The following is a 72,089-nucleotide window of genomic DNA, read 5'->3' as shown; positions in this document are numbered from 1 at the left end:
CTTTTTTTGTCTAGGTCTCTCACCACTCTAACTCCCTCCCTCCCTTCGTCACTCTATTACAAATCCCTCATATCAAGATGCCTTATCTTCTTCCAAAATTTGCTTGTACTAACAATTAAAATATAAAGTTTAGTGACCTTAGCATATCGATCTAGCCATTCTTGTAATCTTGATTGTTTATAATATCACAAACTCTCCATGGCCATATATACCTCCCCTTTCTCCCTGTTGTGGCTAAAATCTGATTCCCTTCAATGTCCTTAGAGTAATATGATTTAAACTGGGTGCAGAAGAGACATCAAAGATAAGGAAATCTCAGAGACAACATATGACAAGGTTTGATTAAACCTTCTACACTTCGGGCTTCCTTGGAGCCCAGGTGGGTATACCTTTGTCAACTAAGTTCACACTTTCAAATAATAAACCCACAGCAAACCAGTCCGGAAACCAGTGGATTTGTTCACCTTGAAATCAACTGAAAATAAAGAATGGAACGATACTTAACTTCAGCATTTTGATCAACAAAGCATGCAATAAACAACCTCGATTAATACCAGTGCTTTATCCAGGGTTTCAGAGTCACCTAAACTCAAATAAAACTCTTAAAACAATATATCTTTATGCTTCCTATCAGCTTGGTTTCCACTAATCCTTGCATATGCCTGACACATACAAGAATTCAATCATTTCAAACTAAACTATGGTCCTCAAAATTCAAAGTTCTTTCCAAAGAATTTACTGGTATAAGTGATCCTGCGTATTTAATTTCCTCCTAAAGAGAAAAGCTAACAAACACTTATACTGAGATTGCTTTGCAACTCCATTCAAACAGAAAAATCTTGGATTATTCAGAATGAAAACAGTAAGTAAATTTGTGAACAAACTTGAAGACAACACAAAGCTCTACTCAAAACTGATAGCCTGTATATTGATATTCATTTGAAGAGATGTTACAAGAAGTTCTGATTCTCCATTTATTTTGGAAAAGCTCAGATAAATTTCTGCAGCGTTTTCTTACAAAATTTTTGTGATCTCTTACTCTCTAGTCCTGGTATCCATTTATAACAACATGGATGCACAAAGCTTCGGACTTCTCGAGGAGAGTTTGTTACAATTATTTCAAAAATTGAAGAGGTTACAATTTTTACGTAAAAATAGTTATGCACTCTTTTCAGCCTCTGCAGTCTGTTCAACAGGTTGTTCGGTTGCAACCTCTTCTGGCTTTTCAGGGGCGCTCTTCAACTGCTCCGGATCATGGGTGGAATATTTAACTCCCCACTCATTATATGTCTCTTCTGTCGGCCATGAAAAGTTAATCACATCATTTTTAACTTTAGTCAACCTTTTCCAAGAATTTCTCAGTTTGTTGACTTCTGAATTAAAAAAACTATAATGTGATTTAATTTTTTCTATTTCCTGTATTGTTATAACAAAGAAAGAGGTATCATCAAGATCAATGATTCCCTTAACCCTTGTTGACAATTTGACTTCTATCTCTTTGAGCCATATTTGCTTATCTTTTAGGTGATCCGGATTGGCAAAAATTCCTGGGAGCAACTCAAAAACCTGATCAGTGTATTCCTTCTTGCATAAATTGACCTTCCTATCCACATTATCTACATCTGCTGCCAATTGTATTAAAACTTTAGTGACATCAGAGGTAGATTTGATAATGGGATTGGCCCTTGCTTCATCACAGGATACACACATGAACTCTAGATCTTGCTCCCTAGGCCTCCATCTGTCAAAAATGGGTGTCAAAATGGCCTTATCTCTCCTCAGTTCATTCCATATCTCCATGACTTTGCCCACATTGTTGTAAAGCAAGGAGGCATTTATCGTATCTGCAAAACTGGAGATTGTGGCCTTTATTTTCTCCTCATATTTCCCCGCATAAAAGGTATGAGCTTGCTTCAGGTTCTCTAGTTCTTGGGGAGTAATCTCAATCATTTGGGAGCTGGAAGGTGCAAGAGATGGTGGAAATTCAATAATGGGGCTAGTAGGCGGAGGTCTTGCAGGAGAAGAGGAAATCATCAATGTTGAAGACTCACCTTGTTGGTGTTGTCCCATCAGCTGGCTTTGCAATTTGGCAATGATGATATCTTTACCTCTTACCTCCTCCTTGGCACTGTTATAGGCCTTCAGGACTGTTTCCAACTTAATTTGGAGGGCCTCCTTTTCTTGGGCTTCCTTCTCAGCCACTGCAACACTGAATTTTGCAGTTTCTAGCACAGTGCTAGCAGCCTCTACTACCCCTGTACTCTGCACTCTTTTTATGATCAATCCACCAAGGTGACTTGACCCTAGAGTGTCTTTGCCCTTTTTGCCCTCATTTCTCTTAAGGGACCACATAACTAGTGCAGCATTGTCCTTACTGAATGTAACCCCTTCTAGGGGTTTAGTTTCTTTTCTTACTGCATCCAGCACCAGAGCATCAGCAATATTCCATTCTGGCAAGATGAGCACTCCAGCTTGTGCTACTAGATCTCTTCCTTGTTCAGGAGTGATGGTTTTGAATTTCTCCTATTTTATTTCTTCCTCCACTGAGGCTAGATCTTTGTTGGGTTGCTCTGCCTTTCTTGTCTCACATCTAGCATTATATCTATCTATATGTTGCTTCCAAATGAATTGCATGAATGCTTCAGATGTGACAAAGCTGTCATCAGCTAAAAAGGCACTACTTGCCTTTTTTATCTCAGGGTCCCACTCCTGGCCTTTAAGTTCAGTTGAGGTAATGTCCATTTCAGCTTCAATGGGCTCTTCTGGCATCCCTTCTTCCACTTCATCATAAGTGTATGCAATCTCCCCCAAGCTGCCCAACTGCAAGAGGTGTGCAGCTACTGCTTGTTCATCTCCTATGTGGATGGGGGATTGGGATGGGGAATACAAGGGTGTATCTGATTGCATTTCCTTCCCCACCCTTTGCTTCTTTGGGCTGTCTTGGATGTCAATGACATCTTGTACTTTCCTCTTTCCTTTGGATGAAGAGGGCTCCCCTGTTGTAGGCACCAGCACACTATAACCTGATTTCATTCGCAGTATGTAATCACCAGGAGGAATTGCTTTGGTGGAAGTTGACCTGCTCAGAATCACTCTGGCTTTTTCCGGGTCATTTTTAATCACAGCTTCCCTCTTCTCCTTCAATGTCTGCATCACATCTTCAAAACATACAATCAAAAATTTTATTTTTTCTTCCAATGGGAAGAAGCTAGACAATGGGTCATAGCTAGCATCAAATTGATGCACAAAATCCAAGGCTTTCTTGTAAGCCACCCACTTTTCTTTCCTCAACTCCTGCTCATCTAAATCAAATTCATTTCTGATGAGGTCTTCAGGAAATTGGAATTGATGAGGCCTACATTTGCATGCTACCTTCTTCCTGAACACACCATTGAAGAAGTCCTCTGGATCAGCACATCTGGACACTGCAGTGGATAAATGGTAGGGTTTGAGGAAATCCTCAAAGCAATTCCAGCCTCCCTTTGTAATTACAAATTGGTGGGCTATGGTAGCTGTAGGGAAAATGGTCCCTTTACCTCTGCCTGTTAATTCTGCCTCTTGTAGGCCACCAATTTGTCTGAGGATCTCAGTTATTCCCACTTTGAGAGGGACCTGGTAAGGTAACAAAAATGGAGTACCCCTGAAACCAAAAACTCTGAAGACCGTGGAGACTGGATACAAGTACATGTCGCCCCAGTTATGAACAATTTTGATGTTCTCTGCGAATTCTTTTGGCCTTAGAATTTTGACTCTTGGGTTATTAGAGCAAAGGAGAGTCCTTATTTTAGATGCAAAATATTTATCGAACTTTAGCAAACTAGCATCCTCTTTGTCCCATGACAACACAGTACTCCATAATTGTACTGGCATTTTCTCTCCTTCCTTCTCTTTAACCAGGTCCAGTCCACTGGCAAAATAATCACCACCTTTGAAGAGAAAAAGGTGCATTAAGAGTGAATACCATCCGAAAGGTTTATCCACCTTTCCATTTTTTATTCCTACCAACCCTCCATGGATAGCATCAGCAATGTAAGAAGCATAATCGAATGTGATAGAAAGAGAAGGATTCAAAATCTGAACAATCATTAGCAAATAATGATTTGGCATATTTGCTTCAGCATCTTCTCCTAGAACTTGGCAAAGTGCCCAGTACATTCCTTTAGCTCTCAAGGTAAACATACTCAATGAAAAAGGCTCTTGTGTGTTGGGCCCTACAACTTCTAACCCTCCTATTTTCAGAAAAAGTTCTTTAAGAGGCCCATTCCTAAGATGACTCCTCTATGCACTGTACACTTGAGCTAATTGTGTGAAATTTATGGGTTCCAAGAAGTTTGTGAACTCATTGAGCCCAAATTTTGTTCTGAATTCTTCTGCATTGATTTCCACAAGGGTTTTCCCATTTACATCCCGGATGCATCTTGTGACTGAATCATAGTTCAATGCCATTCGGGTTAGCAAGTCTGTATCCATGAATACCCCTGGGACTACTAATCTCCCAACATCTAGTTCCCAGATACTGTTTTGAGGAGCAGGAGAATTCCTCATTCCAAATCCGACTCTAAATAGCCCCAACCCTGACAGTCCAACCCGTGGGTCTCTCAGCCAATTACCTTTGTCATACAATCCTTCTCCTATCTTCAGACGGGGAGCCCTGGGCACTAACTCTTTGGCCTTTGATGCCTGGTTAGTTGACAACGTCAACTGTTCTAAAAAATCGTCACATACACTTCTTTCTAAATAATCAACCTTGCCGGAAAATTCCCTTTTAGGAGCCATTTGAAAATGCAAGAGAATGAATATACTCTTAAACAATTCTGCAACACGAGAATGATTCTTATTTAAAACACCACAAAATAATTGCTACAAAACATGAAAGAACCTGATGCTTGTTTGAAGGAATTTTGCTCTGCAACTGAACCTCTTGCTCTGTATTTGAAAAAGATAACCCTACGTCTACTCTCCTGCAAAATCTTTTAAAAGATATCTTTACTAGGTTGTTAGAAAATCAAATACTTGTACTCAGGGCCTTAACTATAACATTGATTCCACATGCTCCGGCCGTCCCTTCAAAATCAAATTCATACGAGAATTCATATTTTTCACTCCAACGGGTCATAACATTCCTGCAAGTGTTTCACTGTTACCTTTCGTTATTGACAGCTTTGTCTTTAGTCTGGGTCCCGCTTTTCTATTGGCTACATAATACCACGTGGCACCCAACCATTGGCTTTAGAAATCCCTTCGCATTCCACTTGATACTGACCGCGTGTCTTTCTTTATACTGTGACGGGCTCACTTTTTGACCATGTCATCATCATGACATGTGGACGACTCTTGTTAACTCTCACTATTTCGCGGGCTTAAAGGGTGAGCATTTTACCCTTGCGAAATAGCATGGGCCGTTGGATCATTTATGCAGTTAATTGGCATTTAACCCTTTTAAAAAGCTTTCAGGAATGGTGGGCCCGCTGACCCGTCATGGACACCTGGCATCCAGTCACCTGCGGCGCCGACTTGTCATTTTCTCATTCGCCCAAAAGAAGCCACGAGGGGCCCCACTTTCATCTCAACAGGTCTATCTCTCACGTCATCATCATGACACGTGGATGGCTCTCGTTAACTCTTGCTATTTCGCGGGCTTAAAGGGTGAGCATTTTACCCTTGCGAAATAGCGTGGGCCATTGGATCATCTTTTAAGTTGACCAGCATTTAACTCTCTGAGAAGGCTTTCAAGAGATGTGGGCCCGCTGACCCGTCATGGACACCTGGCATCTAGTCACCTACGGCGCCAACTTGTCATTTTCTCATTCGCCCAAAAGAAGCCACGAGGGGCCCCACTTTCGTCTCAACAGGTCTATCTCTCACGTCATCATCATGACACGTGGATGGCTCTCGTTAACTCTCGCTATTTCGCGGGCTTAAAGGGTGAGCATTTTACCCTTGCGAAATAGCGCGGGCCGTTGGATCATCTTTTAAGTTGACCAGCATTTAACTCTCTGAGAAGGCTTTCAGGAGATATGGGCCCGCTGACCCGTCATGGACACCTGGCATCCAGTCACCTGCGACGTCGACTTGTCATTTTCGGAGCTGACTTGTCACTCTGTCATTTGCTAGGAGCCATGAAGTCTCAATAAATTGTTAACAGCTGTACCAGCCAGGTCATCTCCACCTACGTCCTGACTCATTTCTGGGGCCCACTTTGAACCTTTAATCCTGACCCACTGACTGTAGTGACTTGTGCCACGTGCTACCTTTTAATATGCTAGAAGAAAGCCACGAGGCTCCAACCACCTCTGACAGCTACACCCTTTACTTTCTCCATCATGACACATGGACGGCCCTCATTCATTCTCGCTATTTCGCGGGCCTAAAGGGTGAGCATTTTACCCTTGCGAAATAGTGCGGACCGTCGGATCGTCTCTTAAATTGATCAGCATTTACTAGCCCGATGACTTTAGAAGAAAAGCATACAAGGCATAAATTTTTCAAATAATCAACGTAGCCGCCTAGGCCAAAAAACAAGGGGGGACACTTCCTACGACCCCGCGACCCATAACTTAAGTGAATAAAGTAACAGAAGATTAGAAACCAAAGGGTTTAACAAAAGGATAAAATCTAAAAAATCAAAACCCTTAAACCCCTAACGTTTAGAACAAAGCTGAAGCACTTGGGATTACACCTTATTTGGAAAATTTTCAAGGTACCATAGCCAATTATGGGAAAAGAAGAACCCAATTTTAAAACAGTGATAACACTCCCTTCATCCTTTTTAGGTTCTCACCCTCTCTCTCTCTCACCTCTCTTGGTTTCTCTCTCTATCCCTCTCTGCCTTTGTATAGGTCTCCATCCATATTTTATTATCCACCTCCCTCCATCCTCATTTATCTCTCTCACTTATCTATCCATGTCTATGTCTCTCTCACCTCTCTCTCCCAAGCCAAGTCTCTCACCTCTCTTTTTTTTCCCCTCTCTAGTTTTCTCCCTCCCTCTCCACCTCTCTCTCCTCATCTAGGTATCTCACCTCTCTTTTTGTCCCTTTTCTTATTTTATCCCTCCCTCTCCACCTCTCTCTCCCTCCCCCTTACCCCTTTCCCTTTTTGAACTCTCTCTCTTATTCTCTCTTCCCTCTCTAGGTCTCTCCCTACCATGCTCTCTCTCCACTCTCTAGGTCAGTCACTCCCTCCCTCTCTACCTGTCTACCTATCTACCTCTCAATCCTTGTCTCATTACCCACCTCTCTCGATCTCTCTCTATTTGTCTCACTTCTCTTTTCTTGTCTAGGTATCTCACCACTCTACCTCCATCCCTGCTTCTCTCTATTACAAATTCCTCACATATAAATGCCTTAGCTTCTTCCAAAATTTTCTTGTAATAAAACTTTATATGATCTTATCATATCTGTAATGGTGTAATTTGGAACTAGGGTCTCATCAACTAGAATAAGACCACCAATTAGCCAAATTAACCAATACATTAAAATGAGGATGAAACTTCAATAGATCCAACCTCAATTATATTAGGAAGAGTCTTGAATGCTTATTGAGGTCCTATTTCCCCTTTTATTTGAGTTGAAATTGTGTAATTTGAATTAGGTTTGGAAATTGTGAGTACTAAATCTATTGGAATAAAATGATGAAAACAAAGTGTTGCAGAAACCAACAAAGCTGCATGATTAGATTCTGAGCAATAGAAGAGGATCATAATCCACACTTGAAATTTTGGAGAAATTTGTCAGGACCAGGATACAACACCATGGTCCTCAGTGAGTACCATGGTCCTGAGGTGCTCCAAATTTTCTTCAAAACACAGTTCACTTTATCTCGGTCTCCTCTGTCCTTTCACGCCTATACGACCCTCGAATCTGTCACCTACACACCAAAAAGAAGAGAAATTGTGTGGCTATACATGGTTTTTCCTTATTCAAACCCCTTGTTTTGTTGATTTCCACCTCCACAAATAGTCGATAATATATTGAAAAGTGTGTGTGCTAGAACCTTGCATGCATGTGCAAGACCCTAAATGAGCTAGAAAGTAAATCTAGAGTTCTACCATACACTTGGAGAGTAAACCCTAAATAAATGTTGATGCTCTACAAAATGAGGCAAGGTTAGACTAAAAACCTATGGTAGTATAACACACAAAACAAAGAAATAAAGGCAAACGTTAGTGTTAATCAACCAAAAACTAGTCTAAGCAGGCATACCAAAAGAGACACTAAAAACAAAGTAAAGCATTTAACTATGGATATAAATGTAAGAAGAAATCTCCAAATGCCTTCTACCATGCTCTTAGCTCCTTCTCCCTTGTTCCTCTCCTCTCCAAGTTCCAAATTAGTGTAGCTCTCAGCAGCTTTTTGCACTATGGATGCTTATGGAGGTTCAAGATTGTAGATGATTATGAAAAGTATGCAAATGCAAGCTTAATAACCAAATAAGGATGAGTTATCTAAATGTTATTTGTTAATTTTAACCAAAAGAGTGAATATGAGTAAGATATGCTAAATGCTCTCTGAAATTCTCTATAACTTAGATGCATACAAGTTTTCTGGATTTGGATTATGAAGAAATGGGCTCTATTTATAGGAAAAATGGAGCAATGGATGGTTGAGATTGAGTAATCTCAACAAGGGTTAGGATTGAATGATATTCAATCCATGTGAGGGCTTTCAACCCAATCCCAGGATGAGAAGTGTCAATATGAGATGGGTTGAGAGGAGAGGGAAGAAGCATTAAATGCTTGACATGACCTGAAGGTTAACTTGGGAGTTAAGGTCAAGGTTGGGTTGAGTGAATAAATTCTTTATTCAAAGAATAAAGCTTTTATCCAATGGATAAACTCTTGTGCAAAGGTTAAAGGGATAACCATGGTCAAAGCAATAAATGCTTGAGGAGACACATGAGTCACATGAGGGTTGAGTTAGTGGTTAACCATAAATGGTCATGTAAGAGCCATAAGTGGTTTAGAAGACTTTTAGAGGTTAAATTGTTGAACACACAAAGCATTAAATGCTTTTCAAAGACTTTGAAGTCTTTGAGAAGTGACTCTAAGTTGCTTAGGAATGTGACAATAATTAGGGGATGGATTAGGCTAATTGATTAGGATTAGATAGGTTCTAGAAGAATTTAGGAAGGGGATTTAGGAGGCAAGTGGGAGATGTAGGAAAATGCAAGTGGGGGGAATAAATGATTTAAATAAATGTTTTATTTAATTTATTTAAAAAAAGAAAGGGGATTAAATTGAATAAATAGAATTTATTCATTTAATTGATTGTGAATTTTGGTTTAATGAAATAATTAAAATAAATTGAATAATTTATTTAATTAATAGGAGAATGTTTGAAGATGAATTAATTAAATATTAATTTAATTAATTGATGGCTAGTGGATTTTTGATCAAATAAATAGCAAATATTCATTTAATTAAAATGGACAGATTTATGTGACTACATTTGCCCATCTTTGAGACAGTACAGTTTATCGCGTCGTTTCAAAGAAAGAAAAATAGGTGTGAAGAAATACCCCATAAAATATTAATTTAATGGGCGGTAAGCCCCCTCGAGAGATGGGCCAATTTTTTTGAAAAATCGGGCAATCTCTCAAAAAAGAAGGAAAATTAGCGGGGTGGTAGAAGAGAAGAAAATAGAACTAATGGTAAAGAATGGGAGAAAATGGAGTGAATACAAAGAAACAACAAGCCAGGGAGTACCCTAAGGTCATGCAAGAGAGACAGAGCAGATGTAGTGTGTGGTTTGTATTGATGCTATACAATTGATGAAAATTGGTTGGACAATCTGGTGCAATCGGTTTAATTACCCCGGTCGAGTCAAAGCGTGACAATTGATGTCAGTTGGTCGCTTGGACAGGATAAAGTTTGAGTAAGTGAATCAAAGTGACCTAATGGTGACTTAGACAATTGATGTAATTGCCCGATGAAGTCAAGGTATAGGAAACAAAATACTCATTGAGACTTAGACAATTGATGTAATTGTTCGATGTGATTGTGTTTAATTGGTTGATCAAATGATAGTGTGTGTGTGTGTGTGATGGATGGTTGTGGTGAATCATAGCAGCCCCATTGAGACTAGGTCATTATTTGAAATGCATGTTGTAGTCTAGGATTACCATGATTGATTATTTGTTGAGACCCAAAGATACTTTTTCAAAGTATCTATTGATAGTCTAGGTGTGCCTGTGTAGATAGAGTAACTTGCTTGATTGGGTTGACTTAGGATGGGAAACGCAGTCCGTCCTATTTAGAGATGGATGGTGATGAACGTGGCTTGATTGGGTTAATGGGAAATGATGAAGGGATAATAATGATGACCAAGATAGGGAGGGTGAGGGGGGATTCAGTGTTAGATAGAAGATATGGAGGACCTAGGACCAAGTCCTATGGAAGAAGATGGGTAAAATAGAGTATGCATTGTCATTACTATGTATGCATGATATGCATCTATTATAAATATATGGATGGATGGAATACAAAGGAATGCAATATATACAGATGAGATGGAATGACAATCCATAGTGATTTATTTTTCATCATTGAGCTTTAAAATGTTGTAAGAAAATACAAGCAACTTGACATAATGATTCAAGATGACCTGAGTATTCCTTACATGAATTTTGATATAGCAAGTTAATACAAGGAACTTGATATAATGGATTAAGTTGACCCAAGTATTGCTTGTGGAATAGACAAGGATTATCTCCTTTCATGCATGACTTGGAACGTCCTCCTTGATCTTTTGCTGATCATATCCCGAGACAAGTTCATACCATAGTAAGAGATAAGCCAATATCGAGTTTGGATGTATGATTTTTCTTTACTATTTTGATGTTTTTGTATTTTCTTCAGGACATTTATCTGAATGTTTTTGGTGTTTTTCCAGTATGTATGGGAGCCTGATGCTCTGTATAGCTTATGTATAAAACTTTTTAAGGTGTATGTTGTTGATCGGATCTGCTAGCGATTCTCCTTCTGAAGTAGCCAACTGATATGCCCCGGACCCAAAGACAATAGTGATAACATATGGACCCAGCCAGTTTGATTCAAAATTTCCTTGATGTTCTTGGTTTGGTTGGTTACGAGGATTCTCTCAAAGAACAAGATCACCTACCTCGAATGTGTGAGGTCTAACCTGATGATTATAGCTTCTGCTCGTGTGCTGCTGATAAGCTTTGAGGTGATTGTATGTAGCTTGTTGTTTCTCATCAAGTAGCTCTAAGTCTTAGAGACGGGACACTCTATATGCTTCATCATTGATGAGATTATGCAAGGAAACCCATAGAGATGGTATCTCGACCTCGATAGGTAAGATAGCTTCTGTGCCATAGACTAGTGAGTAGAGAGTTGCGCCTATAGGGGTTTGAATGCTAGTTCGATATGCCCATAGTGTTGGATTCAATTCAACATGCCAATCACAGTCGGTATCATTGACTATCTTCTTGAGGATTCTTAATATGTTCTTGTTTTATGCTTCAGCCTGACCATTGCCTTGTGGTTAATAAAGAGTGGAAAAGTGGTGTTGGATGTGAAATTTCTCACAGATCTCACGAACATCCTGATTTTTGAATGGAAGTCTATTATCTATGATGATGGACATGGGTACACCATACCGGAAGATGATGTAATTAAGGATGAATGAGGCGATCTGCTTGCCGGTGACTTGGGTAAGTGGAACAGCTTCGATCCACTTTGTGAAGTACTCGGTGGCGGTAATAATGAATTTGTGGCCGTTGGATGAAGATGGATGGATTTTACCCACAAGGTCAAGGCCCCATTGACAAAAAGGCCATGGTGTTGTGATTGGTTGCAATTCCCATGTTGGTGCATGTATCAGGTCTCCATGAACTTGGCATTTCTTGCACTTTCTGACAAAGTAGTAGGAGTCTTTTTCCATGGATGGCCAATAGTATCCAATGCGTAGGAGTTTCTTGGCTAGTGACGAACCGCTTGCATGAGTTCCATAAATTCCTTCATGTACCTCTTCCAAGGCCTTTGTTATCTCATCATGTTCCAGACATCAAAGGAGAGTACCATCAAGACTGCGTCGATATAGGGTTTCAACAATAATGGTATATCGAGCGGATTGGCGAATGAAAGTTTTATGTTGGTTATTTGATTTGTTAGGAGGAAGTGTGTGATTGCAGAGGTAGGTGTAGAACTCATCGTACCATGGGGATTCAGAACCAATAAGGCGACATATTATCTCAAATTTAGGGATATCATAAATAGGAATCCAAAGCTGTTCGACCAAGAACTCGTAGCGTGTTGAATTTTGTGGAAGATCTAGGAGAGATGCAATGGTAGCCATAGCGTCAGCAGCTCGATTCTGATCTCTGGGTATCTGCTCAAAGGTGATAGTAGTGAATGATGTTTTTAATTTGTCCACCATTTGTTTGTACGGCATGAGTTTGTCATCCTTGGTCTGATATTCACTTATTGCTTGTCGAATGACCAGTTGGGAGTCGCCATATACTCAGTTCTTGTCACTTCCATTGTATGGCTAATCTGAGTCTTGTGATCAAGGCCTCATACTCAGCTATGTTGTTTGTACACGAAAATGTGAGCCTGTAAGACTTCAAGATGTTGTCACCTTGAGGTGTGATAAATAGAATGCCTACCCCCGAGCCATGCCTAGTGTATGAACCATCAAAGTATAGTTTCCATAGTTGTGCTGCTGTGATCATGAATATCTCTTCACCTGGAAAATTGGAAATGAGAGGATGATCACCTATGAGGGGAGCATCGGCCAACTGATCTACAATAACTTGACCCTTAATAGCCTTACGGTCCACATACTCGATGTCAAATTCACTTAGAATCATCACCCATTTGGCCAAGCGGCCTGTCAATGCTGCTTTGTTGAGTAAGTACTTTAGTGTATCAATATTTGCAATGAGCTATACTTTATGTGTCAACAAATAGTGCCTCAGTTTAGTGGCTGCCAAGATTACTGCTAGGCAAGCTCGCTCAATAGGTGTGTAATTGATTTCATAGCCAACCAGTGTGTGAGAGATGTAGTAAATAGCACACTCTTTCCCATCTGCATTGTGTTGTGCCAATAGTATACCCAATGCTTACTTGTTGCTGATATATAGAGTAATAAAGGCCTACTTGGATCTAGTGGAATCAGCAATGGTCTATTGATGAGATAGTCTTTAAGCATCTGGAATGCTTGCTAGCATCTGGTATCCCATTGAAAGCGGATGTTCTTGTGTAACAGGTGGGTAAATGGGTGACACTTATCTGCCAGTTGTGCAATGAATCTTCAGATGGATTGTAGGTGCCCTTGTAATGTCCTTAGCTGACCGATGTTCTTTGGTGGTGGCATGTCCATGATTGCTTTGACCTTTGCTGGGTCGACCTCAATGCCTTTGCTTGGAAGCTTCCCTAAGTTACTCCAAAGACACATTTCTTTGGGTTGAGTCAAACATGATATTGTTCTAGTCTATCAAAGATTTTCTCTAATATGTCCAAATGACCTTCTCTTGTGAGTGATTTTGCTAGTAAGTCATCAACATAATCTTCCATTATAGTATGCATCATGTCATGGAAGATGGTGGTCATTGCTCGTTGATAGATCTCTCTTGCATTCTTTAGACCAAAAGGCATTACATTCTAGCAGTATGTTCCCCATGGACATGTGAAGGTTGTCTTATGTTGATCCTCTGGTGCGACCTTTATCTGATTGTACCCTGAAAAGCCATCCATGAGTGAAAGCATGGCATCCCTACCGTTAGGTCCACTATTATGTCGATGTTTGGCAGGGGGAAGTCATCTTTAGGACATGCCTTGTTCAAATCTTTGAAGTCAGTACAGATACGAATGCCCCCATTTGGTTTTCCGACAAGCACAATATTGGATATCCAATCTGCATAATCAATTAGTCTAATAAAACCAACATCTAGGAGTTTCTTAAGTTCTACTTTGACTAGTACTGCAATCTGAGGATGCATCTTGTGAAGCTTCTTCTTGACAGGTTTGGCTCCTTTGCTACAGTGAGGTGATGCATGACTAAATCAGGATCAAGCCCAAGCATGTCTGCATATGACCATGCGAAGTTGATCTGACACTTCTGGAATAACTCTACAAACTTAGGTTGTTCCTCTGGAGTTAAAAGAGATGCCAGATGTGATGAGGTGTTTCAGGAGTCCCCACGTTGTATTATTTTGTCTCTTTAATGAGAATTGTTGATCATTCCTATTGTGTACTAGAAGGGAGAATGTCAAACCTTTCATCCTTAAGTGCCTCAGAGAGGTTTTCACCATTGGATACGCTCTTTCTTTTTACTTTTGCAAGATCAAACAATGCCACAATGTGGTTTTCACTGGAAGATCCATGTTTTATTGTTATATTTTTGTAGCTGAAAGGTTTGGCATCCGCCCCAAAGTATGTTGCATTGTTAAGTTCTATGACGAATCCAGCTTTGTGATCCCTGCTTGGTGTGTTATCACGTAGTTCCAAAAAGTCAATGATCACCTCATCATTTTGGAAATGGTCAAAATATGGGGGATTAGGTTGGTTCCATTCGATGAGTTTAGGATGGATAATGGGCATTACCTCATCAATTAGATTAAGTTCATTAGATTTATCAGTGATAGTTAAGACATTGTGGTGAAGTTCGTTGATGGTACTCTCCTTGTTAGAATCAGGCGTAGGATGTGACGTAGGGTCTGTGGAAGAAGTTTCCAGTTCAAGAACCCAAGAGGTTTTTATCTATGTTTCTCCGTAAACAGGGATGTCTTTGCGAGGTGGAGGTGGTGATGTATCTTCCTCATCTAAAGTATTAAGCTATATGGAATCAAATTCCCACTCATGTGAGTCAGTCTTTGAGTCACATTCCAGTAGCTGATTACCATACCATACGGGGATATCTTTTGAGTTAAACACTGCAGGTGTGATCAGTTGATGTACCTTTGTAGATGAAAGGATTGGTGCTGCAGGAAGGATTATGGGGATCAATGAATCTGATACAGGGAGTATCGGTAGTGTTGACTCTGTTGCTTCTGCTGGAATTACCAGTGTCGTCGATACTGCTAGGGGTTATGTTAGTGCCAATGGTGTTATTGATGCGGTTGTTGTTACTGATGGAGGTGCTAGTTTAATTGGTGGGATGATTGGTGTTGTGGATGGTTTTATTGGGATTCTTAGACTCGATGGGGCAATTGCTATGGTGTTTGATGCTTCTTTTATAATCAAAGGTGACCTTTTTGTAATAGGCTAATATAGTGGTTTGTTGGGTTTTCCTTTGAATCTAAGCTTAGGAAGGATCTCCTTTTGAAATCCTAGGCCAGTGTTGTCTTTGCACTTTAATTTCGGCTGCAAGGGTTCATGTCTTCCTTGCTTGCAAGGTCCTAGAGCACTCTGACCATCATAACCCATTCTTTGCATAATGAGAAGGTCTTTGCCATACTGATCTGTGGAAAACTTAGCTTGCGGAATATCAGTGGTGATGGGATCTTTATAGATCCATTTTGCTAAGTCTTCATCTCTAGTCTCTTCTTCTTGACACTTTCCAAGGATGAATGGCATCAAAGTACATGCTGGTTTGACCAGTGGCATTTGAAGTAACTGTTGAGGTTTTCCATGTGTCCTAGGAGAAGTAGGCATTTGTCCAACACAAAAGAGTTGGCTCAAAGTGTACTCCCTAGGACCTTCCTCTGCTATTTTCATTTTGAGATTTTCTTGCTTGGGTATAGTGGTGTTTGAACTGGAAAGAGAGGTTGGAGTTACGTATGATGTGGAGGAGATGGCTTCTTGATTGTTGGGAATGGTAATCTCTGGTTGATGACTTATATTATGACAATATGCAAAGGGGTTTGCATCGCCCAGGATTGTGATTTCTACACCATTATGCGGGAACTTGATACACTGATGGTAGGTGGATGGAACGGCTTGCATGGCATGTATCAAAGGTCTTCCTAATAATAAATTGTATGGCAGAGGAAGGTCCAGAACTTGACAGATTATGTGTTTCACCATAGGGCCCACTCAGGTTGGTAGCACAACTGCTTCTTTGGATGAATGCTCTGTATCATCATAGGCTTTGATTGTTATCTTCTTGTGGGGATCCACTGATTCAATTGCATGTCCTAAAGCTGTGACTAATTGTAGAGTACAGATATTTAGGCCTGCTCCATTATCGATCAAGACTCACTTGATCCTATGTTGGTTGATAAAGCCTTCAATGTGTAGTGAGGCGTTGTGAGGTTGCTTGAAGGATGAGTTGTCACTTTCAGAGAAAGTGAGACAAGGTGATGACCTTAGGTTTCCAACCATAGCTTGGAACTGATCTGTATTTAAGTTTGTAGGGACTGATGCCTCTTGGAGAGCTTGATCCAAAATTGTTTTATGGGATGGAGATAGGTGCAATAGCTCTAAGATAGATATTAGTGCAGGCGTTTTGTCTAATTGGTCCACAAGGTTATACTACTTTGGGATAGATGGGGTGCCTTGTAGAGCTGCTTTTATGGTAATCATGTTGCGACGTGTAACAACATTGCAAGTGGAGCTGGGATTTTTGATGGTTATAGTTGCAATCTGTTCACTGGCATCATATAGGTGATTCACAGTGTAATTATATGCGACTTGCGTATAATCAGTAGTATTTGTGTTTCTCCCTGAAGTGGCTAGACCCTTTGATCTTGTGATGGAAGTAGATTTTTAAACATGAGATGATCATTGTTTGTTGTCTTTGGGTCATGTCCTTTGATTTCGATTTCACCTAGGTCAATAAGATCCTGAATAAGATCTTTCAATCTATGAAAATTTCTTGTCTTATTCCCTTTCCCTTGATGGAAATTGCAATGTTCAGTATCCCTCCACCATGAAGGTTTGACTTGAGGTTCATAATTTGATGTTTTGGGTAAGGTAACCAGATTTTGAGAAACCAACTGACATAACACTATTTCGATGGGTTCCCCTAAGGGAGTGTATGTTCATTTTGGTTTAAAATTTTGTTGACATTGTCTGGGTTCCTCTTGAGATGTGTTGCTTCCTTGGTTTGGAGGAGCAACTGTGTTATTCTTGGGTGGGGGGTTTTGTCTTGCAAATCAAACCACAAGTTGTGCACTTTTGATAGTTCTTGCATCCACAACCCCGTCGTTGATGACGTTTTTGTTTTTGTTCCAGAAGTTAGGCTTGTCACTATTGAAGCACGGGTGGGGGCCATCTTTTGGCTCATTTTATATCTTGATAAGACCTTTTTTGATGAGAGCACGCTCACATTTTAAGCCTTTGGTGATCATGTCATTGAAAGAGTCTGTGTCTTTTACGTCTAAGTGAAATTCCATTTCGTTATTTAAGTTGGAAATAAATATTTCCACTAGTTCTTGTTCAGGTAACTGAAGAGAACGTCTACTAGACATTTGACGCTATCATTGTAAAAAGACTGAAAATAGCTCACCTGGTTTTTGTTTAGTGTTACATAGATCAGCCATTATGATATCACGTTCAATGTTGTGTGAGTAATGTGCCAAGAATTTCTGGATGAGTTCTTCAAAGGTCCTAATGCCACCTGGTAATTGGGAAAACCATGATGTGGTTGTTCCTCCCAAGCTTTGGGGAAAAAGTTGCATTAGGTAAGTATCCTCATATGCCACTTCGAGGCAAGCTTAATGGAATTCTCTAACATGATCACGAGGATCTCATTTTTCTCTATACTTTTCAAACTTGGGTGTTTTAAACCCTCACGGAAAAGGTGGCATATGAAGATTCCTATCAAAGGGATAGGGACAAATGTCATTAAGTGAAAATTGATTGGTTTTTACACCACTATGAAGTTGTTGGCCGAGATTCTCGACTTGTTGCCGCAACATGTCTATTTCATTCAAAGGAGGAGGAGGAGGTGGGGGATTACCTTGATGAAGGTTATATCTGATGTGATCTCGACCTCTTTCATCCTCATTACAACTTTGGCATTCTGATGCTTGTCTTAGTTGTGCAACGTCAAAGTCAGAGGGTAGTTTAGCCCCCTCTTGAGCAAGTCTTAAAAACTAAGCATCCGCATTGCTCCTGAGTATTTTGTCAAAAATTCTATTAAAGAGAGGGTTGTGTTGTGCCCTTTCTATTGCCATAGGAGTAGGAGTACTTGGGTTGTCATCATTTACGTTTCCTCCAAGGGCTTCTTGGAATTCATTGATATTTTCCTCCTCTTCCTCTTCAATTTCTTGTTGTCTAGACCTAGACCTGGTATGAGCCATCTTGTTCATAAGTTTTTGTTGAATTTTGATGAAAATGATGATGAGTTTGTGATGAAATGAAAGATTGATGTTTGGTGAAGTGCTTTGCATATGGATCCTGAACACTAAAGGTAGATGTTATCAAAGTTCTTTCTTGAATTGCTTGTTGTGTTTGATGTGATAAGGTTTAGAGAGATTTGAGATGTGTTACAGACTCAACTACCTAATAATGAGAGGATTCACTCATAGACTAGTTTTAACCTATGTAGAAATGCCTCTTAGGATGAGTTTATCCTAGATGTAGACACTCTAAAAAGTGATGTGTTTGTGTTTGATTCAAGCAATATCGAAAGAGAACTTTAGGACAAGACCTCTTGATGTTTTGGGAGTTGGAATGGTTTTGATGAGATGTGAATGTAATAATGGTGAAATGTGAACTTCAATAGAAACTTTGTGTTACAAAAGGAACAAACTCTTCCTCTTCTCTTTCAGGGGTTGGTGGTTCTTCCCTAGCTAAGTTATATGTGATGCAAATGTCGGGAAAGAAATCAGGATTGATTTTTCCTCCTTTATTTTTGTGATAACTCAAAGCTTTGTATTGAGTAAAAGCTCTGCGCTTTAATGATTCTAGGTCAAATTCGTTTGATTTCCCTTGAAGGTAAAGACACATGTGACATAAGAAGGTTCTATGAGAGACAAAGATTTGTCTATTAAGATAGAATAATTTCCTCCTTTTGATAAAAGCCTTTGAGATTAATGGTCTTTTCTTCAATTTGATGTGTTGATGAATATTCTTCTTTCTCAAGATTAATGGTCTTTTCTTCAATTTGATGTGTTGATGAATATTCTTCTTTCTCAAGATGTGAAGAATGGTCATATAATTTGATACTTTTGTTATTGCTCTTGGTTTTTTGATCTTTTGTGTTTTTGAAAATGTTGGTGTTGGATGAATACTTGTTTTGGATTTTTGGTTTATGATGTCCTTTTGACAAGAAAACAAAGAAAGCACACAAACACAAGAATGTTGCCTCAAAAGGCACAAGTAAGTATGGGTCTAGATCAACCCAATCTTTTGAACTTTTTATGACCCTTTCCTTCAAATGTATTTTAGATGTTTCCAAAGCCTGAAGTCGGCTTAATTTGCACTAGTCTTGAATCAAAAATGAAAATACTTCAAACACTTTTTATCCCTAAGGTCAAATGGCCAGTTGCAATAATTTCAGCCCACATCTTGATATTTCTTTGACTTTGGTACTACATACCTTATGAATCCCATCGTGGTAGGTAAGGATGCGATATACTAAGTCTTGTGTGAGCATAACAAATAGATGATCCCTGTGATGGGGGAGTCACCACTTTTATCGGGCTACAAGTAACCTTTCAAAAAGCTATGTTTCTACTCAAGGAAATATGTATGGTGAGTATCTTGGGAGCAAAACCATCTATGCTCTTGCACTGAATTTATCACAAATATCCTCAATCAATAGAACGGGTGGGCTACTACTTAAAAGTGTTTAGTAATTTTTTATGTTTTTGGACATAAGTTCATTCTACAGTGACTCACTTAAGAGCCTTGTAACTTGTGGTGGGGCCTATTTGTCCTTTTGGCAAGTTACAGTATAGGAACAACTATACCCAAGGCTACAGCTTCCACTCTCACCTGATTTATATAGAGGCTCAAAGGATTTATCACACAAGGTCGTTCCCAAGAGTGATGTGTCTCTTGGCAGGCCTCTCTTAAAAAGATAAAACTTGAGTTTTACTAACACTTTTGTCTTTCACCTAGGACCACGAAAGCCAAGGGAGAGGATAGTGTGTGTTAGAAGTAGGACCACTCAACCAACCCTTTTGCACAAGTGTGCCAAACACAAAATACACTTGTTCTTTTTAACTTGTCATTGCAATGATGTTCTATCTAATTGGAGATGTTGCTCCAACAACCATGATGTTCTTTTTGACTTCAAAGGCAATATGTTTGAGTAAACTAGAATTTGAAATCCTTGTCAACTTAATGAAAAACACGTTTGGATGAAGTAAAATCGTTTTGCAAAATTGAGACAAGTTGATTGTTCTTTTTAATCACACAAAAATTGAAATGTTGATTGTGATTTTTTCTTAAATTTGATGGAAGAAATAAGATTTGTCTTGTCTTGTTTTAAGCACCAAATAAAAGTTAATCCTAACTTTGCAAGAAATAAAGTTTGTTTTGTAAGTTTTTAGAGCACCAAAATGAAGTTTGAATCCTAACTTGCAAAGAAATGAAATTTGTTTTGTGATTTTTAGAGCACCAAAATGAAGTATTTTGGATTTTAAAGCCAAAAAAAGAGTTAGTTTAAAACCTGCACATGAAGTGAAAAGTTAGTGAAATCTGAAAATATGGTGGGCTTCCACAAGCCTAAAAAAAATTGTTTTATCAATTACCTGGCCTTTTTTACAACGCTCTGTTACAATAGCGCTACTTTGTGTGAAAACAAAAGCACTACTTAACACAAATGCGCTACAATATAGACAAAAGCGCTAAACTACAATATGTAAACATCAATACAAGAGTGCTAAAGTATGGACAAACAGGCTAGTTAATAAGTAAAAGTGCTATAATATGGGCAATAGCACCAAATTTGAGACAATAGCACCATTATAAGAACAATAGTGTTAAAATGTCAAATTGCAATAGCGTGGGCAATAGCACCAAAGCGCGACCTGTGTGTCAAGCTAAAAAGTCAAAAAGTTAGTTTTGTAAAAATAAAAAATATTGTTGTTTGTTGGATTCACGTTGGGTTCACCAAATGATGCTCTGCAAAAATAGGGCAAGGTTAGACTAAAAACCTGTGGTCGTATAACACACAAAACAAAGAAACAAAGGCAAACGTTAGTGTTAATCAACCAAAAACTAGTCTAAGTAGGCATACCAAAAGAGACACTAAAAACAAAGTAAAGCATTTAACTATGAATATAAATGCAAGAAGACATCTCCAAATGCCTTCTACCATGCTCTTAGCTCCTTCTCCCTTGTTCCTCTCCTCTCCAAGTTCCAAATTAGTGTAGCTCTCAGCAGCTTTTTGCACTATGGATGCTTATGGAGGTTCAAGATTGTAGATGATTATGAAAAGTATGCAAATGAAAGCTTAATAACCAAATAAGGATGAGTTATCTAAATGCTATTTGTTAATTTTAACCAGAAGAGTGAATATGAGTAAGATATGCTAAATGCTCTCTAAAATTCTCTATAACCTAGATGCATACAAGTTTTCTGGATCTAGATTATGAAGAAATGGGCTCTATTTATAGGAAAAATGGAGCAATGGACGGTTGAGATTGAGTAATCTTAACAAGGGTCAGGATTGAATGATATTCAATCCATGTGAGGGCTTTCAACCCAATCCTAGGATGACAAGTGTCAATATGAGATGGGTTGAGAGGAGAGGGAAGAAGCATTAAATGTTTGACATGACCTGAAGGTTAACTTGGGAGTTAAGGTCAAGGTTGAGTTGAGTGAATAAATTCTTTATTCAAAGAATAAAGCTTTTATCCAATGGATAAACTCTTGTGCAAAGGTTAAAGGGATAACCATGGTCAAAGCAATAAATGTTTGAGGAGACACATGAGTCACATGAGGGTTGAGTTAGGGGTTAACCATAAATGGTCATGTAAGAGCCATAAGTGGTTTAGAAGACTTTTAGAGGTTAAATTGTTGAACGCACAAAGCATTAAATGTTTTTCAAAGACTTTGAAGTCTTTGAGAAGTGACTCCAAGTTGCTTAGGAATGTGACAATAATTAGGGGATGGATTAGGCTAATTGATTAGGATTAAATAGGTTCTAGAAGAATTTAGGAAGGGGATTTAGGAGGCAAGTGGGAGATGTAGGAAAATGCAAGTGGGAGGAATAAATGATTTAAATAAATGTTTTATTTAATTTATTTAAAAGAAGAAAGGGGATTAAATTGAATAAATAGAATTTATTCATTTCATTGATTGTGAATTTTGGTTTAATGAATTAATTAAAATAAATTAAGTAATTTATTTAATTAATAGGAGAATGTTTGAAGATGAATTAATTAAATATTAATTTAATTAACTGATGGCTAGTGGATTTTTGATCAAATAAATAACAAATATTCATTTAATTAAAATGGACAGATTTATGTGACTACAAATGTAATTGTAAATGTAAATGCTTCAAATCACAAATGCAATAATGGATCTAAAGCACGAACGAAAATCTGAAAACAAGTGTTGTGAAACTTATAAAGAGATATGAAAATAACATGAAACCATACCAAACCCTAAGGGAGAGGTACAAGCCAATCAACAGTTGGTGATCTCCTATTGTTATTCAATATCCCAAAGCTTCAATTGATGATGAAAATGGTTGATGAAGACTTGATATATGCTTGATTTTCTGGTTGAAGACTCCACATAACCTGTACTTTCACTTCATAAGTGGATCCTTCAATTGCTTGTAGATGGATCCCTCAAATGAGGAAAGGAAAGGTTATATGTATGAAACCCTAACTTTGTTTTTGATCATAGGTTGACCTAGAGATGATATAATTTCACTCCAAGCCAGATTTAAATATTATAATACCGCCAAAACATGATCCTAAAATCCAAGGAAAAAAAGTTGAGACCATTGTGTCGCGTCATGGTCCGACCGACTTTTTTCCAAATATTTAGGGATGCAAGGTATTGTGATTATAAGATAATTCTCAGGTCAGTGTGACAATTCAAGTTGTTTAGGTATATGAAATCGGGCCTTGAAGGTCGAAATAGGACCTAATTAGGGCTTTAATGAATTAATTGATTGAAAGAATAAAATAAAAAGGGGCACACTTATGGTAAAGGGACCAATTTTGTGATGTATAGAGGGATAAAATAAGACTTTATATTTAATTAAATTAATTAATTAAATGCTTAAATAAAATTTAGAATGCAACATGCAAACACACGAAGGCGGTTGATAACCTTAAGCATGGAATTGTACCACCCAATTAAGGGTATACAATTTACGACGCTACAATATCAATCTAGTCATTCCCAAAATCTTGACTATTTATAATAGCATAAACTCTTCACGGTCATCTATACCTCCCCTTTCTCCCTCCCTCTTTCTCAGTATCTCACCCTCTCTCTCTCACCTCTCTAGGTTTATACCTCTCTCCCTCGCTACCTCTGTATAGGTCTCCATCCATATTTCACTACTCACCTCTCTCCATCCTCATCTATCTCTCTCACCTCTCTCTCCCCCCCTAGGTCTCTCACCTCTCTTTCTGTCCCCTCTTTATTTTTTGTCCTCCCACTCCACCTCTCTCCCTCCCCCTTACCCATCTCCCTTTTTGAACTCTCTCTCTTACACATTCTCTCTTCCTTCTCTAGGTGTCTCTCTCTCTCTCTCTCTCTCTCTCTCTCTCTCTCTCTCTCTCTCTCTCTCTCTCTCTCTCTCTTCTCTCTCTCTCTCTCTCTCTCTCTCTCTCTCTCTCTCTCTCTCTCTCTCCCTCCCTCTCTACCTCTCTACCTCCCCATCCTCATCTCGTTACCCACCTCTCTCTACATCTCTCTCTCTCTCTCTCTCTCTCTCTCTCTCTCTCTCTCTCTCTCTCTCTCTCCCTCCCTCTCTACCTCTCTACCTCCCCATCCTCATCTCGTTACCCACCTCTCTCTACATCTCTCTATTTATTTTGCCTATCACTTTGTTTAGGTCTCTCAACACTCTACCTCCCTCCCCCCTCTCTCTATTATGAATCCCTCGCATCTAGATGCCTTAGATTCTTCTAAAAGTTGTTTGTAATAAAACTTGAAATAGAAATTTTAGTGAACTTAGCATATCGATCTAGCCATTACTACAATCCTGACTATTTATAATAACACAAACTCTTCATGGCCATCTATACCTCTCCTTTATCACTCCCTCCTTCTTGGGATCTCACCCTCTCTCATCTCTCTAGGTTTCTCCCTCTCTTTCTTATAGGTCTCCATACATGTTTCATTACCCACATCTCTCTCTCTCTCTCTCTCTCTCTCTCTCTCTCTCTCTCTCTCTCTCTCTCTCTCTCTCTCTACACACACACACACACACACACACACACACACACACATATATATACACATATATACATACATATATATATATATGTATATACATACATATATGTATGTATATGTATACATATACATATACATATACATACATATATGTATGTATATACATATATATATATATATGTATGTATATATATATATATGTATATATATATATATATGTATATATATATATATGTATATATATATATGTATGTATGTATCTATATGTGTGTGTGTGTGTGTGTGTGTCCCTCCCCCTCCCCCCTAAATTTTACCCTCTTTCCATTTTTTTATACTTCCTTCTCTCCCCCTCCCTCACCCTACTAATTCTCTCTCTCTCTCTCTCTCTCTCTCTCTCTCTCTCTCTCTCTCTCTCTCTCTCTCTCTCTCTCTCTCTCTCTTCATCTCCTTTTGACTCTATCCCTCTCTCTCTTTGTTGATACCTCTCTCTCTCCCCATTTATTGATACTTCCCCTATCCCCCTCTTTTCTCTCTCCCTCTATAGGGTTTAGGGAAAATTTTGAAACCTACATTTGTAACAAAAGGCCTAAGTGCAAACTTAAGTTTAAGGATCCAAAACACGTACGTGTTATACTTCAATAACACATACATGTTGGTGGTCCCTTAATTCCTTTGTGGCATAGCATGGAAACATTTATAATGTAAAAAAATTTGTGTGTTATGGAAACATAACATTCACATGTTTTTAACATTATAGACATTTTGAATATAGGAAAATACAAATTTAAGGACCAATAACATGCACATGCTATGGAAACATAACACATACATGTTTTTTGAGTTTAAATTAAGTCGTAACAGCTGAAATATCACATGACATTTGTGTTGAAGATCCCACTACATTTGATTTTGCATTTTGTGCAACCTTTTATAATAATGCAAGTGATCTTGTTGTCTTATTTGAGTTCGAATGCTTGAAATGCATTAGAAGCTGACAATTAACTAATTGTTAGAAAAAAAATTTTTTTTTAACATTTATGATGTCAATCGATGACTATTTTATATTATAGTAATAATTTTTTAACTTGTTTAAGTATTCTTTAAATTCGATGTCAATAAAGATAATTTGTTGGTTAAATTGATATATGTTTAAGTCATTAAATTTTGTTCAAATTGTAATATTTATTAACATATATTCATAATTTTTTATTTAGGAACAACTGAAATTAATCATGGGAATGAATAAGTGACACCCATCATAACAACTTGAGGCAAAAAGAGGAAAACCAAAGAGAGTGCATGAGAAGACTACGTCAAATGAGAAAAGTTGGAGGAGAAGGTACACCATCTATACTAGCTGATTTTAGTGTAGAATCATACATTGGAACACCTATTGAGGATACAAATGATGGACCAAATTTATCGAATGCAAACTAAGAACAAGTGCCAATCATCAAACCTATTGAGACAATAAATGATCAATCAAATGTAGTAGATGTAAACCAGGAACACACACCAATCATAATACCTCCTATAATTATTCTTATAAAAACCAAAGTATCTAATTGACATAGATGGAAACATTTTGAGATCAATGTTAGATGAAATTTCCAATCGCACTTGTAGAAGAATGGTCAATAGAATATGGAAAAAAAAATTGAGAGCTTAAGTCAATCTAGAAGGTGTCAATTGTTTGTGGAAATGATTAAAAATCTTAATTTTAGAGACACTATGAAGATCCTTGGATTAAGATCATCCAATACTAATGGTGAAAGAACTATCTTAAGAAATCTAATTAGGGTGTATTAATCAATATGTACAATCTCACATACTAAAGATAACAACATTACTTGACATGTTCTTACATCAACTATAGGGAGCAATGAAATGAAAAAGGCTCATTTTATTAAAAAAGCAAGTAAGTCACTAAAGATTAGTAGACAAACACTATGCAATGTCCTTGGGAGATAAAAAAAAATTGAGGACCCCGATAGTAATTCTATATGGGAATTCTTAGGTAGACTTTCACACAAAGACAAGCTTGTTGTTGATACATTGAGAGCATTAATTAAAAAAAATGGGATTACAACACCAAAGTTTCACCCATTCAAAGAGATGTTAGAAGGAGAATAGGATCTCGAAACCGTGAACCACATCCTAATCACTTTTTGGATATGATTCTTGGACATAATTTTATGAAAATTTTGTTCAAATTTGTCCTCAAGTAAGATTTAATCAAAGGATTTTTGAAATGGCCAGACCTTTTTATGTTAAGACTGTTGGTAAATGCACACTCCAATGAGAAATTGTAGGTGATTGAAGGTATTGTCATTGATGGCAGCCTTACAATCATATGACATTGGCAAGCAAACACTGGCACCGGCACCGACAGACTCTACACCGACACTGAAAAGGAAGAATACCGACACCCTGGCCGACAACAATTTTCTATAAATATACTTTATAATTAATTGTAAAATCTTTTGTAAGCCAACATGGAGGATTGTAATATGACTCATATATGTATGAGATCATTGTAGATCATTTAGGATATGATATGATGTGAAATATGAATAGAAGGTAGCAGACCTAATATGCGAATTAGTGGTTAAGGGTTTATGTATGTACCAGAGCTTAAACCAGTACTGAATCTGGCATAGCAGATGCTAATCTGAAGCAGTACAAGACATTGGATTTGTATAATCCATTTTTGTAAGTTAGTGTGACTTCCTTTGTAATTGAGCAGTGAGCTCTAGGCACTTGGCCTTCCTGCATGTGCAGGCCCCTATTGTAAGCAATAATATTCTCTTATTGGCCAGTAAGTGAATATTGTGGGTCACAAATCCCACCGAGGTTTTTCCCACACTGAGTTTCCTCATTAAAATATTGTGTTATGGTGTGCTTTTCATGTTGTGGTTGTTATTCTTATTTGCTACATTATTTATGGTTTACCGGTACACAATTTTAATATGCTTTTCATGTTATAAGTTAAGAAAATCTTATTACCGGTCAAATACTGATTCACCCCCCCTCTCAGTATCTTTGGGAATCCTAACAATTGGTATCAGAGCCTGGTCCTCTATTTTCAAAAGCCTAACAACTTGAGGAAGATCTTGTCACCGGTAGAGATGGAAAACTTGAGAAAACAATTGGAAACAACTCTTTCAGACTATGATGTAGAAAAAGTAAAGAATATCAAACTTGAGGATGATCTGAAGGCTGCTCAGGATATTATTCAAGGACTTCAAGAAAATTACACTATAGCAAGGAATAAAAGAAGAGAAATTTGTGACAAGATGCAGAAAGAGGAAGATGAAAATGAAACTCTTAATGATCTGGTGAACCAACAGAGACAAGATAACTATACAATGAAGAATGAGATGCAAGATATGACTATGAGATTTTGTAAAGAAATTGAAGATAGAAAGAAGAATGAAGATGACTTGACTAGAAGACTAAATGATGCCAGAAATGAAAACACAAGACTCAGTCATGAAAATGATATGTTGAAGACAGATTTGATGCACACACAAAATGACAGAACTAAACTCATGAGACATAAAGGAATCTTGGAGAATGAACTAACTGCTGCAAATCAACACAAAGAGAAATTCAAGAAAAGTTCAGAAGAAATTGTTGACATGTTGAAGAATCAGAAACCTAATGGTGATACAAGTGGCCTTGGCTTTGAAGTTGTTGAAAGCTCTGGTACTGCAGACAATCATGATCATAGTAAACTGATAAGACAACCTAATGATTACAAATTCAATGGGAAATGCTTTAACTGTAACAAATGTGGTCATAGAGCATATCAGTGTAGATCTAGAAATTATCAGAACGCTAATACACCCACCAGTCAATGTTCTAAATGCAACAAAGTTGGTCATAACTCAGAAAATTACAGAATGAATGTAAGATGTTATGTTTGTGGAAGATTTGGACATCTATCTAATCAATGCTAAACACATACCGACATAGGATATGGGAAAGCTATTCAGAAAAACAATGTGACTTGTTATGCTTGTAACAAAATTGGGCATATTGCAAAATTTTGTAGAAGCAAGTCCCCACTAGCAAATAACAAAGGTCCTAGCTTGAAAGGTAAAGAAAAGGTTGAAGAGGTAAAGCAAGAATTCTCAAAACAATGGATCAAAAAGTTAGTTAAAAATGTTAATGGGAATACCCCTCCACCAGTAGAATAGAGTAACACTCCATTGACAGGAGACTCCTCATCTAACTAAAGGAAAATCCTTTGGGGGTTTAGCAACAAATTGAAAAAAAAGCTATTATACCCTCGATTGATGGTAGGAAGTTGAAATTACTTCTATACCGGCTGATGAGTTAAGTTGTGACTTAACCAGCAAGCATTAAATGTGGTAGTTGGATAAAATAACATTATAAAGCAAGTGTTTTGGCTCCTTTTTCATTCACCGAGCATTCAAATCTTCGAGAGCGTGAAAATTCTCGAGCGAAGGCATCCTTAGCAAAGAAGTAAAGCAATTCATCAAGCACTCATCCTTAAGGCAGATTGAGATATTTATAATTATGGCTTCTTCATCCACTCCTGAATTCATTGCAAACCCTACTGTGATTGAGGTTATTAAGCGCCCTAGACCCGTATTCAAACTGGTTCCCAAAATTGCGAAGAAAGATGATAGCACAAATGCATTTTCTCAAATTCCTAAGGGAGTAGTATATGTTGAAGACCCTAGGATATACATACATTGTCATATAGAGTAATTAGGTGATGACGAGATCAAAAACATGTATAGCACTATGATTTGTGATGAAAATGGTAATGTCAAGCCAAAACACAAGATAGTAGAAACCCTAGGTTTTGTGGATATTCTTAGCATTCCTGATTTTCTTGAGGATATTATAAGAATTGTGCTGAGCAGAGTTCATGGTGAATTCTTCTGGTTGGATTCAATTCATAAAATCATCAAGGAAATAGTTAAAGCAGTAACAGGGTTACCTTCCACCAGTAGCAGACCTGACAGAACCAAAAGAGTCTCAAATGACACAGTGATGGATTTAACCGGTGCAACTTTTGACAAAAGGTCTCTAAGGGTAAATGATGTAAAGGACATCAATTTCAGATTTGTTAGTATGATTTTAGGCTATAAGACTACACATGCAAATAGGTTGAACTTAGTTTCTAGCCTATGTATTAAAAGTGCATATGACATGGTCAATGATAATGCTAGAATAGATGTGTGTGAATGGCTCAAAGATGAATTGATAGACAATCTAAAGAAGATTAATGGAGATAAGAAAGGAACCTTTAGATTTGGAAATTTGCTTGTTTGTCTAATGTTGTATTTACTAAACAAGTACCCGGTATTGGTAGAAGAGATTTTGGCTTTGATATACCGGTAGGAAAGCAACTATTGGATCTATTGAACAACATGGGAGAAGACAAAGAGAAAAACTTAAATGAACATTTTCAAGCACTAAAAGCTCGAATGAAGACAAGGATAAGACTGTCATAGGCTATTGTGGACAAATATCAGAAAGAAATTTGTTTTGTAATCAAGAAAGATGAAATTTGGATGGAGGCAGTTGTCCCTAGAACTATCTGGGTAACTGAAATGGGCTATGAGATAGATGATAACATTATTGAAACTTATGCAAAAGCCCTCCTTGAAGCACCGAAGGAACCCACTGAGAAAGTCTTTGGAAATGCTAAAACAATAGAAAGTGGAATTCAGTCTAGAAAAAGGGTTAAGAAAGTTGAAGAAATAGTAAGGAAAGGAACCCGATAGGCAAAGGCAATTAAGGAAGATGTTTTGAAACAAACTAGTATAAAAGAAAGTGAGTTGGAAGGACTTCAACCGAAAGCTCATCTTTCACTGGTTGGAACCTCCTCTAAGAGTGATATGCCAGTGGTATTTAAAAGGGTAGAAAGGAAAAGAAAACCCTCATCGGTACCCTCACCTACACCTAGGAAAACAAGGCAAAAGCAACAGGCAATGAGGCCTCCAACGAAAAAGTTGACTCCTAAGAAAAAGAAGGTAAAACAAGATATTGCTCCACTGGACAAACTCTTAAGTGAAATAACAAAGGATGGTAAGTTGAAAAACATCAGCAAAATATATAACACACTATCTGTTGACGATAAGGAAAGCATAGAGAACAATGTAATCTTACACTTGGACATATACAAGAAATTTCTGATGGAAATTGTTGATGAAATACCAAATGATCTGTATAGAAGACTAGAAGCTAGAAGGGTAGCTATTGTTGAGCTAGATAAGAAAATAAAAATTGAAAAACTACTTGCAGTGCATCCAGTAAACTCACCTGATGAGATAGATAAACTAATCAGTGAAGCTAACCGGACAATATTTTCAACTGCTCACCAGAATGTAGCACTGATGGCAGGTAGAGTGAATGAAGTCTCTGAGGAAACAACAGATGCATGGGATATATTCTTTGTAGAAAAAGAGAAATAAGAAGAGTTACTGAGACCCAAAACTATCAGAGTATACCAAAAGGACAGGGATAAAGGGAAAGGTAAGGTAGGTGGACCTCCAAGCCTAAAAATAACTGATAATGTGCTCCCACCTACTTCAGCTACTCCACCGGTAGATACTACAGACTGTCAACTGACCACTGAGAGTATGGAGACTCCACTTGAGGATACTAATCCTGACTCTAATATTTTGTACACTGTAAATATAGATACTCAAGAAGTAAATGTTGTGGTTGATAGAGAAACCACTAAGGATAAGAAGGAAGAAGTGACTACTGAGTCACCGACTGCAGATGTTGAGGTTAAGGTTAATGATACAGTAAAAATAAGCACAGAAAAACCTACTCAGACAAAGCAACTGGTAAAGGACACCACTAGTAAACCATTAGAGAAACTGGTAGATAAAACTGAAAAACAATCAGGAGAATTGGCAATGGACAGTGTAGAGGTACAAACAGTCTGAACAGAGAAATCGGAAGTGCATACAGAGACACAGATTGAGAAACCGATTGTTGAGAGCTCAGAAAAACCTTCTAAAATACAGATTGAAAAACCGGAACAGAAGCAGGTTGAGACACAAGTTCAGACAGAAACAGTGCCACCGGCCAAAACTGAAAAGCCCAAACCTTTGTTTGTAGAAATGCAAACATAGACTGACCTACCAAAGGTCGAATCAAGCAAGGTGATTACTACAACCGGTACCATGGATGTTGTGAAAATAGTTGGACAGACATCTGGTACTTCCATAGTAGAATTCCAACATACAAATGTGACAAAGGTCTTATTGGATTCAATAAAGAAGATCACAGAGTGCAATGCACAAGCCTATAAGGCTATAGATGATACAATCCCTATTCTTAAACTGGTAGCACCTAAATGCATAGTGGAAAATAAAGATTCTTTAGGTCAACTAGACACATTGTCTAAGTTCGTCACCGACAACATTTTGACAGTTAATCAAATAAATGAGGACACATTTAAAGAGAGATTGATTAAGGAAAAAGAGAAATTCTTTGAGGAAATTGTAAAGAAGAGCAAGGAGAAAATGGACACCTTATTACCGGATCTAGGAAAAGCAATTTTGGATTTTAAGAAAATGTATAGGGATACTTGCAAAACAGACATCTTGACACAGGATATAGATTCAAAGATCAGCAAAACTCAAACTGAAATAAACAATGTTGCTGACAATTTGATAGGTGCATCCGATTCATTTTTGGAGATAGAAAAGAAAATTGGAGATCTAGAAGAGAAAATTGAGAAGTTAGAGCAGGACAAAGAGAAAGTTAAGGATAAGGCAAAGAGCTTGAAATGTAAACCTGGTCCAAAACTAGACTACCTCATTTCTTTGAGAAAAGAAATTTCTGAGGCTCTGGTTCCTGGACTTAAGACACTGGAAGAGCAAATGCACATACTCACTAGTACAGTTCAGAGAACCCAAGAGGCATTACAGGATAGCACAAGATTTAGTGACAACCTAAAACTGATTTTGACATATATATTCCAGATTGTAACCCACCAGTTACAAGAATCTAGGCAGGAGTCCACTGACAGTGAATGACAACCTTTGCCATTGATGTCAAAGGGGGAGTAGTGAGATGAGAAAAATGATCAGAACAGGACATCATCAGCTCAGGGGGAGCATACATTTTTGGGCACACATTTTGGTATGACAAATTTTGGCAGATTCTTTTTGGACATCTTTTTGGACAATTTTTTATTTTTCTCACGAGTGTTACCATCAATGCCAAAGGGGGAGATTGTTGGCAAATGCACACTCCAATGAGAAATTGTAGGTGATTGAAGGTATTGTCATTGATGGAAACCTTACAATCATATGATACCGGTAGGCAGGCACTGGCACTGGCACCGACACCGACACCGACACTCTACATCGGCATACAAAACACCGGCACCGAAAAGGAAGAATACCGACACCCTGGCCGACAACAATTTTGAATAAATATATTTTGTAATTAATTGTAAAATCTTTTGTAAGCCAACATGGCGGATTGTAATATGACTCATATATGTATGAGATCATTGTAGATCATTTAGGATAAGATATGATGTGAAATATGAATAGAAGGTAGCAGACCTAATATGCGAATTAGTGGTTAAGGGTTTATGTAAGTAGCAGAGCTTAAACTGATACTGAATCTGGCATAGCAGATGTTAATCTGAAGCAGTACAAGACATTGGATTTGTATAATCCATTTTTGTAAGTCAGTGTGACTTCCTTTGTAACTAAGCAGTGAGCTCTAGGCACTTGGCCTTCCTGCATGTGCAAGCCCCTATTGTAAGCAGTAATATTCTCTTATTGGCCAGTAAGTGAATATTGTGGGTCACAAATCCCACCGAGGTTTTTCCCACACCGGGTTTTCTCGTTAAAATATTGTGTTATGGTGTGCTTTTCATGTTGTGGTTGTTATTCTTATTTGCTGCATTATTTTTGGTTTACCGATACACAGTTTTAATATGCTTTTCATGTTATAAGTTAAGAAAATCTTATTACCGGTCAGATACTGATTCACCCCCCCCCCCCCCCAACCTCTCAATATCTTTGGGAATCCTAACAAAGACAAATCATGCACATACTACATGTTGTTGTAGGATGCATATAGAATTTTCTATGCATTGTGATATTTATCATCATATATGGGCTACATTGCATACTAACAATGTTTTGCAAGAATGTGGTTTAGAAGCCCCTCCTAAATCAACAAGAGATTTAATTTCAAGTGTACTATGTAAAAGGGATGGTGGCTACATTATTTATAAGAAGTCACGTTTGGAAGGATAATGTGTTACTTGTGGTGGTTTGCAATAGTTGCAAAAATATGTACATTTTGAGAGCACACATCAAATTGGAAAAAAGCTAGTTACATTTGGAAAATACAAGTCAATAACATATAGGGTTAACTATGGCAAAGAGTTGAAAACATATGTGTAACTAGTATATGACTATGTATTGCATACACATAGAACTTGATGGTTGGATGAGAAATGCAAGCTTTTTAAGGACACATTTCCCATTGGTACCATTGTTTCTATTATAGATTTTCCCAAGAATTATACATTACAACTGCAAAATTAAGTGCAATCTCATTATTACCACTCTACTGAAGTTACTATTTTTGTACACATATCATTCATGCATGCACACAGTAGAATAGAGGAAGGTAAGAAGTTATTAAGAGAGTATCACTTCTACATTAGCAATGATCATACTCATTCCATAGAGTTTGTGTAAGACTTCTTTAAAAATTTCTATGATAATTTAAGGGAAATAAATATCACATACAATCAACACATCATATGGTTAGGTAACTACATGTCACAATTCAATAATGCAAGGGTGTTCTATTGGTTGATTAGGATGCATGTGATGAGTGGTGTTCAACATTTTTGGAAAATCACTAAGGTTAGACATGGAAAGGGAGAGAATGATGATGCAAGAGCATGTGTAAAAAGAGCCCTAGCTAGAGAGGAGTTGAAGTACGAAGGTGGTGCTAAATTGGCTGATGCAATAACAATTGTGCAATGGTGCAACTCCACAATGGGACCAAGTAATCAAGTTAACTCTATGGTTTGTAGATATTTTTGGTTGGTAAATGAGTCTAATATTGCAAAGTATGAAGAGTGTTGTACACTTACAGGATCAAGTGAGTTGCACTCATTTAGAAGTTCAAATGCAAGTTCACTGACTATTTATACGAAAAAGATTACATGTTTTAGTTTCGTATATGGATTTTTTATGGGAAGACTACAATTTAAAAGAGTGGGTTGACGAATGGCCTTGTAGACCTTTAGTTCTCATTGACACATATCAAGTTCCACAAGCACTACAATTAAACCAAATGAAAGTATTGGCTAACTTTGACCAAGTATCTAACATGGTGGAACCAAGTATTGTGATTTACTAATTAGATGAAATAAAAATAATAATATGCTTTCTTTTATTTATTTATCCAGTCAGGTTTTTTGCAGGTCACGTGTATGTAGTTATTGCTAACGAGAATAATGAAGAAGGAACATATTAATTTTTGTGTCGTTGTATGGAGGAGAAAACAAAATTGCCCTCAGTCAAATACAATCACGCCAATAATATCAACTTCACATAAGAATTTGGATTAATAAGCATAAATAAATCAAATTCCATATATATCCCTCTAAACAGTTAACAATCATCAACCAATAGTTTTCAATCGCACGCTTTCATATTTGAACTAGCATTAAGCGTTGTAATAAGCTTCTACCTAAAATTATTTGCAAAATAATACCTTGTAATGCAATATACTCAGAAATTGTCATACCCAAACAAACACGAAGACCAAAATAGAGAGGCAATTTCAAAAATTTGCAATTGAGTCTAAAGGATGTCTCATAACCTTTGATCGTCGAGATTTCCCAAGAGAATAGTACACATTAAAGAAAAAAAAAAGAGATGGAATAAAATAATTGAGACCAAAACCCCATTTTTTTCCTTCCTTGATTCAATGTAATTGCTAAATTTTGTGGAGAAGGCAATGTTGAGAGTTTTGTCATTCACCGAACCTACAACCTCCACTTGATACCTTGCATCAGATTATGCATTTGGAACACCATCCTGGTAGTGCCAAGCTCCTTGGCCACCATAATTTATGTTGCTAGATCATCTCAATATGAATGAAAGTTAGGATATTTGAAGGTAAATCAAAATGCTCTTCTAGGGTATGCAACCAAAATAATCAAGCGAGCTAAATAGTGATCAATGGAGAAAGACTTGTATTGCCAATTCAATCATGTGTTTCCTTCCTGGATTCTTGGTCAATTTTCATCTCGATTTCTTTGACTTTGCGTTGTTTATCAATCACAACAAACCCAGGAAATCCAACACCATTTTCCTTGAGAAGAGCATGGAATTGATCAACATTAAGGCTCTTTTGCTCTAGAATTTGAAACAACCTTCACTACAATAAACTCTTCTTTATAAATAATCTTGTTTGTCACCTTCAACATATTGCCATGGAATTGTAATTGCCAAGCATTTGATATTCTCCATTCCATGCATTCCTTCCTCATCGCTTCATTTGAATTGTAATTATCAAGAATGCATGTGAAGCAGTTCTTTTATGTACACGAATCTATTGACCTATTATTACTGTCATTGTAAGATTAGGCTTCTCAATGTAATTAGTAAAATGTTATTTAATATATTAATTTATTTTAATAATTTATTTTTTAAATTAGTAATAAATATTATATTAGTTTAACTAATCTTTTAGTTTGGAAATTACTTGGTTAATTAGTAATTTATAAATTAATTAATTAATTTAATAAACAAGTTTCTAATTACCAATAATTTAATTTAGTGTTTTGAAGTGCGAGGATAAGCTTTTGAATCAGAGTGAGCGCGATGGCTTCTTCCCAACGGCTACCTGCAACAGCTTCCTGAAAATCCTCTTCTCTCCCGTATTTGCTTTCTTGGAGATCATTTACGGCTTCCTCTATCTCCATAGTAGATCCAAGAGGCGCCAATGGTGGTGGATGTGGCGGCTGGAATAATGGTGGCACTTACAATGTTTCATCTTCAGCAACGGCTCTCACAACAGATTTTATCAAACCCTCTTTTCTCCATTATGCACCCATGACGTCCCCTAAATCCATATATCTGATGGATTATTCAAGGATTCGGCCCTCTTCACTGCTGATTCCCTCTCTGAAGAAGATGGCGTTGTTTCTGGGTCAGGTTTTAACAGTGTTAAAAAATGCTCTGCATCCCAGGCGACTCACCAGCATAGAGTCTTCAATGGCTGCAAACCAAACCGCAATCGATATCAGATGGATGAGAACGCTCCTAATTTTAAGGTAAAATCTTATTCACCGCGCGGATTCGTATTTTTTCTCGTAAGGGTTTGCAGTCTTCCAATTTTTCGAAATCCTTAATATGTGCCAAGTAATCCCCTGTTTTAGAATTTGGGAATGAAGTTTTGACAGAGGGGGATTTTTTTTCTGCACATGCTTTGATCTGTCGCTTCAGTCGTTTGTGGCCATGCATTCCAGATCTGAACATCTGGGTTAAAGTAAATTGGGGACCACTTCTGAAAAATGAAAGTAAATTTATCCATGCGTTCGGGGATTCTTCATTATAGTTTTTGATTCCATTAATGATCGGGATTCAATCTTTTTTGGTCATCGCTGGTAATAGTGTCATCACTCCCTTTTAATTAAACCTTGGCATCCCGCATGTCAATTTGGGTTCTTCTTTACTTTTCAGTTTTTGGTTCTTAGTCGAAGAGGTTTAGTCTGTTGGTTTGTGTTTTCATATCAAATGGCAAAAAATACTTTGTGAAAGCCTTCACTGAACTATCGTACTCACAAATCTGAACCTCCGTAAAAAAAAAAAAAATAATCCTTAAATTTTAAATTAATTCCTACTTTAAATCAATAAGAAACTCTCTAGATCCCTTTTTGGGCTGTAGAAATACTTCTGATCTTTCTTATACTTTTTGCTCAAATCTTAGTGGAAACAGATATCTCTAAAAAAATCTCCCTAAAGACACAATTCTTAAAAATTGTTGATCGGGTTTAGACACAATCTTTGCACTATGAAGGACTACCTTTCGTTGTAGGAGATGTTTCTAAATAGACAAAGGTAAAGCAATTAAACAGGTTTCATCCCCAATGATAGTTTCTTTAATGAAGTCTGAAGTTAAAAGAGAAAAAATTGGATCAAGTGAAAAAAAAATGTTTTGAAATCATGACCATACAACAATTAAATATAGAGAAACAAGCCAACAAAATAATTTTGTCAATCAGCACTATCAACATAGTCACACATCTAAGCAGTGTTGTAAAGTGGGTCATGTTACCATTAATTTCTTGAGCATCAAGATACACCATTTCCTTTGGAGGAAAAGGGAACTTAAAGTCTTGCTATTGCTGAGGAGTGTACTACTTCGTTTGAGGATATGTAGAAGACTGGAAATAAGGGGAAACCTCCTATAGACTGTACAGCGATGGATTTTTCTTTAATAGTGTGGATAAATGTTTTGTGGGTGATTATCTATTTTGTTCCAAAACAAGAAGAAGTTTATGGTAGTTGGATCATTGTATTAGAGTTAAGTAAAAATTGTTGGAATAATTTGGTTTCATATCATTCTAATTTTGGGTTGGTAGGTTGTAAGGTTATGTAGTGTTCTGTTATTTTTGTGTGTCGTCGTTTTTCTTGAGTTCTTTATTGTCATGTATTGTTTAATGTCTAGTTTTTCTTATTTTTTGTACAAATGTCTGGGTTCTTTTAAAATCTTTTTTTACCTTAACCAAAAACATAATCACACAAGATTACTGATAGAAGGCGACATTTTGTGTTATTACTAGTTTCATTGCACAAGATTATTCAAAAATTTATCCTAATGATGGATCATATAATATGATAAAATAGTATACAAAAAAGATATACAAATGAATCCAAAAGCTTCCAAATTTACTAACATAAATTATGAAAACTTAATATCTTTAATTAAAATTCTGTCAACAATAGACATACCAACCAACACAACTACTCCCTTACAATCTATAATAAATGTTTCAACCACCGTTTATACTAGGTTATTTTCTTTATCAATTGAATACAATGAACAAGGGATGGAGAGCTCCAGTCTGTGTGTGTTCTTTTTTTCATTTAAGTAGTAGGTTCCAATCCACTTTTCAATATTTATGCAACTGATAGTGAGGATGCTGATGTGTCAACGTGACAATCACAAGCATGCCCACATTTTCTACGGTATTCATTACAGTGAAAGTAATTGCTCAGTAAACCATTAAAGCCAATCTTGAAAACAGTTGTTTGTCAACAACAACTGAGAGAAATGGCTTGAAATGGTCAAAATTCCTGTTCACCCACCATTTGTTTAAATCTCAATGGACTGTTCATCCTCCCAGCTTAAGGCCCTTACAATTGGATTAAAAAGCTACAAGCTAACTCATTGTCTACACTAACTACAAGACAGCCATGGACCACTCTGAATCTCTCAACAAAAGGTACTGAATTTGTCATCTCTGTTTTCTTTTGGTGGGGTTTGACCATCATAGTGTTTTAAGGCATTTAACCCCAGTTAATTTGAATTTCAGATGGTGGAAGGAGGACACAGTGGGAGTGGTAACAGGGGCCAACAAAGGCATTGGGTATGCAATTGTTCGTCAGTTGGCAGAGAATGGGATTTGTGTGATATTAACAGCAAGAGATGAAGAAAGAGGTAAGGCTGCAGCCAAGACTCTCAGTGATGAAGGCTTTCATAATGTTGTGTTCCATCAGCTGGATGTGCAGGATGAGAGCAGCATCCAGGCGTTTTCCAATTGGGTTAAAGAAAAATATGGGAAACTGGATATCCTGGTATTTTATAATATTCTTCTTTGCTGCACAATTTCATTATGTGTTTGTCTGAAATCAATTTTTTTTATGACCATTCCTTTGAGTAGCCATCTTTCTTCAGAGCCATCCCTTATGAACTTAAATGGTTCTGTTTGAAACTAGGGAAGGAACTGAAGTATGGAGTTTTCTTCCTCATTTTTAACTGTAGAGATGTCCTCTCTTTAGGTTGTTCCAACTCTTCTAACTGAGTAGCTTCTCTCACAGTTAAACCCATTTAGCTTTTCCCAATAATCTAATTGTTGAATTATTTCATGTTATTCATGTTATTTAGTTTTATTTATTTTAATTTGTTTGTGCAATTTTGATCATGAAGTATTTCAATTTTAAAAAATGAAATTTTCGTTTATGTAAGTTTTTCAATCTTGATGATTAAATATTTCTAACTTTGACCATATAATTTTTCAAATTAAAACTCAATTAGCTTATTTATCTTACAATCTTGAAGTTTTGAAGAAATTTTTTTTATTTAAACTACTTTAAATGATCTAACCTTAACTATAAATTCTTCTTCTTTTCAGTCCACTTTTACTATGACGGTAATACTAATCCAATCTTCAAAATACAGGTTAATAATGCTGGAATATCAGGACTTGAAATTAATTATGACATTTTGAAGGCCAACAATACTGATCCCACCAAATTAATTGTATGTCCTTCTGACTTTAATTATTCAAGATTTTATCAGATTTGAGATCATCTTACTAACTTTTTAGCCTTGTCTTAATAAGACTTCCGGTGGCACTATAGAGGGAATATCTGAATCTTATGAAAAGGCGGAGGAGTGCATAGACATTAACTACTATGGCACCAAAAGAATGGTGGAAGCTCTTCTTCCTCTTTTGAAACTTGCTAGTGAAGGTGGTGGTAGAATTGTAAATATGACTTCTCGGGCTGGAGTGTTAGAGGTAAGTCAATAAACTCTTAGGTTTATTATTTGAAGTTTTGGATGTTCTAAATAATATTAAGTTTTATATTTGTTGGTATAGGGAAAGAGCACTCTTTATTCATTCAACTTTTCAATTGTTAATTTTAAAGAAACTAAAAAAATGATAACTAAAAATCTATTAATAAATTTCACATGTATCAATAGTTGTCCACTTTTCTTCTAGTAATTAGAATTTTTTAACTTTATTTGAAGGAGTTGTACAAGTTTATTGGTACCCATAGCATACAACTATTGGTGCATTTGTGCATAAGTATTGGCCAGTTTTGATGTGGTTGTAGTGCACAGTTATTGGAGCATCTTCAAGTAGCTATCGGGCTACACTTTGAAATGAGCATTTTTTGACCTTTGTGCATATAATGGATCCCATAGTGTGCGTCGTTACTACCTAGAAGCTAGAACAATAGCTATAAGCAGTTAAGTCACATATGAAAACATGAAAAAATTTATTGAAATTCAATGCACCGTTTGTTAGCTATAATGGCTATTGGTATGCTTCCCCTAATTAAAACTAAAACTAGTTTTTAAGTTTAAAAATTATAAAGTACTTAGTAATGCAATAAGATATTAAATGAATGTATAAATTATTTTTATTTTTAATGAATATTTATAAAAATTAATAGTATATTTATTTTGGATTTAAGTAATTGATAGTATATGTAATCTTTCTTGAATCATTTATTTATTTTTGTTTGTTTTTTCTTTGTTATAGTACATTCCAAGTAAAATTTTGAGGCAACAATTGAGCAACATCAACGATTTGACAGAGGAAAGAATAGATGTATTTCTTCAAATTTTTTTGAAGGATTATCAAAAGGGACTACTAAAAAGAAATGGTTGGCCTATTTTGCATTCAACATATTTCATTTCGAAGGCTACTCTAAATGCTTATACTTGTCTTCTTGCACTCCAACATCCTGATTTGTATGTGAACTGTGTTCATCCGGGATTTGTAAAGACTAATATGAGCTTGAATGTAGGGAGCCTATCGATTGATGAAGGAGCAAAAGGTCCTGTCATACTGGCCCTTCTTCCTCTAGGCTCACCTTCTGGTCAATATTATGATCAAACAGAAATAGCTAGCTTTGATAGTCTATCTAAGATAGATGGTCTATTTGCTTAATTTTTTACTACTTTCTACCGATCTAAATAAGTATTTTTCCACCATTGATGAAATGGTTTTATATCTAGGTAGTATAGTATATATTTAATAAATTATAATTTAGCTTCATGGAAAAAATGTGTATTACTTAATAAAAAATATAATAAGACATTTTTTTAAGCTTTTATATTTAATTTTTTCATTTAAGATTTTTAATCAATAAATTATTGTTACAAATTTCTTTGGTTTTTAGTATAAAGTGTGAATCATACACATGAATACATGTAAGACATGAATTAAACACATTAATACACACAAGGCATGAATCATACACATGAATACACACAAGGCATGAATCACACGCTTGAAGACATCTAAAGCATTCAACATATATGTGTAAAGCATAAAGTATACATTTGAAAGGTACTCATGGAGTAAACATGTTGAAGACGCATCAATTGCAAGACTAACGCATAAATATATTTATGTCACAAGGCATACATATAAAACACATATGTTGAAAACATATCAGATCTGAAGCAACACAAATCATACATGACAAAAGCATTCGTATAAAATACACATGGAGTAAGCATACTCAACACACATTACACACATATATGAAGGCACTGTTGGCCTTAAGAGAATGATTGTCAAAGTAGGTTTGCTCTGCAGGCTGGTAGAATCATGCTATGATACCACTGTAATGTCCCCTAATTAGCTATACTTTAACTTAACCTAAATTTGCCCAACTCTAAAATAGGTAATTAATTTTATTGGAGTACCTTTGTATACTATTTTCTAGCAACACAAAATTAGAGAACATATATGAAGTAATACTTATAAACTGAAACATATGCTAATGAATTAGATTAAGTGATAAATTTTTAATGTATTAATTACCATTGGTATTATATTTGCTAGGTAAAATTAGATTGTAGGTTAGTTGCCATTCTTTATTATCCAATTTCTTAGTGCACTAGGGTAGGTTAGTTGCCATTCTTTATTATCCAATTTCTTAGTGCACTAGGGTAGGTTAGTTGTAGGTTAGTTGTCATTCTTTATTATCCAATTTGGTTAGTGCACTAGGGTATGACAGTACGAACCAAAGAACCAAAGAAATTTGTAACAATGTCTTCAAGTGTGTCATTCAAATAAATAAAATTATGTCGAATGTTTTACATGTCTTCAAGTGTGTCATTGTTGTGACGTTTTCACACATCGCCCCATTGCAAATGGGGACCCTTGCTTTTTTTGCTTTTTAGGGTTTGTTCTTTAGGTTTTTTAGGGTTTTGTTAATTAGCCTTTGCATTTTGAGTACTGTCGGGGAGATCAATAGGGTAGCAAGTCCGGCTTGAGTGAGGTCCTGATCCTGAAATTTGGCTAAGTCTGGAATGTCCTGATCCTGAAATTTGACTAAGTCCGGAAACTGAAAGACCTCAAAAAACCAGATTTTGCAATATAACTCCTGGAGGTCTGAAACCACTCTCAAACATCCTGAAAGTATATATGGAATATAACTTAAAGTATAAGTCACTTATACTTAAATGTTATATTCCATAAAATTTATCCTGATAGAGAGGTTGAAAAGTCAAATTTCGCTCCTGTCCCTCACCAAGGGACCAGAGCGAAAATACTTATTTGAGCCATTCCTGACCGTGTTTGGACGAATTGAGACATCAAAGGCATGGTGAAGGACGAAATGAGCATGATAGAGCATCCAGACTTGATCAAAAACAATGAAATGATGAAGTTTTTACCTAGAGGGTCAAATTCGCTCCTGTCCCTCACTGAAGGACCAGAGCGAAATTCTTCATAAGATACGATCTGGGCAAAGATCAAGCAAGTTTTATGTTTGAAGGTAAGAAAGGAGGTGAGTTGAACCCATTGAAGACAAATTGAAGATTATGAAACATCAACAAGGGACCCAAATGCCCAAGTTCGCTCCTGTCCCTCAGGCAGGGACCAAAGCGATTTTTGTCTTAGACAAATTTCTTGCCAAGTTACAATGAATTCCAAGGCATGGATGAATGAAAGGGGACATTACGAGACCGTTGAAGATAAATTTGGAAGCTGGCGAAGTGTGATGGAGACTACAAGTACAAATTCGCTCCTGTCCCTCTCCAAGGGACCAGGGCGATATCTTAGTTATGTTGCCTTTTCCTCCAAATTCAAGACACTTCAAGGCGAAGTACAAGGTGGCAAAGATGTTTTAAGGTGTCTCAATCAAGCACAAAGTTACGAAGATCACCAAAGTGAAAGATTTGCATCAAGACACCTAATTCGCTCCTGTCTCTTAGGAAGGGACCAGAGCGATATTTCCATAAAGGCATAGATTTCAAAAGTTTCAAGCGTCCAAGGTGTTCAAAGGGACTTCATTCTACGCAATGAAAGTGATGGCAAATTGGTCGAAACAAGGACAAACTCAAAACCTTGAAGTTCGCTCCTGTCCCTCAGGAAGGGACCAGAGCGATATCTATTATATTTGCCAATTCATGTAAAATTCATGCCAAGTCAAGGTTTTGCAAGGTGGTAAAAGGTCTAAGGCGTCCTTCGAAGGTGATATACCAAAGGCTTCAAACGTCAAACGATCACCAATTTGTATAAAGAGCCTATATCGCTCTTGTCCTTTGGACAAGGACCAAAGCGATTTTCATCAAAACACTCATGTCCCGTCAAAACCAAGACAAGGCAAGGATAGGCAAGGTCAAGGACGTCCTTTAGAAGGCAATGAACGAAGAACGAAGATCAAAAGTTTGCAAATTTGAGCCAGGACACTAGGATCGCTCCTGTCCCTCAGGAAGGGACCAGGGCGATATTTGACAAAGCACTCATTTTCCTTCGGAGATCATGACAAAACAAACTTGCAAAGGGTTCAAAGCGTTGTTTGAAAGGTAATAAAGGAGAAGTTGATATCAAGGACGGAGAATTTCAAGTAAAAATTGATGGATCGCTCCTGTCCCTCTCCAAGGGACCAGGGCGATAATAGTCATGAGATGCATTCATTCGCACAAACAAGTCAATTAAGCTCAAAGATCCTAGCAAAAATGTCTAATTCAACGTGGAAATAAATACTTTGGACGTCGAAATTGCAAGAATCAAGACCCAGTTGATGGATCGCTCCTGTCCCTCTCCAAGGGACCAGGGCGATGAGGTACGTATCTTTCCATCTTCAAAATATTTTGGCGCTCAAACACATTTTTGAATTTATTTAAATGTTAGAAAATTCGATAAGATTGAAAATTTAATTAAAAATAGCATTTAAATATTGCATTTAAATATTAATTAATTTTTGCCTTGTAAAAAAAATCGAAGTTTATTAATTAAAAAATGATGGCAAATTAATTAATTATTATAGAGCGCTTGGTATTTTATTGTTTTATGAAGGTCGGCCTTTCTTATTTATTAAAAAATCGTTTATAATTGCTTTATTTTTACAAAAGTCGGCCTAAATAATGATGAGAGGTAAGCACTTATAAAGGAGGGTGGTGAAGATCATTATTTTCACATTGCTATTTTATCATCTCAAGTGCGATTTAAGGAAGACAAAGAGGTGCGAATTATATTCAAAAGGGGTGCGAACTTGAAAATTTTATTGGTGCGAACTTGTCAAAGGCTTGAAGATCACGTCAAAAACTTGAAAGGTGGCGAAATTGCTATTTTGAAGGGAGATCACGTTGAAGACCATCTTATTTCAAATTTTGCCTAGGCGAATTCCTTTATTTTTAGAGTTAAGCTCTCAAGTAAGGTATGGCAAGATCTCTTGTTTTAATTTCGAATTTTGATCATCATTGCCTTAATTTTGAATTTTGAAAATTTGTTTTCCCTTAGCTCAGTCGTTTTTAGGAAATGATTAATAAAGGACTTATCATTAAGTTTCCTAAAATTTGCTCTCTAATTTATGTTATGTATTGCAAAATCATGTTACTAATTTTGAAATGTTGTGTAGGCATCAAATGGAGATCTCTTCAAGGAAAATCAAGCCGGATCAAGGACGGTCTTCGCCGGGACGATCAAGCCAGGACAGGGGCGACCTCTCTCAATCCAGTATTACAAGGCGAGGTACATCATCATCCTGCACATCAAGGACACAAGGAGTTAGGACAAGAGTTAATTAAAGATAGCCTCTCAACGACATCAAATTGAATATCTAGCAAGCTACAAGTGTCAGATGAGGTGGCATCCTAGTCATCACTCCTCCAGTCAGTGTGGTCCACCTCAGCATGTCCAGATTCAATGTACTTAACTCATGGAAGGTGGCACAAACTCCGATGTACCTACCCCAGCCATCCATTGGTCAATTTTTCTAGAAGGGACATGTGTCCAAGCAATACAATTTTATCATTGGTCAAGCATTAAATGTTATGTAATGGTTGTAACAAACCCTAATTAGGGTTTTCATTGTTGAATCTTGGCCATTGATCTTGAATTGATCTAAGCCATCAAATTGTATTGTGGGCACTATATAAGCCCAGGCATTTCATTTGTAAAGGCTAATTAGCAATTGTTAGAGATAGTATGTAAATAGTTAGAATAGTTAGAGAATAGTTGGAAGCAATTAGAGTAGAATAGGAGGACAAGGCAAGAAATTGTTGCCATTGATTGTAAACAAACTCCATTTTCATTGAAGTAATGGTGAAGTGTGTCGTTTCTTGCAATTTGCATGGTTTCTTGTTGAGTCTTCAATCCTAGATGGTAGATGATTAGATGAATGGAGGAAATGTGATTGATTAATGGTGGAATTCGTATATCCATACTACTAGCAGTTTGTTGATTGCAGACTTGCCTTGTGTAGTCAACTGGAATCATTCAGCTTAAGCTCAATTTCAATTTGTCGCTTCTTCATTGATATGCATCAACTTGATGGTGTCTATGCATGCGGTGATGATTTGAACATCATAAAGCTTCCCTTAGAAGATCGCACTAGCCTTGTGGAGATGGTCCATTGATGTCAAAACAAGACCTAGTTAGAGTTTCATCAAAAATCAAATCATTGCTCCTACATTCTTAGTATTAGGATTAGATCTTCTCTTCGCCCTCATCCTTTTTCCATTTTTTTCAAATCTAGGTTAGTCAGAGCCTGTGTTCCAGCAAAGCAGATCGGAAGTTCAATCATCAAATGTAAGTCCCCTTGTGATTCCAGCAAATCACATCACACCACGAAGAGCTTATCCACACGTAGAGACCCTACCAAAAGAACATTGGAGTCATCCTAACTGATCCTTCATGCGAATCTTCAGCAGTTAGAGACTTTATTCAAGAGAGGATAAGATGCCTTTGGGTATTTTATTCTGTGTATGATCGTGTACAAAATACACGTCAACAGTCATTCAAATAAATAAAATTATGCCGAATGTTTTACATGTCTTCAAGTGTGTCATTCATGCCTTGTGTGTATTCATGTGTATGATTCATGCCTTATGTGTATTAATGTGTTTAATTCATGTCTTACATGTATTCATGTGTATGATTCATGCTTTATGTATGTTCATGTGTACACTTCATGCTTTATGCCTCCTATGTATTCAGATGTCATGGCTTACGTGTATTGCTCCATGTAAATTCTTCATGCCTTACATATGTCTATACGTATGTAATGTGTCTTCAACATGAAAACTTAATGGTTATTTTGTATGTGTACCTTTCTCATGAATGCTTGGTGTCTTGTATATATGCTACATATCTTATGTTCATTTATGTGTTTGCCTCATGACTATCATGGTGTGTGTGCCTTATGTCTTGAATGTACTTTGCATCATGTTTGATGGTTTTCAACAAGCTTGTTCCATATGTGTTTCCAAAGCACTTTTAATCATTTTGAACAGTCCATGATCATTGCTTGAGGACAAGCAATCTTGAGTGGGGCAGACTGTAATGTCTCCACTTTGAAATAGAATTTAATAGTAAAATAAAAATCTAAAAGAATAAAAATATAAATATAAATATAAAAGAATATAATTAAATTAAATTAAAAATTTAATTAAGTTAATGAATGGACAAAAGGCATGAAATGATAAGTTGTGACTCTTCCAAATATGAGGTATAAAAGGGAGAAGAGAGACTCATTTGAGAGGGGGTAATTTGGGGAATCATAGCAGATTTGACTTAAATAAGAAGTGCAAGTCTGGTTATGAAAGGTCGTGTCCCTTTCAAAGGGCAGAATAATGAAGAGTTGCACTCTTTCAAAGAGTTCTAATAGTGAAAGAGTGTGTCTCTTGCCAAAGGGCATACATGATTAAGAGGTGTGACCTCTCCCTCACATTCAGAGATATAAAGGAAAGGAATCAAAGAATTTAGTAACATCACCGTTGATCAATTTAGATCGGAACTATTATTAAGTTACAAGTAGTAACATCCTTGTTCTTAGTGGTATGCATAGGAACGCGCTTAATATGTATGTTTAATACGAAACCTAATTATGTTCATATTGTCATATACCCCCCCCCCCCCCCCAATATTCTGGTTAGAGGAGTTTTGAATACATTCATGTTTTATTATGAGCAATCGATAATGATGGTAATTAAGGGTATCGTTGCCTTAAGAAAGAACAATCAGATCAAAGAATGATTAGTTAAATTAGTGATAGGATTCTTAAACAAGCAACCAATAATGATTGACACAACTAAGCAATAATAATATAGGAGATTATCAAGGCTACCAGTATGGATAGGAAACAGGAGCAAGTGGTGACAAGTACGCATTTTGCACTTTCTGATCTAATATTATAATATGATAAAACAACACCTTACATATCATAGTCATATTTGTATATCACTGAATCTGAACTGCAAAATGTAATGTTAAATAAATTGATGGCAATAATAAGATAAAAATGAAGAAGTAATTTAAAGACAATTTCACATAATATCATTGTTTTAATACAATATATATTTACATCTTTGTCAATGAACCCGAGGATGAATGAGGCAATCAAATTCAGTTTGCACAATTTGTTGTTATACTATAAGGGAATAATGTCAGTTAATGATTAATATAAATTAATACTAACACGAAACATTAATGACAATATAATATAATGGGATTTCTGGCAACTATAATAGAACTAAATAATGAATATAATTGAAAGAACATAAATGGTTCATTACATGTGAGGGACCCTCTCTCAAGTATGCCACTCCATAGTGGATGCCTAACCCCTGCTACATGGAGCCAAGGGAGATGTAGCATATGCTCTTGGGCTTAGGAGAGGAGGTAGTTGAGATATGGGGAACGATGATAGGACACTTCACTGGGCACGCCACTCCATGATGGATTCTTAACACCTGCCACATGGAGCCAAGAGGGATGTAGCATCTGCTCTTGGACATAGGATGGAGGGTCTCTTGGACACCCTATCCAACTAGCCTACCCTAGTGCACTAAGAAACCGGATAATAAAGAATGGCAACTAGCCTACAATATGATATTATCTAACAATATAATACCAATGGTAATTAATACATTAAAAATTTATTTCACTTAATCTAATTCATTAGCATATGTTTCAATTTATAAGTATTACTTCATATATGCTCTCTAATTTTGTGTTGCAAGAAAATGGTATACAAAGGTACTCCAATAAACTTAATTACCTATTATATATTTGGGCAAATTTAGGTTAAGTTGAAGTATAACTAATTAGGGGACATACAAATCAGAAGATTTTTTTTTTATAAAACTCATATAATAGTAATAATGGGAAGTTTATATCAAAGTGTTAATTAAATAAATTAGTTTTAGGCATGATGATTAATTTGAAAAGAAACGAAACATAATTATCAAATAAAAGAAGTAAATAATAATAACTATGAAATCTTTCAAAATGATGTAATTTAGATAGCTACAATATTATATATTTAACTTATGTGCTTTTTGATGTGTGAAATGTGTCTATGCCTCACTATCTCAATTGATCAAAATATTAATGCCCATTACAAATTCATCCCCTTATTCTTCTATTAGTTTGTTAGTTTAGAATACAATATTTAGAGGACCTAATCATTTAAGTGTCCATTAGAAGTAGATTATTAGGGTATTAATTTTTTTAACAAACTATTGTTATGGTTGATATATAAATGATTCACTAAATTTTCATTAGCCAACAATTTTATTTATGATGCATATAATGTATGTATGTGGGTCCCAAAACCATTTTTCCAAAATCTTATAATATATTATTGCCTTCAATATTATGGGATGTCTTCGAGAAGGTAAAACTAGGATTTATTGATAGAGTATGGAAAGTTTAGGGCCAATTGAAGAGAATAGATAAAGTTCCCTACACTTTGGACTCACAAGTTTTGTTGCTACATGTATCCTAATTAAGATTGAAGGAGCTAAAAGTAAGACAATGTTACAAATTAGGGGAGAGGAGCCATTACATGTGCACCCCAACTTCGGGGGTCCATGCGGCTCGCCATGTGGACCTAGAGACCAATTTTTTAGACCCCCCACGTAGACCACTGAGTTGGCTACCCAAAATCAAAAGTTGGCATGCCAACGAGGTTTTTTGCCAGGTCAACAATGACGTGTCGTCCAAGTTGCCAAAAACGTGCCACTTTAGACTGTTGACCAAAACGTGAGTGGGCCCATCCTCGAAACTTACCACGATTTTTGTCTGCAATGAACAGGTTGGCCGTGTGGTGACGAATCACTTGCTGACGTTACTGTTGTGCACCTCCGCCCATTTCTCCCACCACCACATTAAATAAAACGAAGTGTTCGTATTAACTACGCGTCACTTTGCATTACATGCTCTTTGCTCGCTCACCTTTCGAAGTCTTCAGACTTCAATGCACTCTACCCCAGTCGCATCGACTGTACTCCTACTCATTTGCTTCCTGCTCAAGCTTCGTTCATTGTTTGATATGTTGCCACAACTGGCTCACCATGGAATGCCTTGAACTAGGACACAGACCAGAACGTGTGCACCAAAAACCAGGTTATGCACCATGGAATACCCTATTTTGCCGGTGTTTTTTTTGTGGTTTTTGACGAGTTTCATTTTGATTGTTTGGCTCTATTATTGTTTTGCAGGCACAAAGCCGAACAGGGTGGACGACGGGGAACTACTTGCAGACGTCAAATGGGCTCTTTTCCCCTTCGACCCAGGTGAGGAAATCTCCTCACCAAGGCTCACGACATTGAAAGGTTTTCTATTGTTTTTTATCTTAGCATGTCCTTTTACTAGATTTTTTGTGTTGTTTTTTGGTCGGCATTTGTTCTAACTGTTTGGCATTCCTCAAAAATCTTTTGTTTTTCCCACAATGGTTGTGCATGTTTTTTTTGTGTTTTTTGAACACAACATTCTGTGTTCATAAACACAAATACATAGAAAAGGGAATCGTAATCCTCTGTTCTAGCTTTACTGTCAATTTAATGGTGATGTCTAAGTAAAATTTTGGCTCATTTCGTGGATCAATGAAAATATTGGAAGTTTTACCATCGACTTCAACATCACTGTGGTTTAATGGTTTTGAATTTCATCATTAATGTTTAAGGGTTTAACGATACACTGGTTTAATTTCACCATTCTTGTTTGAAGGGTTCAAGGGTTTCAATTCGAATGGTTCACTGTTAATGTGTAATGGGTTTGTGGGTTTAAATGTTCATTTCATTAACGGATTAACTGGATTTACGCTATTAATTTTACATTTACTGTCAAAGGGGGTTACAATTTGAATGGTTCATTGCTAATGTATAATGAGTATCTGGGTTTAAAAGCTCATTTAATTTATGAATTTTGCTTCTCAATGTAGTGTTTCAATTTCACATTTACTATGAAAGGGGGTTTCAATTTGAATGGTTCATTATTAATGTATAATGGGTTTCTGGGTTTAAACGTTCATTTCATTTACGAATTTTGCTTCTCGATGTAGTGTTTCAATTTCACATTTATTGTGAAAGGGGGTTACAATTTCAATGGTTCGCTAGTAATGTATGATGGGTTTTGTGGTTTAGGGATGCAATTTCACATTTATTGTCAAAAGGGTTTTTGGGCTTTTCAATGTTTCATTGTTAATGTAAAAGGGTTCATATTAAAAAATGTATTGTTTATTGGGTTTGCGGGTTTCAATGTTGGCTTAAAAATTCACTTTTAAATCTTCCATTTTTTGAAGGGGTTCATCCCATGGTCCATTGTGTTCCTTGCCCGAGGATTTAAAACAATTTGACCACTCTCAAACTCCGCCTTCGGTTTCAATTTCAATGTTCAATTATTAATGTATAGAGTTCACATTTTTCACTTTTATCATCTAATGTGTTTGATGGTGTCCAAGTTGACTTGATTATTGGCTTCACTGCATTCATTATGGGATTCACTTCATTCATTATGGGACTCACTTCAATGTTTTAGGGTTCATTGTTAAAGTAGTTCGAATTGCACATTTGCATTGTGTTCACTATCATACATTTTACATCTTCACATTTCTAAAAAGAATATATTCGCAAGGTATAAATCATTGTTTCAATGTGTTCGTTGTCGGACTATTTAAATCAATGTGAACACTTTTATATACTCCTTTGGTTTCAATTACAATTCTTCACTATTAATGTATATACGCTTTCAACTTTTCACTTTTATTTTACAATGTCTTTTACGGGTTCAAATTTGACTTGATTTTGGGATTCACTTCATTTTGGGTTGACATTTGACTTTTACTGTTAAAAGGTTTAGGGATTACGGTTCACTATTAAAGTAATTTACAGAGCACTTCTTCATTGTGTTCATTGTCTAAGGCTTTACATTCTAATTTGTTGCAATCACTTTACATGTATCATACTTTTACAAATGCTTGCCAAATTTCATTTATAGTTGTGAAGTTCATTGAATACATTATGTATGTCCATGTACATAATTAATTATTAGGAATCCTTGAACCCTTAACATTAACAATGAAATTGAATCCCTTAAACATGTGTCAGTATAAATCAAGTATCTACCTATAAGTATGTACATGCACATGCATATATGTACATACATGTACATGCATATATGTATGTACACGGATGTGCATATATGTATGTACTTATACATGGAAATATGTACATGCATATATGTGCATAGATGTGCATTCACATATGTAAATCCAAGGCAACTACATATGTGCATGGATGTGCATGAACATATATAAATATGTCCATATTTACTTCGACGTGCATGCACATATGCACATGTATATATGTAGATGTTTTCAGAGGTGAGTAGGGGAGAGGATCCAGGACGTGCACATCCTAACTTTGGGGGTCCACGTGGCACACAAAGTGGACCCAGAGACCAACTTTTCAACTCACCCACATAGACTGCTGAGTTGGCTGCCCCAATTCAAAACCATTTGACAGTAACACTGAAAATGTGAAATATGGCACATTAACTACTCGTACATATAAATCAAGATGCCACAATATGTATGTGCATATATGTTTGTACATGTATATGCATAAACGTATGTACATGTATATGCATATATGTATAGACATGTATATGCATATATGTATATACATGTGTGTATGTACATATTTGTGGTCCATATTATTCACAAGGGCAGAACTACCAATAATCAAAACACATGTATAAGTAGCACAACAGAACTTGAAGGTCCACAAACGTGTTTTTTAGAGGACTCTTCATGTGAACCCTTTTACATTAACCACTAGTGCATATAAATCAGGATGTCACAATATGCATATATGTTTGTACATGTATATGCATATATGTATATACATGTGTGTATGTACATATTTGTGGTCCATATTGTTCACGAGGGTAGAACTACCAATAATCAAAACACATGTATAAGTAGCACAACCAAACTTGAAAGGTCCACAAACTTGTTTTTTAGAGGACTCTTCATGTGAACCCTTTTACATTAACCACTAGTGCATATAAATCAGGATGCCACAATATGCATATATGTTTGTACATGTATATGCATAAACGTATGTACATGTATATGCATATATATATGTACATGTATATGCATATATATATGTACATGTATATGCATATATGTATATACATGTGTGTATGTACATATTTGTGGTCCATATTGTTTGGGAGGGTAGTAATCAAAACACGTGTATAAAACCGAACTTGAAAGGTCCACAAACTAGTTTTTTAGAGGAGTCTTCTGTTAAAATCAATCCAATTCACATGTAATGTGATGATTGGGCCAAGGTCTCAACAATTAGAACAACTACATTAAGTCACTGGATGAGGACATGTCATCCTCATAATTCTAAACAACGAGGTTGTCATTTGAAATATTTGTACTCATGATTTATGTTGCACTTTCACATTCATATTGAATGGTCTGTGCAACACAATTCTCAAGTATAAAGGTATTCAAATGATTATGTGTCCTTGTTGTAGTTGATTATGGAGGTGCAAGTAAGGAGAGGTGACACATAGTTAATGCCTCTGTCGTTGGAATTTGAATGTGGGGGCACGAGTATTGGGCAGAGTATATGGTTGGCAAGGTGTGAAAGTGATTGATCGCCAGAAGGCCAACTTGTTCAATGCGGATAAAAAGTGTGGCAGGTTTCAGGGGTGGGCACGCTCTCATTCCGGTCAAGGGTCCGAAGTGACATTTTTTTGGTGACTTGGATGACACGTCATTGTTGACCATGCAAAAAACCCCATTGGCATGTCAACTTTTGATTTTGGGTTGCCAACTCAACGGTACTTGTCAATATTTGCTCCTCATCCCATAACATATTCTCAATTGCATTGACATATAAAATTGGCATCTTTGCTTGTTCGTCTTTCATGTACATAACTAGAAACATAAAACATGTAGTTGTTGACATCTATGCTCAATCATCCTTTTACATGTACTGAATTCAACGACATCTACATAAAAGAGGTATGCACATAATTGGAAACTATAAGCATGATCATGTTCACAACATCCTCAATCACCTTTTCTCATTCATCCCATTACATGTTTTGAATTGCATGGACATATAAAACAAACGAAATGCACCTAAATGGAGACATAAAACAAGGAGTTGTTGACAAGTTGATCACTCATCCCATTACATGTAGACAATTGCATCAACATCTATATAAAATAAGTATGCACATAATTGGAAAGTGCAATCATGTACTAGTCAACAACTTCTTCAATCATCTTTGCTCATTCATCCCATTACATGTTCTGAATTGCATGGACATATAAAACAAACAAAATGCACCTAAATGGAGACATAAAACAAGTAGTTATTGACAATTCGATCACTCTTCCCATTACATGTAGACAATTGCATCAACATATATATAAAATAAGTATGCACATAATTGGAAAGTGCAATCATGTACTAGTCAACAACTTCTTCAATCATCTTTTCTCATTCATCCCATTACATATTCTGAATTGCATGGACATATAAAACAAACGAAATGCACCTAAATGGAGACATAAAACAAGTAGTTATTGACGAGTTGATCGCTCATCCCATTATATGTAGACAATTACATCAACATCTATATAAAATAAGTATGCACATAATTGGAAACTGCAATCATGTATTAGTCCACAACTTCCTCAATCATCTTTGCTCATTCATCCCATTTCATGTTCTGAATTGCATGGACTTATAAAACAACTTCCTCAATCATCCCATTACTTGTTTTGTATTGCATTGACATACAAAAAAAACACCATATGAGCATAATTCAAAACAAAAATCATGTCAAATCCATGTCTTGAAAAGACATTTTCGCAGTTCTGGTTTGATTTGATAAATTAGAAAAGTCACAAAAAAGCACATATGTTCATCTAGATGTCAGTTCATCCAAGGGGGAAATGAACTTCTTCTAACTTTAGGTGGTACCCCTGAGCCTGCGACAAGGGCCATGTTCTCATCACCTTGTATTGGGCTACTATACCCAGGGTTGTCGGCAACCCCTGCCATGTGTGTTGAAGGAATACAAAAGCTCATAGGTGGGGAAGTTGGTTGACAAATTGAAGGTGGTAGAAAATACCCAGGGCTATCGGCAACCCCTGGTATGTGAGTTGAAGGAATAGTAAAGGTCACAAAGGGGGAACTTGGTTGACAAATTGAAGGTGGTCAAAAGGTGGGGATCATTGTGTTCAACATGTCCTACATTATAGGATGTCGTTCTGGCAATGGATTTGATGGAGTTGATGGACTATTTAGCATCCTCTTTCTTGCCAGAATCATTCTCTGCTCCTCGATGACCCTTTCCTCTTCCTCCTGCTCCTTTAAAGCCTTCTCTCATTTCTGGCATTCCTCCTTCTCCTTCTTCTCTGTCTCTTTCAGCCTTTCCTTTTCTTTACGCAATAACTCCTTTTATTTTATTTTCCAGTTCTTTCTTCTGCTTTGCCAATATGCTTGCTTCCTTTTTCTCTTTGGCCTGCTCTTTCTTTCTTTCTTTGGTCTCCTTCACTTCCATCTTCTTCACCTCTTGAATCATTAACTGTTCCATGAACTTATAAAATGTAATCAACTGTGAATTGTAACTCAACCGCAACCCATCTGTAACACCTTTCCTTTTCATCTTGTTGACGATGTGAACAGGTAGCTTTAAAAAGCTTGACAGTCCTATTTCCTATTGAGAGGGGGTCGTCTCACTGACTTGGGATGGAAGGCTCTCCTCTTCCTCACTACCAACTTGTGTTGTGTCTTGTGTGGTGTCTTGTTGTGTCAATTCTACATGAGGCTGGCTATCTGATATGCTACAATCGACATAGTAATGCACCACATCATCCATGGCAGTTGCAGGTGGTGAAGGGAAAGTTAATGTGGAGTCTTGATGTTCCCCTTCCAAGTCAACTCCTAAAGCCATTGCCCCGTTGGCGACCCATGTCGGTGCTATTCATTGTGATGGAAGAGCAAGATTGTCTTCCACACTGTTAGTCACTCTTTCAACGATGTTTTCTACAACGGCTTCACTTGAAACATCAACACCGAATAGGCTCAGCATGTTTTGCATAGCTGAAACATCCTCACCTTTTTGAATGTTGAATGTGGTGTTGGGCTGCATGTCATCCACGAGGGCATCGAGATTGATGGGCCATATCCTTGTCCTTCTGAAGCCTTCTATAATGCTAGAATTTTTCAATGCCTTCTTCAAGATCTTGCTTCCTATTTCTGCCCTCCTCATCTCCAAATTTGGAAACCTTGCCAACCACACCGCTCCTTCTTTTTTGAAGAATTTTTTGAACGGAGAGAAGACACTCACATCCAGTGGTTGTAGTCTGTGAGAGGTGTGAGCCGACAATGTGAGTAAGTCTATAACCAACATCCTTGCCTCTAGGATGGTTGTCACTACAACATGGCTGCCATGACCGTCAAATATAAGCAAGTGCTTGTTGGTGGGCAATACACCCCCTGGAACAAATCGCTCAAAGTGGTACAACCAATTAAGGAATAGTTCCATCATCATCCATGCATGTTTATGTGTTGCCTGTTGGCATTGGGTTGTCATTGATGTCAACTTGTATGGGATGACTATCGGTATGAGAGATGTATGTGCAACACTATCAAGGAGGAGTACAGCTTGAGATATCTTTGATATCACCTTGTGTTGTAGAACACCGATAAGGTAAGGAAGATGACTCTGGGAGTCACCGGTACACAAGTTGGTGCCTGACTTGTGTGGATGGAATGGTAAGGTGATCGGTACCGATACAGTGCATCACCGGTAAGAAAAGGATGTCAACTGGTAAGTGATGTATTGACATGGGGAAGTCAGATCAACCAAGTGAGTGGTTGTTAGCTTGCAAAGGTCATGACCAGTGAACAAGCAGGATGAGAAAGGTGCTAGGATGTTGTTTGTGATGAAGAGGCAGAGTGTTACCTAAATCACATCAACATTGGAGGAGAAGGATGAATAGATCATAGGTATGCTATAAGGTTGTAGGACAGCAGGACTCCCACCTGATGAAGATGCAGTCATCATAAGAAGTAATGACTGACAGTGAGTGTGCCCACACCGGTTCACATGTGCCTGTTTGAAGATATGTTGCACAAATGGGGAAGTCACATGAGTACACTACAAGATGCAGAAGACAAGGTGCCATTCCACCGATAAGTGGAACTTATCTCCTATCATGCATTGTGTGCATCATAGTTTTGTGAGATAAGGAAGAAGAGGTGTGCATCAAGTGCATGAAATCAGGGATATGCATTGAATCGACTGAGAAGGCATGTTGAGATGCCAATACAGATCAAGAGTATCTACCAGTATGTAAGTCCACTGGTAATACGAGCAAGGTGCAGATGCAAATGTCCTCCCACTTTGTAGGAATGTGCATGCTTGGGATAGACATGATTGAAGACCGGTTTAGGTGTTCCATCGACAGTTCAACAAAGTGCAGACGTGAGTCAACTAGTAGAATGTGAGATACCGATAGGGTTAGAAAGCCGACAAGAAAGAGGAACCAGTAGAATGTTTGGTCGGTGATCCTATCTGGACCGACATGAAGAGCCTTGTTGTCAGTTGGTTGACATGGATGTCACTTGGAGTCAAGGTGGCAAGCTCGCAAAGATTGGTGAAGTGTCGTGTAGAGATAGGTATTTCTATAGGTGTGCATTGAATATGGATCCCGTGATTTATGGATCGGATCAGAGAAGTGTGGCTCGAGGAAGAATGAACAACAGAGAAGAATCATGGAGTTGTTGGTGCCTGGATCGAAGCAAGAAGATCATACTGTGAGAAGACCTCGAGGAGGAAACAACATAAACATTAATGGCGTCTTGACGGAGGCAGGTCAAGATACATGACTGTGTTTGCTATATTTAGAAAAACGTGTATTGGAAGGCGCGTTATTAGCGGAGTTGTATAGTTGGCTATCTGGGAGATCAAATCGGGGAAGATCTGATTAGATTTGGTTTGTCTTGAAGGTGATGAGGAAACCCTAACTGCCTAGATTTTGAATTGGCTTTTGGCGAGAAAACCAGACTATAAATATGCAGGCCAAAGATATTGTTAAGAGTTGATGAAGAGAAGAGGATAGTGCTACTGCAAAGTGATTGAGTGTTACTTCTGCATGTGCAAGCAAATCAGTCAAGTGCTCAACGAGTATCTAAAAAAAGAGGGAGAGTGAAGAGCAGAACTGGTAGTGGTTATACCGGCAGAGCAGAAGTGAAGAGAGCTGCAGAGAAGGCAGATAGTGGACTAGTAGAGTATAGCATCGGTAAAGTGCAGAGCGGTGAGGAGGAGATCCAACAGAGAAGAAGAGGAGAGGTGTACCGATAGGGTTTACCGATAGTTGAGAAACATATGAGAGCAGCTGAAGAGTGAGTCGGTGTAGCAGAGAAGATATCTAACCAGCAGAGTAAGGTATACGAAATGGTTACAAGGTTCACTTGTAACAAGACAACTACTTTTGTAATTGATGTTTTTTTATTGTGAACATTGAGTTGTATCTTGGTGCAGGGGTTGTAGCTCCTTTGGATTGTAGCCCATAAACAAGTTAGGGGTTGGTGCTCCTTGGGTTGGTGCCCTAAACATTGTAACAGAGTTTTCATTGTGAGGCTGTATTGGAGCAGTAGACTCCAACAACATTGCTCACCGAGGTTTTTCCCATCTTGGGTTTTCCTCGTATATATTGGTGTTATGTGATGTCCCTTGTGTGATTGCATTTGTGTTGGTCTCCCTACTAACTGGTAAGTCTACATTGGGTTAGATCTATTAATCGGTATGCTCGCATAGGATAGCTAAAGGGAAAAGTTTGAGAACCACCGATTCACCCCCCCTCTCAGTGGTACATTGTGTCTAACATTGCCATACAAGCACCCGACTCACATTTGGCGATGTAATTTTGTAGGTGCTTCTTCCCTTTGAACAAGTAGAAGCCTAGGATGCTTTTCTCGGAAGCGTTCACACAACACAAAATCGTAATCCATTCTTGGTTGTTCGGGATTATGTATGAGACATTGTGACTTCCTCTCCTAGCGAGCACCCTCATAGCACCATTCCTTCCTACCATAACCTCGGTTTCATCACAGTTCTAAATTCAATGAGGAATATACGGATTTGCTACATAGGCCTTTGATAATGTCTTGTAGAAAGCAACAACAATGGCAGGTCTCAGAGTGAGTGCCATGTCTTTGTCAAGGCCTTCAACTGTCTGCAAAGTGAGTTATGTTTGTCAGGCTTTAAAACCAGACGACCATGACTTCCTGGGCATGTCATCCTTGAAAGGGTTGGGTCTACCCTCACAAATCTACACCACAACTGCCTTCAAGTTCAGGATCTCGAGGCCATGACCAACTGCTGCCATTTGTTGGCACCACTCAACAATCTCTTCTTCCTCTTCAGGAGTGAGGATGGTTGGGGGACCTTTCTTTGACATTGTTGTTAGTCCACCCAACCATTTTGTCATTGTTGCAACTGGGATTCCCCACTTCTTTGACGCTCCCCAACAGACATGTCATTTTTCTCTACATCATGGATTGCACCCTCTATGGCCAAAGCCGACCACAACTTTTGTGGCCTTGTAAAATTCCTTCCAGTTGAAGGAGCGGAAACGTCCACTGTGGGCGGCGAGACAGGTTCTGGTTCCTGATCATCCGGTGATGGGGGTATAGGCTTTGCTTCAGCCACAATAGGAGGTGGGGTCTATGGTTGAACGGGATATTCCCACCTCTTTCATGTGATGGCAACCTTGTTGATGCTCTCTTCTTTGCACTACGGGAAGTCATCTTATTTGCCTTCCTCATCTGCAAGAATAGTAATAAATTATGCATTTAATTCCATGACAAATATACATATCAATATGAATTGAAGAGTATGTATGGAAAATTTATGTAAATTAAAATGTAACCTGCAAATATATATACAGTACAACATGGGTTACATTGAGATGGAACCAACTAACCGAGCGATATTGTAAGTCAAAGCCTGTTGAACGATATTAACTTTGATGCTTGACATGGCACCATTGTGCAAGTAAAGGAGTGGATAACAAGATAGTGTAAAATGATAGTAATGCTTGAACAATAGAAGTATGGTTCCCTATGTGAAATGATATCTTTTATGGGCATATGCGTGTGGAAATGTATTATTTATTGAAAACTTAGACAACAAGGGTTTAGAGGTACATGCGCAGACTTCTGGCATGGATTCGTGGTCGAAACCTTCTGAGCCAACCAGATGTGGTGGTGTAGTTGAAATGGCTTCCTTCCAAAGAATTAGTTTACTTTATAGTCGGCAAGGCAGAGTAGAATGCAACCTAGTTTGACCACGATGAGGTTGAATGTATACTTTGGTAAAAATCCATGATGGAATATGTTCATTGACTACTCTTCGAAGCATTTGTTGCCATGACAGATTAGTGGAGCTTTGATGAACTTGTGGTCCATAGTTTTTTTTTAAAAACCTATTCAGATAGTTGGTTTGCCATGATTCCAGTTTCACCTTGAATAATTTAGAATACAAAGATGATCGTGTGGGATAGAGATGATCATCACAGGGGTTTGCACAAATAAAGAGTTGGTCAACAATATGAGAATGCTTTACAATCCATTCTTGTTGTGCACAAATGCGTGGATAAGGGATTTGAACTGGACATTCAGTGGGTGGAATAGGTGACTGTGAGAAGGGATCAAAATATTCATGGAGGTAAGTTTTAATGTCATAATCTACAACATTTGGAGTGAGGGTTGCAATGACACCTTGAGTTGTTAGTGTGTGATGGGCCTCCAAATATTTTTCCTTATCGTATTGATAATTTTGAACAATTTGATAGCATTCATCTCTGTTTGAGACATTCATGCTCAATTGTGTCCATGTCCAATGTCCAGAATATATCATCGTGACTTCTCCGTAGTCATCTGCATCAAGGTATACATTACAAATATATCAACAATTTGATAGCATTCATCTCTGTTTGAGACATTCATGCTCAATTGTGTCCATGTCCAATGTCCAGAATATATCATCGTGACTTCTCCATAGTCATCTGCATCAAGGTATACATTACAAATATATCATGTCACTTGATAGTTGAACACATCTGTATATATCATGTCACCATATAGGATTTGATGCTTTTGGAATTTGCATCAACATTTCAGATCAAACCCTGTGGTCCACCATCGAGACGAAGGAGAGTGTCAACTAGGGCATTTAATTTGTACATCTCTAGGCACTCTCCTTCTGCAAGATGATGGATCACAAAGTGTGATCGGAAATGTTGGTGTAAAAAAAGAGACAGACAATCAAATCTAGAAGCAGGTAATGTAATTCAGTCATGACTTGTGGAAATTTAGTAAATATAATATCTGTTAATTTTTTTTAAATTGGTAAGTAGTTTGTTGTTTGATGTTCAATTGTGTTTGGATGTTTCTATTAAATTCATTCAAAATTTGATGTTTGTTTGTGTTTCAAGGTCATTTCATTCGAGTCATTGAGGGTTGGTTTTCTGTCATGCAGGGTTTTAAGAATGTTCACTTGTGCATTTGGAACTGCATTTCGATGTTTGAATTAGGATTATATGTATATATTTGTATATATATATATATATATATATATATATGAACATCAACTACAAATGTACATATATGTATATACACAGAAGTAGAAGGGTTGTAAATGTATGGGTCTATGTTCATGCAACCATGTACACTAAATTGAGTCACTATTTCATGTATGTCCACTTGAGTTAGTGTTGTGTTCCGATTGGCATGAAGTCAGTCATTTGCAAGGCTCTATGTTCATTTTCATTCATCTACACTTTTGTCTGTGTTCAATTGTGCATTTTTAATTGGCTTCTTTAAAGTTGAATTGGGTGCTATAAAGTTGAGTTTAATGAATTGGGATTATATATTTAAACCTTCAAAAATGCATAATTGAGTGTATAAGTATTGCATGTGGAATATATATCTTGGACAGTGTATATATACACACACATAGTCAAATATGTATATTTGAGAGCATGTATATACATATATACAGTGTCAGACAGGTATACATGGACACCATGAAGATGGGGTATATATATATATGGGCGTATGCACCAAGATGGGGGACCAAAAAGATGCCAAAAATCTTTTTGGTCCCCAAAAGCCCATTTGGTGCATGCCTTATTTGGTGTGCGCCAAATGCAAATTCAAAGTTTAAACATTGATTCATTTGCATTTTGGAAACCATTTTATGCTATCGCGCATTTTGGCTTGCATATCTTGCCTTCGAGACTACACACGCCAAATAGAGACATAGTTTTGGCTTCCAATAGTGTGAGGTCTTCATCAAAATGGTACCACGACGTCGAGGAGGTCGAAGAGGTATGTATTTTTATTTTTTTACTCTCTAATTTATGTTTAAAATTTGGATTCAATTAGGTATTTAAATTGAAAATTGTTTTAAATTTTAGGAAATCAAAATCCATCTAAAAATGTTGAAAACCCACCACCACCTCGTCATGAAGAGCCTTCTGAAGAAGAGGCACAACCAACCCCTCCCCCAATTCCTAGACATCCTCGACGAACACAAGAAAACATATTAGGGCAAATTGAAAACAACAAAAAACAACTTGAGGAGTTGATAAATAGGTTGAAAGATCCTAATTCCACAACCTCTCATAGGACAAGCCTTGCGGAGTCACTAGAATCTATTGTAGCCCATGTAAGTTCAGTGAGTGGTCAAATTAATGTGGTCCAACAAAAGAGAAAAACAAAAACAATTTTATGCAAACAAGTTATCATATGTTGCAGTAAAGAAAAAGAAGATAAACAAAGTTGACCTGTGTGCACTTTTCATGGACCCTAGAACCAATCAACCCTTACAACTTGGATGTAGGAGGTTCCCTATCCATTGGTGCCACCACGAAGGGATAAGGAATAACTTTTGGGATAGGTGGTGGATGGTTTTTGATCAACACCATGTAATAATCATGAGGTGCCTCAGTAGTTTATGAGGAAACTCTATTGTGAGTTTGTCCTCAATTATATCCCTAACTATTTTGACTACCTAAATTTTCAAGGTAGGGGTGGGGGATCGTCACATGACAGAGCAGGGGCACAACGTGACCCAAACCTAGCACCGAGACCCTTGGGTAGACATATGGTGGAGCACGTGACTATTTCTTCCATTGTGAAGGATGGTGTCGAGGTGGATACCTTAGAGTCCATTAGCTCATTGACTCAAACCCTCATACAGTATGTCCAACCTCTAGTACATGTTGATGCGGATGAATCTTATAGGCCTTGAGTTCCATCTCACTATTGTCAATCATATAGGACCCTTTGCACTTATCAGCTTGATAGTAGTCAACATGCACCTACACAACAACCATCTACTACAAAGAATATGGTCATGACAAAGACTCTGTTGAGTGAGACATTCGACATTGATACCCAGGTAAATTTTTACAACTTTATTTAATTTTGTTTATTAAATTTTATTTTGAAGTGTTAGAATAACTAAATTAGTACAATGATTGTGATAAAAATGTAGGGTCAAAGTATTTTTACTACCCGTGACATTCCCCCAACCACGTTTTACACAACACCATCGAGCGATCAAGTAGGTTTCTAGTAAATAATTCAAATTTTACATGTGAATAGTCAATATTAGATGAATGGTTTTCTCATAAGTCACTTTGGATGTCAAATAGTTTGGTGTTGGAGCTTCGACATCGACACCTCGCAGTGAAGTTCCTCGAGGCACTTACACTGAGGTGACCTTTATTCATTGACAGTATGATAAAACAAGTTTAGTAGTTTTCATAATTGAATAATAGTTTTTGATTCATTTTCAGTTGTTGACATTAGATACTCCTCCTGATGTTCGAGGTACATTGGATCGTGGTGTTATTGCAGTAGTAGCAAGTTCAGAAGCTTTGACAGAGGTATGAGATAAATTAGTACATTTCAATTGTTCTTTTAATCATCTATATTAAAAATTATAATGATACTTGTATGTAATTTAATTTCTATCATAATGTTTGTTGTAGGGCCTTGTCACTCCTGAGTGTGATCATCCCCCCATTGTGGATGAACAGAGTGATTATATGTTTGCAGTAAGTAATTGTTCTATTATTTGTCATTCTACAATTCATTTTTTATATATATTATATATTGATGTTTATAGTTTTGATTGTATCAGTTGGAGCTCCAAAGAAGTCTAGAAAGGAGGACTAGTGAGCGCATTCGAAAGACACCAGCATCGCGTATATCTCCATCCCCTCGATAGTCGAAGGCAACTCATGATCTATTTCCTGGTGCTAGTGGGAAATCAGTAGACTAGGGGCCTTTATTGTATGTCTGAATGGCATTTTTGAGCATATGTTTCATATTATGTATATATGACATTTTATTGCCATATGGCTTTTGGCAAGCTCATCTCATTGTATTGGATATATATGGTATACTCTTATCGACATGAAACATTTTATGACTTTATGACTATTTTGGTTAATGCAAATCATATTACAACTATTATCTAAAATCACATATATAAATTTGATGATTGAAATTGAGTTTCTCTAATTGTAGAAACATTCTTGTATGTGAAATATTATATATTCCATAGGTTTTGTCTACAATTCTTATTATGTATTTATTAATTGAAAGCAATTCTTGTTTGATAATTCAACTTCATAACTTGGTAACTAATAATTATATTTATTTTCATGCGTAGAGTTTTTTATTTTGTCATTGATGAATAATAATGAATAGTAAATACCCAATAGATATTGAGAGGGGGGGTGAATCAGTATGGACAAAAACTTCTTAAACAACTTAAACTACAAAGACTACACAAACTAGTAAACAATATCACCAATCTAAATCAAGGCACTACCGGTAAAACACAGTATGACTGTAAAAGATATAAACCAATAACATCTAGGTCTTCTCAAAACCTAACATCTCATCTCAACTTCACCCATATGCTTAAGCAAGTAATACATCAGAAATACAATGACCATTGGATTAGCATGCTTTACCGCTTAACAGAAAACACCAAATCATCACATGAAAAAGCATCACACATAACACATTGATTTTTCACATGGAAACCCAATTGGGAAAAACCACGGTGGGGATGAATACCCACAAGTTGTTCTTGAACTCTTCTGAAATTCACTCCATTAGGAGCCTAGTCCGGTTAAAGACTTTGCAACAGGTTCTGCTACGAACTGATCCTGCTAGGGATCACCCGGTTAAGGGATGGCTAAATACCCGGTTAGAGGTTAAAACCCTGTTAAAGGTTACCTTGTAAGAGGATTTGAAGAACTCAATGATTTTGAGTCACCCTGTTAAAGGATTTACAAAAAGCCTGTTAAAGCTACCCGGTAAAGGGATTTTCCATCTGCTGAAATGGTTAGAAGTCAACAGGTAATACACTGATCAAATAACAACACTTAATGCCAAGGCAAATCCACTTCAGTTCCTTTACATCTGTAATCACACTCTGCAAAACTCTGCTTACTTCTCCGGTCTGGCAAGAATCACTTCACATACATTCATTTGCCAACAACTTCAAATGAAAATCATCATCGACCTTATAGACAACAATTAGGTCGGTGGCCAAAACCTAAAACCCTAAGCATCTAGGTTAACAATACAGTCGGTCCAATCCTGGCCGTTTAAACACATTACATAGGGTAAAACAATCTTGAACAAATCTCAAGACGTTCTGCATCGTCTATTCTTCACCACTTCTGGAAGCTGATAACCCATCACGCGCTCTCCACTGTTTACTAAGATTTTGCACATTCCCGAGGTAGATAGAATCAATCTTCTTCATGCAAGATCCTCAAGGAAATTCTTCACACGCACAAGGTTGACGTGGCAACGCAATCTAATCTTCATTCCAATGCTAACTCATCACAGGATGTCATCGGTCGAATCACACAGACTTGGAATGCATCAACCGGAAACCCTGAAGCTGAGACTACCAACTGGTAGTCATATCAAATGAAACTGCGATACAAACTTTGCATATACCGGTTCACACTCCAACATACCGGTTCACTTTTTGCATATACCGATTCATATCATCATACCGGTTCACTTGCCAGTTTGCTTACTTCAATATACCAGTTCATACTTCAGCATATTGACATCAATAACAACATACAATCCCATCATGTCATCAAACTCTGCACATATGCCAACAGTCATAGTCCATGGAGACAAATAGTAGTAACATTATCCTAGGTACATTTTTAGTTTTAACAACTAGTCTCTTCACTTTAGTTAGAGTTGGTTTATTAGTGTTAGACTAAGTTAGAAAGTCTTATTTTGCACTAGTCTACATATATGCTTAAGAAAGAAATTACTCTTTTAATTAGGTTTTTCCTTTTCTTTCAAGTACAAGCTAGATGTCAACTCTTACATTAAATATGGACCCTATAAACTACTTTCAAAATTCAAATAATTTTTATTTATACCCATTCACACTAAAAACAAAATGATCACATCGTATTTTAAAAAAATTAAAATCACAATCGAGCGACTTGGTGACCAAAAGAATGCCATACCTAGCGATAACCTAGCCTCCTAGATGCACTCACATGACCGTTTGTACCCAAGATGAGTAGAACGAAAGTGGCACTATGTTGCCACCTTTCACTGAATACGTTTGATGGTTTTTTATGCGACAGAAAAAGTGTGACCACGAGAAAATGGAATTGAGTTCTCTGAAAGTGAGAGAGGTTTTTGTAGGTGTCCACCACACGACTCCATAAGTTCAGACAACTCATCCATATGTGTCATGGGCTCCGAGATACGCGACGTGAAAGTTTGATAGTTTTCACACTTTGAGCGCTCAAGAGAGCATCGCTAGGGTGTGGCTTGGAACGATCAAGCGACTTGGGGAGAAAAACAATGATATACCTAGCGTAAACCCATCCACCTGGATACGATCGCACTAATGGTTTGTGCCCACGACGAGCATAATGAAAGTTGCACTATGTTGCCACCTTTCATTGAATGCATTTGACAGTTTTTTATGTGACAAAAAAAGTCTAGGCATGGGAAATTGAATTTAAGTTGTCTGAAAGTGAGAGTTTTTTGTATTCATCCACCATACGACCCCATAGGTTCAGACAGTTCGTCCATACGTGCCACGGGCTCCAAGATAGGTGACGTCAAAGTTTGATGGTTTTCACACTTTGAGTGCTCAAGGGAAAGCATCACTAAGGTGTAGCTTAGAATGATCGGGTGAGTTGGGGAGTGAAAAAAGGGCATACTAGCGTACACCTAGCCACCTAGATTCTCTTGCACTGATGGTTCGTTGCCACGGCGAGCGGAACGAAAATTGTGCTATTTTGCCACCTTGCACTGAATGCATTTGATGGTTTTTGATGCGACAGAAAAAGTGTGACCATGAGAAAATGGATTTGAGTTGCTTAAAAATGAGAGAGGTTTTTGTATTCATCCACCATACTACCCTATAGGTTCAAACGATTTATCCATATGTGCAACGGGCTTCGAGATACGTGACGTCAAAGTTTGAGAGTTTTCACACTTTGAGCGCTCAAGGGAAACCGTCGCTAAGGTGTGGCTCAGAAATATTGGGTGAGTTGGGGAGTGAAAGGAGGGCATACCTAGTGTAAAATTGACCACCCGGATGTGCTCGCATTGATGGTTTGTTGCCACGATGAGTGGAACAAAATTTATTCTATTTTGCCACCTTGCACTGAATGCATTTGATAGTTTTTGATGCAACAGAAAAAGTGTGACCACGAGAAAATGGATTTGAGTTGTCCAAAAATGAAAGAGGTTTTTGTATTCGTCCACCACACAACCCCGTAGGTTTAGACGGTTTGTCCATACGTGCCACGGGCTTTGATATACGCGATGTCAAAGTTTGACAGTTTTCACACTTTGAGCGCTCAAGGGAAAGCATCGCTAAGGTGTGGTTTGGAATGATCGGGCGAGTTGGGGAGTGAAAGAAGGGAATACCTAGTGTAAAACTGGCCACCTAGATGCGCTCGCACTGACGGTTCATTGCCACGATGAGAGGAATGAAAGTTGTGCTATTTTGCCACCTTGCAATGAATGTATTTGACGATTTTTTATGCAACAAAAAAAGTGTGACCACAAGCAAATGGATTTGAGTTGTCCGAAAATGAGAGAGGTTTTTGTAGTTGTCCACCACACAACCTTGTCAATTCAAATGGTTTGCCCATATGTGCCACGAGCTCCGAGATACACAACGTCAAAGTTTGACGGTTTTCACACTTTGAGCGCTCAAGGGAAAGCGTAGATAAGGTGTAGCTCGGAATGATCGGGTGAGTTGGTGAGCAAAACAAGGGCATACCTAGCATACACCCAGCCACCCGGATGCGCTCGCATTGACGGTTTGTTGCCACGATGAGCGGAACGAAAGTTGTGCTATTTTGCCACCTTGCACTGAATGCATTTGATTGTTTTTGATGCGACAAAAAAAGTGTGACCATGAGCAAATGGATTTGAGTTGTTTGAAAATGAGAGAGGTTTTTGTATTCGTCCACCACATGACCCCGTAGGTTTATACAATTCATCCATACATGCCACAAGCTCCGAGATACGCGACGTCAAATTTTGACGATTTTCACACTTTGAGCGCTCAAGGGAAAGCGTCGCTAAGGTGTGGCTCGAAATGATCGGGCAAGTTGGGGAGTGAAAGATGGGCATGCCTAGTGTAAATCTAGCCACCCAGATGTATTCACACTAACGGTTTGTTGCCACGATAAGCGGAACGAAAGTTGTTCTATTTTGCCACCTTGCACTGAATGCATTTGACGGTTTTTGATGCAATACAAAAAGTGTGACCATGAGAAAATGGATTTGAGTTGTCCAAAAATGAGAGATATTTTTGTAGTCATCCACCACATGACCGCATAGGTTCAGATGGTTTGTCCATACATGCCACGGGCTCCTAGATACGTGACGTCAAAGTTTGGTGGTTTTCACACTTTGAGCGCTCAAGGGAAAGCGTTGCTAAGGTGTGGCTCAGAATTATCAAACAAGTTGGGGAGAAAAAAAAGGGCATACCTAGCATAAACCTGGCCACCTGAATGCGCTCACAATGACGATTCATTACCACGACGAGTGGAATGAAAGTTGTGCTATTTTGCCACCTTGCACTGAATGCATTTGACATTTTTTTTGTGTGACAGAAAAAGTGTGACCACAAGAAAATGGATTTGAGTTGTCCAAAAATGAGAGAGGTTTTTTTAGTCATCTACCACACAACCCCATAAGTTCAGATGGTTTTTCCATACATACCACTGGCTCCCAGATACGCGAATTCAAAGTTTGACGGTATTCACACTTTGAGCGCTCAAGGGAAAGTGTCGCTAAGGTGTGGCTTGGAATGATCTGGCGAGTTGGGAAGAAAAACAAGGGCATACCTAGCATAAACCCGGCCACTCAGATGTGCTCACGCTGATGGTTCATTGCCATGACAAGTGGAATGAAAGTTGTGCTATTTTGCCACCTTGCACTGAATGTATTTGACGGTTTTTTATGCGACAGAAAAAGTGTGACCACGAGCAAATGGATTTGAGTTATCCGAAAATGAGAGAGGTTTTTGTAGTCGTCCACCATATGACCTTGTGGGATCAAACAGTTTGTCCATATATGCCATGGGCTCCAAGATATGCGACATCAAAGTTTGACGGTTTTCACACTTTCAGCGCTTAAGGGAAAGCATCGCTAAAGTGTGGCTCAGAATGATTGGGCGAGTTGGAGAGAGAAAGAATGGAATACCTAGCATAAACCTGGCTACATAGAAATTCTTGTGTTGATGGTTCGTTGCCACGATGAGTGGAACGAAAGTTGTGCTATTTTGCCACCTTGCATTGAATGCATTTGATGGTTTTTTATGCAACAGAAAAAGTGTGACCATGAGAAAATGGATTTGAGTTGTCCAAAAATGAGAGAGGTTTTTGTATTCATCCACTACATGGCCTTGTAAGTTCAGATGGTTTGTCCATACGTGCCATGGGCTCCGAGATACGCGACGTCAAAGTTTGACGGTTTTTACACTTTGAGCGCTCAAGGGAAAGCGTTGCTAAGGTGTGGCTTAGAATGATCGGGCAAGTTGGGAAGCAAAATAAGGGCATACTTAGCATAAACCTAGCCACCCAGATACGCTCACACTGATGGTTCATTTCCATGACAAGCGGAATGAAAGTTGTGTTATTTTGCCACCTTGCACTGAATGCATTTAATGGTTTTTTATGTGATAGAAAAAGTGTGACCACGAGAAAATGGATTTGAGTTGTCCAAAAATGAGAGAGGTTTTGGTAGTCATCCACCACACAACCCCGTAGGTTCAGAAGTATCTCGTGATGATATTTAATATTACAATGCCTATAATATTTCGTTTGTACAAATTACAGGTCACATGTACATATATCCAAATAATCTTGATATTACTGTTTAATTTATTGCCTCATGGTTAGACTCACGAACCTTCCATAGGTTCTGGTTCAGTGTTCTACCCCCATATTTAGTCAAGTGAACATTTGATGCCACCACAAGGTTCGAATAATGAAGAATCTTTCTATGTGTCTCAAAGTAGTCAAATAACCTCAAGTTAGATTTCTTCAATTTGTACCTCCTAAGCCATGTACCAGTAACAACGAATGATCATGTAGGGTATTCAATGTTTTCACCATCTACCATAGGGCCATCCAATTTATTTTTTGCCTCCACACAATGACATAGATACTAATTTGTTCCTTCTTCATTGTCTTCAGCTGCAATAGCTACATAAACATGCCCTGTAATCATATTTGCATTTATGTACATGAATAGAGTGAACAAAAAGATATAAAATGAATCTTATTAAATATGCATGTAGATAATTTACCTGGTTGGACTAGATCTAATACATGGTCAAAGTCAATTGATGCTTCCATCTGTGTGAGTTGCAATGTTGTCGGGAGTTGATATGTCTCAAGTGGGCTCAGAGTTCTGGTACACCATTTGTCAACCCACTCCTTTGAATCACACTCGTTCCATGATTCATTTGCACAAGACAAACAAAAGCACACCATATGTCGCGTATGTATAGTCCACGAACCTGCATTAGAGATTCTAAAACAGTGTAGCTCACTCGATCCTATCAATGTACAACAATCCTCGTATTTTGCAATGTTAGTATCATCTATCAACCAAAAAATCTATGAACTAAAGACTCACCTTGATTACCTGGACCCATTTTAGCATTACACCACTCGACAATAGCTCTTGCATCTGTCAACTTGCTTTATCTGTGTGCTTTAACTCTTCTCGTGTCAAGGCTCTTTTGATACATGCTCCTGCACCATCATGCTCCCCATTTCCATGCCCAGCTTCACAAAAATTCCACATATGTTGAACACTAGTGCTCTTATGCATTCTGCTCAACCAATAAAACATTCGAGAGTTCTTGAATTGTGAGGCACAATTATCTGACCATGTGATATACTTGCAGAATGAAATACCCCTACTACCCAAATTACGATAGAATATCTCAAAGCAACCTTGCACAAACTCTGTAGAATGTGAGCAATCATCACCAATATATAAGTGATACTCCCTCAAAATCTTCCTGTTTTCATCAGTGCTATCAGCAGCATGCATGAATGCTATATGCACAAATATAGCAACATGTGTGGAGTTGTAATACTGGGATTGAACCTCATTTTGTGGCTTTAGTGTGTAGTTGTCTGTGAAGTCAACAATTGAAATGATGGTATCAAGTGGAAATGTGTTGTTGCATATCTTGAATTGCAAGTCCAACCATCGATCTCTATGGGTATGCCTTGCATACTCATACAATAATTTCTCACAAAAAATTCTCATAAACTGATACACAGGAATATTTTTAGTGATAAAATCACACCTTTTTGCTTCTTTTCCATCTTTGACACTATACATCATTATCTTATATTTACCAAAATCCACTAGTTCATTCCCAATAACATGTGTCCTATCCATATGTTCATGCATTAGAAAATTTTGCAATCCACCGC

The 72,089-nt window shown here is 37.4% G+C and overlaps 1 protein-coding gene across 6 annotated transcripts; it reads left to right on the top strand.

The window, feature by feature from the left end:
• Positions 1-36,074: 36,074 nt before the first annotated feature.
• LOC131036152 ((+)-neomenthol dehydrogenase) lies at positions 36,075-64,527 on the top strand. Of its 6 annotated transcripts, XR_009359121.1 has the most exons (7): positions 36,075-36,550; positions 38,816-39,077; positions 39,682-39,762; positions 39,845-40,021; positions 63,904-63,980; positions 64,086-64,151; positions 64,238-64,527. XR_009359121.1 is itself a non-coding variant. In XM_057967969.2 (5 exons), the coding sequence occupies exons 1-5, from the start codon at positions 36,330-36,332 to the stop codon at positions 50,305-50,307; spliced, it is 852 nt and encodes a 283-aa protein (XP_057823952.2). In that variant the 5' UTR covers positions 36,075-36,329; the 3' UTR covers positions 50,308-50,601. The 6 variants fall into 6 exon arrangements, 5 of the variants coding, with proteins under 5 accessions (XP_057823952.2, XP_059069072.1, XP_057823948.2 ...); XM_057967969.2 differs by lacking the exons at positions 63,904-63,980; positions 64,086-64,151; positions 64,238-64,527 and adding an exon at positions 50,197-50,601; XM_059213089.1 differs by lacking the exons at positions 63,904-63,980; positions 64,086-64,151; positions 64,238-64,527 and adding an exon at positions 45,111-45,908.
• Positions 64,528-72,089: the final 7,562 nt, after the last annotated feature.

Source organism: Cryptomeria japonica, chromosome 10 (genome assembly GCF_030272615.1).
Source record: "Cryptomeria japonica chromosome 10, Sugi_1.0, whole genome shotgun sequence".
Lineage (NCBI taxonomy): Eukaryota > Viridiplantae > Streptophyta > Pinopsida > Cupressales > Cupressaceae > Cryptomeria > Cryptomeria japonica.
The sequence above is the reverse complement of the archived record's forward strand: the minus strand, read 5'-3'. Positions and strand labels throughout refer to the sequence as shown.

Bases quoted from the DNA above. Each gene is read 5' to 3' on its own strand.
- LOC131036152 (XM_057967965.2), top strand. From the start codon at position 36,330: ATGACGTCCCCTAAATCCATATATCTGATGGATTATTCAAGGATTCGG. The intron at 39,763-39,844 runs GTATGTCCTTCT...TGTCTTAATAAG, and splicing joins CTGATCCCACCAAATTAATT to ACTTCCGGTGGCACTATAGA. The intron at 40,022-40,771 runs GTAAGTCAATAA...TCTTTGTTATAG, and splicing joins CTCGGGCTGGAGTGTTAGAG to TACATTCCAAGTAAAATTTT.